The sequence below is a fragment of the Xenopus laevis genome, chromosome 7S (assembly GCF_017654675.1).
Source record: "Xenopus laevis strain J_2021 chromosome 7S, Xenopus_laevis_v10.1, whole genome shotgun sequence".
Classification (NCBI taxonomy): Eukaryota; Metazoa; Chordata; class Amphibia; order Anura; family Pipidae; genus Xenopus; species Xenopus laevis.
In genome coordinates this window covers 58,131,431-58,203,519 of record NC_054384.1, presented here as the reverse complement: position 1 = coordinate 58,203,519, position 72,089 = coordinate 58,131,431, and positions in this window count along the sequence as shown.

The following is a 72,089-nucleotide window of genomic DNA, read 5'->3' as shown; positions in this document are numbered from 1 at the left end:
AAAATCACTACTGATGCTGTCACTCTTTTTACTTACATAATTCGATTACTTACTTACTGAAGGCAGGAAAGAATAAAGCATCTTTTTGTAAAGTTTCTAAAATATTCATAAACACTTGCCCATTGATGCTGTCAAATTTGTTGTCCCAAAATTAAAAGATGTTTACAAAAGTGTGATGTGGCAAATTTGTCTTTACAACAATTGGCATAATTAATGGACATGACCACATTAATGAATAGTTTATTTAAAATAGTAATTATCACAAAATTATTGAATTATTATTAAATTATTATTAAAAATTATATTTAACTGTATGTATATGTATTAGTAGTCCCAATGGACTCATGTTAAAAAAACTGAACTCAGATCTCAGCCTCTATACAGTTTTTGACATTATTTTACCCAATGCCACCTTACAAACAATCACAAAGGCCATCATACAATAACTCTGCACTACCGACCTCTTTGGATTTCCCACTGTAAATTGATCTACTTGAAATGTCTAATGCATTGCTCTTCTACTGGCTTTTATTCATCACCAATTAGTGAGGGATATCACCTGTCTGCAGTTTGATGAAAAGGCCATTACAATAAGTGTGTAAGTGTGAATGCAATTTTTACAACCAAACTCATTTTTGAAAGTTAGGGATTTAATCCTAAAGGGATTGTCATGATTGTATGCTGTAGTTGTTATCACTAAAATATCCTTAGTACATTGCAATTAACTCATTCTATCATCTACATTTGTATTATTGAACCAACAGATGTATTACTAGTGTGTGGGAAGCCATCTCAGTTCATTGTGCCTGATCCTGTACCCTCCTGTCCCCCCAATAAACGTTAAAGAAAAAAAAAAAGATTGGTGGCCAGGGATAAAAAACGACTATTGGTGTTAAATGGAAACTTACCTTTACATGAGAACTAAATCCTGACTAAATAAGTAGGCTAGAAGTGTTGTACATTGGGATTCTGTAACAGCCCAAGGCAACCATTTAGCAGTAAAGATCTGTGTCCCCAAAAATGCCCCCATAACTCCCCATCTTCATTTCTACTGATTCACTGCACATGCTCTGTGCTTCTGTCACTTAGTGAGCGTAGGGACCCACTCACAATATACAAAATAGAAATAGCACAATATAAGGCTTATGTCATGTACTCACCAAGAGTCGGGAATCCGCGGACCTTCTGCGCAATGCGTTCCAGCGCTGCGTTCCAGTGACGTCACGGCGCGGGCGCCTTGACGCCGGCGCAGGGGAATTGCTGGGCGCAGCATGATGACGCAGGCGACGGTATTTCTGCCGGTTCAGAGTTTCCCTCAGTGCTCGGACATCGCTTCTAGCTGTTGTAAGTAGAGCTTATTCTGATAACTATTGTACCTTGGTTTTGACCCTGCTATTGCCTTTTGACTCCGCTCCTGCTTAACCCCTTGGAACCCTGCTTGAACTCCTGTTGCCGAACCTGCTTGCTTGGACTACTCTTCTGTATTAACCCTCTGACCTGTGCTTGATGTTTTGATCTCCTGTTGCCAAACTTCTGCCTGCCTCCTGACTTCGCTGCTGAATTAACCCCTGAAACCTCGCTTGTATCTGACTATCTGTTGCCGAACTTTGCCTGTTACTGTTTACGCTTTGCCTTGACCTTTGGTTTTCGACTGAAGATTGTCTTTGCTGCCTGTCTGGTAATCCACCTCTGAGTCATCCGGGGAGCCCTTCTCCTGTGATTTCTACCAACGTGCGCTTCCTACTCAGCCTGCAAGTTCTGTGTAGCAGCCCAAGTGTCATCGGTGCCAGCCTGCTATTTCACCACGAACCAGCAGTAACACTAAGGTGATTGCCGCCAGTTCCTGCACGTCCTCCCTGTTCCTACTACTCAGCAAACTAACCCGCACCTTCCTGTACCCTCACAGCCACCCGACCTGCTCCTTCACAGACCAGCGCACCCCACCAGGAATCCAGACTCCCCTACTACACCTTCACGGATCTCCCTCTGTTCCCATTGGAGGGTGTATCGGTTGAGGAGCTGTAAGGGTTGTCTTCCTCTCGTCAGTTGGTTCTACCCGGTTCGGTAAGTCTGACAGCTTATTAGTACTTAATATAGATCATTACTACATGTCAGCACAGAAACCAGTCCAATTAGCATCAGAATTTAAAAATCAGCTTTGTAACATCTACTTATATTACAAAGAAACATAATTTTCTGCTTGTAAATTTGCAACAACCCCTAAGCTTAGCTTGTCAGCAGCTGCTCAGAGTCCACTGAGCATGTGAGTGCCGCAGACACTTTCCAAGATGGTGACCCCCTGTGACAAGTTTAAAGTCCTGGATCATTGCTGCTATTGAGACGCTGAAACGTTAGGCTGGTACAATAAGTTCAGTAAAATATGGCATTTTTAGCCATATTCATTTTTAGGGTTTAGTTCTCCTTAGAAATTTGACAGGTAGTCTTCTTCCACATTGACTTCTTCAGTTTCCTTTTTTGTCGGCTTTGGCTCTCATTCAAGGCTTCAGCTTCCATTCGCTGGATTCTCTTTAGCACCCAATCGGTGACTTTGCTTTGGCTCCATTCTGAAGCTCACGGCTACCCTGTCCAACTTTTAAAAAAAATAGAGCGGGCCACTGGGCATTTGTGTGTGTGTATATATATATATATATATATATATATATATATATATATATATATATGCTCAAAAGAAGCTAGCACACACAGGACTTATGGAGAAAAAAAGTTTTTATTTTAACAGAAAAAAAACTAACGTTTCAGCTAGGTCTCTAGCCTTTCTCAAAAAAAGAGAAAGGCTAGGGACCTAGCCGAAACGTTAGTTTTTGTCTGTTAAAATAAAAACCTTTTTTCTCCATAAGTCCTGTGTGTGCTAGCTTCTTTTGAGCCATTGTAAATACTAATACATAGCTCTGCACCCAGGCACCTTATACCAGTACATGTGCTGTGCCGGCATTTCTAGTTGCCTAAAGCCACCCATGCCACTGCCTATAAAATTGAAGCTGACTAACACAGCAAGTACAGTCAGTTCTTCGCCCTGAAAAGTGTTAGGGGCACATTTACTATGGGTCGAATATCGAGGGTTACTTAATTCTCGATATTCGATCAACAAAGTTAAATCCTTCTACTTCGAATATCGAAGTCGATGGATTTACCGCATTTCGTTCGAACAATTCGAAGGATTTTAATCCATCGATCGAAGATTTTCCTTCGATAAAAAAATGCTTAGAAAGCTTATGGGGACCTTTCCCCATAGGCTAACATTGGTGCTCAGTGGGTTTTAGGTGGCGAAGTAGGTGGTCGAAGTTTTTTTTAAAGAGACAGTACTTCGACTATAGAATGGTCGAATAGTTGAACGATTTGTAGTTCGAATCGTTCGATTCGAAGTCGAAGTAGTAGTCGAAGGTCGAAGTAGCCAATTCGATGGTCGAAGTAGCCAAAAAAACCCTTTGAAATTCGAATTTCTTTTCCTTCTAATCCTTCACTCGAGCTAAGTAAATGTGCCCCCTTGTGTTAGCCATCTATTACGGCTGTAGATCAGGGCAACTACAATGCCTTATTGCCACACCTGATAATATTAACTGAAAAGCACTTTGAGCGACTTACATGGAGCAATGAAAGTTGGACCTCTATCTGTCACCTCCCCATGTGTGTCAGCCAGATTCAGAATCAGTGACACCCCATATATCTCCCATGAGTTGTAGCCCTTGATTTGAATACGTGACTGGAATATGAATAGGAGAGGGCCTGAATAAAAGATGAATAATAAAAAGCAACAATAACAAACAATTTATAGCCTTATAAAGCATTTTTTTTGTTAGGGTCACTGACCCCCATTTGGAAGCTGGAAAAAGTCAGAAGGAAAAAGGCAAATTAATCGAAAACTATGAAAGATAAATAATGAAGACCAGTTGAAAAGCTGCTTAGATTTAGCCATTTTATAACATACTTAGGGGCTGATTCACTAAGGGTCGAATATCGAGGGTTTATTAACCCTCGATATTCGACTGGGAATTGAAATCCTTCGACTTCGAATATCGAAGTCGAAGGATTTAGCGCAAATAGTGTGATCGTACGATCGAAGGCTTACTCCTTCGATCGAACGATTAAATCCTTCGAATCGAACGATTCGAAGGATTTAAATCCAACGATCGAAGGAATATCCTTCGATCGAAAAAAGTTAGGCAAGCCTATGGGGACCTTCCCCATAGGCTAACATTGACTTCGGTAGCTTTTAGATGGCGAGCTAGGGGGTCGAAGATTTTTTTAAAGAGACAGTACTTCGACTATCGAATGGTCGAATAGTCGAACGATTTTTAGTTCGAATCCTTCAATTCGAAGTCGTAGTCGAAGGTCGAAGTAGCCCATTCGATGGTCGAAGTAGCCAAAAAAAACCTTCGAAATTCGAAGTTTTTTTACTTCGAATCCTTCACTCGAAGTTAGTGAATCGGCCCCCAAGTGTTAACTTAAAGATGAACCACCCTTTAAAGTAAGTGTTTGAAAAATTGAGACTGATTCACATTGAAGCACACACACTGTTCAAGCATTAGAGCATCTCCTGTAGTTGAGTTAGGCACATAGCCACCTTGTGCAGGAATTGTAGAAAAAAATACATTGAGGGTAAAAAAAACCCTGCTTGTGCACTTGTAAATGAGCCTTCTAGTTTTTATACTGTATGAAACAGAGTCTTAAGTCCATATGCAGAATATTCTATTAATAAAATCTTCCTTGACAAGGGTCAAAAGGACAACTATGGGCTTTAATCAATCCACTCATTTTATTTTATGCCTGATTGCAAGTTCACCTCATTATAAGAGTTCTCAAGGAATAAAAGATTTCAGTTTTTAAAGACTGATAATAGAGTAAAGTACCATTCTATATCCGTAACAACATTTTTTTCACTTAGATGAGATTTATGATTGAGAGTTTGTAATTACCTTTAAAAATCCACCTTTATCTCATTCCTTTGTATAGCGATGAACGTGCAGCTGTACAGGCAGAATTCAATATAGTGCAGGTAACAGACAAAAAGAGCACGTTCTGTACAATCATTTTTTACTCTCTGTAATCTGATGGCTAAACTTCTGGGCACCAAATTGCTTTAAAAACAAGCTAATAAAGACAGAGAAAACCATCAGGCTTACTCCAACTATCAATATAGCTTAGACTGTCATACACAATTTCCTTCAAGACACCATATATTAGCTGTTACAATGCTTCTGTCTGCAGACACTCATTGGAGAAAACTCTTTCTTGTCCACCAGATGTCTCCAGAGCTATTTTGGCCTAAAAAGAAGAAATATACAGCTGCTATGTGCTGAAAGATAATATTCAAGAGAGGTAGGCAAGTTGAAATAAAGCTTCAAAAAATTATTAGTATTATAATGTGGTTTACTGATGCCTTACAGATGCAGGGCAAAGGTCTAACAAGAGGCTACAAAGAAAACAGAATCCACTGTTCTGATTAATTAATGCTTCTAATGCAGTTTGTATTTCCCTTTGTCCATGGCATATACAAATAAGGCTCCTACTATATCTGTATACTCACCTAATGAAGGTGGATATTTGATTATTCATATAGACATGAATAAATACATAAATTCTGGTAGTGTTTTTATGTAAATAAATGTAGCAGTTTCAGTAACTACTACAACTGCTACATTTATCTACTGCTACATTTATCTACTGTTTCAGTAAAAGATATATTTGGTATTTCATTTTTCTCTGTACTATAATAGAAATTCAGTTTCTTTGGCAGTCTTTATGGGGCAAATTTACTAAAGGGGCGAAGTGACTATCGCTGGCGAAAATTCGCCAGGGTGGTGTCATTTCGCAACATTGACGATTTGCTAATGGTCGCTGGTGTAACTTCGCTAGTGAAGGAGATGGACTCTAGCGGTACTTCGCTCCCTAACGCCAGGCGAATTTGCGATCTGGCAAATGGAAATAACTATGCAAATTCACTAAGATGCGGATTTTACTGAACGTTACCTTGTGCGCCAGACTTGTCTTCGCCACCTCAGACCAGACGAAGTGCAATAGAGTAGATAGGACTTCCTCAAAACATAACGCCTTTTCCTTTTTTCAGGGTGATGGGCTGCAAAATAGCATAAAATGTTTTTGGGGTAACCGGCTTCTCCCTAAATTTCCTAACATATGGCACATAAACTATACACTGTGCTCATGTGTAGAGCAATATAACAACTCTATTTTATTTTATTAAGGTTTCCCGGGCTTGTGTGGTGTAATGTATTTTCTGCAAGATATATGTCCATTGAACTTTAACTTCCCGCCATATACAAATTAGGCACCGCTAGCGCAACTTCAGTTCGCCTTGTGCGGTAATGCTAGCGCAACTTCGCCAGCATTCGGCACCCTGGACGCAACTTCGGATTCTAGTGAATTAGCGTTTCCCTGACGAATCTATGCCTGGCAAAGTGTTGTGCTGTGAGCAAAGTCGTCGCTGGCGAATTTTTGGAGGTTAGTGAATTTGCCCCTAGGTCTCTATGGTCTGTCAAAAGACAGACTGCAGTATGGAGAGGGACTGGGTATCTTGTATACTTCTAGCAGGGTGCCTAAATGGAATGGTTTCCAGAAAATATACAAGCAGATTTCCTTATTTAATAAGACAAACCGTATACTATAATGCTGCATTTCTTTATGTGAAATAAACCTAGCAATATATTAATGTACCTGTGAATGTAACACTGAGACTCTCTCTACCTAGATTCTACATATTAAATTAACTCAGCGTCAAAGCCTTTTCCTCGATACGGTGCCTTGTATAACAATTGGCCAGTTTGAATTTTTCATATCGCTGTGCTACAACCTGGAATTAAAATGACTGTATGTAATTGTCAATGTTATACAACAATAAAAAAAAACAAAAGGTCTTCATTGTATATCTTTTCACAAACATATACATGGCTTTGATATAAACAACAGCGCTCAGTGGTCCCGTTAGTTCAGAGGTGTCCAAACTTTTTGCAACGAGGGCCAGATTTGGTGAGCTGAAAATGTGTGGGGGCCGACCATTCAGCCTGACATTCTTTGAACCATTAACATTATTTAACTAATTTAAACAAGGATTTGCGACGTCATCTATTGACACCTTCAGCCCTAAAGAAGTATGCAAGAGCGGCACGTCACTATGTGCCAGTACGTGTCTATTGCTAACACCTTCAGCACACAGGCAGCGGTATAGACCAAGCTGCAAATCATTTCACTAATTTGCCCAAATATTACTGCTACGGCTACACGATTCCTGATCGCACTATGCTGTCAGGCCGCATTATTATTAATTTCATGATGGAGGCTGAGGACCGGTGTAAATTTGAAAACGGGCCGCAACTGGCTCCCAGGCCTGACATGCCTGCTTTAGTTAAATGGAGTTTATCTCTTTGCCCCAAAGTGTTATATGGTCTTAAAGCGGCTGTTTACCTTTAAGATAACTTTTAGTATGTTAGAGTGATAGTATGTTTAGTGATAGTATGTTTAGTGTGTGAGAGTGATATTCTGAGACAATCTGCATTCGGTTTTCATTTTTTATTATTTCTGGTTTTTAAGTTATTTAGCTTTTTATTCAGCAACTCTCCAGTTTGCAATTTCAGCAATCCAGTTGCTAGGGTCCATATTACCCTAACAACCATGCATTGATTTGAAAAAGACACTGGAATATGAATAGGATAGGCCTGAATAGAAAGATGAGTAATAAAAAGTAGCAATAACTATTAGGGGGTTATTTATCAAAGTCCAAATTTATCTCAATATTTTCTGAAAAAAACTCTGACCAAATCCACATGGGTTTTTTTCGACTTATTTATTAATACAATTTCCCAAAAAAATTTGCCCGAACCCTACGAAAACTTCTGATTACTGCACAAAACCCAGCGCAGATCAAAAAATCTTTGGCACTCCTCCTATTGACTTATATGCAACCTCAGCAGGTCTGAGATGCCGGATTTTCAGATTCTGATTTTTCTATCCTCTGGGTATAATAAATTCTGAAAAATTGGTGATTTTTTTCCACTAAAAATACAGATTTTATACTAAAAAACATGAATGTTTCGCATTCGGAGCTTAGTAAATAACCCTCTAAATGTGTAGCCTTACAGAATTTGTTTTTAGATGGGGTCAGTGACCCCCCATTTAAAGGCTGGAAATAATCTAACTATATTAGAAACATGTTTTATTTTGCACAGCCTATCTATTTACACAGTTTTTATTTTCACACTGAACTGTTCCTTTAAAGGAATTCTACATGATTTTTATGGTGTAGTTTTTATTTTTAAATTACACTGTTTACACTGCAAATAATTTTACTAATTAAATTACACTAATAATAATTTTAGTTGTAATATTGGTGTGTAGGCAGTCATCCCTGGTCATTTAGCCTGGTCCTGTCCTTTCAGAAAGAGCCACCATTTCAGGATGGAACTGCTTTCAGGCAGGCAATTGTTTCTCCTACTCACTATAACTGAAGGAATCATAGTGGGACATGGATTTTTACTATTGAGTGTTGTTCTTTTATCCAGGGAGCTATTATCTGGTTTCCTTTTCATTGTTCTGCTGATGGAAGGGGTGATATCACTCCAATTTGCAGTGCAGCAGTAAAGAGTTGCTGAAGTTTATCACATGACAATATGTCTAGTCCATGTCAGTTTTCTCTTTTGAAGAGTCTGCTGGAGCAGCATTTTGCATTTTGAAAAATGCATGTTTTCCCATGACAGTATCCCTTTAAATTAAATACAGGCACTCAGGCAGGGTAAGACTGGGGGATGCAGGGCCCACTGGTGCTGCCACCTCAGTTGCCCCCATACTGCATTAGGGGCCCCTGCCCAATTCTTGAGCTCATGCAGAGCCCAGTGGATACCTTTTCACTTTTGTTAATTTTACAGTTGTTATAAGGGGGAGGTCAGGGGGGAGAGAGAGCAAGAAGTAAGCACCCACAGATTTCAGTGGGGAACGAGTCTTGGTTGTTGGGGCCCATGAGGACCAGCGCCTACTGGGGTTTTTTTACGATGTCCTGCCAACCAAGTTCAACCCTGAATACAGGTATGGGATCTGTAATCAGGAAAAACAATATTCAGAAAGCTATTTAGATACATAAATACTGTAAGTAAACCACCATTTCTAACCGTTTTCTATTGGTGATATGTATAAAGCATGTTGTTGTTTTGCATCTGTACTTTTCCACTTATAAAATTACAACTACTTAATCCCCATAATTTTTTAAAGGATTGCCTCTCCATCTTTCTTTCCTCCACCTCCATTTTCATTCTTTAGTACTCAGAACCAACTCTCTGCGTGCCTCTGTTTAACCTTATAGTGTGACAGTGGTAAATATTGGAAAAGTGGAACTTGTTGTGTTACTATATAATAGATTAATATTCTGATTCAATCTACACCAGAGAATGGCAGAGAAAAATCTGTCAGACTGATATGATCTAGATTCAAGATGATAAGACTATAAATAATTAAAAAGCTCACAGCCACACTTGTGAATAAAAAGGAAAACAGAACGCAAAGCCATAGAGGTATAATGAGGTTGTAGTGGTTGCGTACTTGAAAGATGCAGCTAAACAAATTTAAAAGGGAAATGGCACATATTATGTTTCTAAAAAGGGTTTATTTTTCTGTGTATTTTCCTAATATTCCTGATATATTTTCTACCTATATACTGTGCATGTTATACTGTATATATTTTTATTATATGCCATATTTCTTGCCGAAACTCGAGTTGTTACGAAACAACTCGAGTTGTTATTGATTTTAGGAGGAATACCCTCTTTAAAGAAAAGTAAAATGCAGAATTGTATATGAAGAGATATTTTCTCAAGTTGCACTGCTTATGGTCTATAAGGAGGATAAGTGACATTTTGAACAGATATTTTAGCAAGGTCATGCAAGGTTGCCAGACTGGCTCCTTTATTCCATTAGAGCACTGAATTAGTTTTCTATAGACAAGGAAATGTGCAGTAACCTGGTAGATTACATTAGAAAATCAGCTCTACTTAACTTGAGCTTTTGTACAATACCTGTACCTAATAAGGTTATTCTTCCGAAGTAACCACAGAGACGTGGAAATATTACAGATGTTATCAAATACACAGCATAATGGCATGTAAAATTAAATCTGAAATCATACAGACATGGCAAAATGCACTGTATCCTTAATTATCTATGAACTATATAACCCAATAGAAAAAATAGAAAAGGAAAGAGTGCCCAATCTAAGACTACAATGACCTAAAATGGTCAGTGCCTTGTGCAGTTCTTATTGGTATAAGTGCATTAATGGTATTCATGCCTTCAATTATATAAAATCTTAATAATGAGTAAATCAGTGGGCTGTTTTGTGAGCAACACTAGATACCCAATAAGCAGATAATAATCTGCAAGTCAGCAACCCATTTTCCTGCAGCAAGCACTTTTTTGTTTTAACAGTCTGTATATAGAAATTGAATAGTTCAAAAATGTAAGGGGGCATACCAGGCATGATTTAATGAACATTAATTGTGTCATCTAATTTTACATTTTTAGCAGACTGGAACTAGCCTCTCTTTTAGTGTTGTCGTGTAGTTGGCACTATCCACATTTATTTTCATTTTAACAAGATGCTGATTAAAAGTAGTTCCACAATAAATATGCTACCTCCAACATGGTCTACAATGTCATATTCAAAGCTATTATCACAATTCAACAGAGAATGAGAGTTATATTTTAGAAATGTGGTACAGAACGGTCATAAAAAATCAAGGAATTAAATATGCTGTTAAGATTATGATATGTAAGCACTCCACATGAGTGCAAGTGGGTTTGCCTGTATTACTCAGTGTGTTTCTTGTGACATGTACTGTATGTGGTGTTGGAGCAGCAGCTCCATGAAATATTTACATGTGAGAGATGCTGGTGGATTTTAATCTTGGAATCTGAACTGCAGACTCTAAGGGGGGATCTTGCAGCACTGAGGGCATCGGCAAACGTGGGGGAGGAAAGGAGGCTCACAGAGCAACCACTGGCAGGGACCAGTGTAGTGGGGGTGTAGAAGGGGCAGTTGAGGCTGAGGAAGGCAGGTTTGTTACAGTTACGAGGAGAAGTAGGGGACAGAAGGGTAGGGAGGGGCTGGTTCACAGCTTGTCCAAAACAACAGATTTGCCATTTTGGCTGAAGATGCTGAGGAGGACAGCTCTGAACTGGCATGCTGACTTTCAGAGCATCCTGGGAGGCAGTGGCTCTAATACGGGTGGTAGGGGGAGTGCAAGGAAGTAAAAGCAGGTTTTAATTATAGGGGATTCAATTGTTAGAAAGGTGGATAGGGTTATCTGCCGTAAGGACCCTTTATGCCAAACAGTCTGCTGCTTGCCTGGTGCTAGGGTTCGGCATGTGGTGGAACAAGTGGATAGATTATTGGGAGGGGCTGGGGAAGACCTGGCCTGTCCTCAAGAATGTTTTTAAAAACATAGGTGTAAAGTTGAGGGCGAGGACTTATAAGGTAATTTTCTCAGAGATATTACCTGTGCCACAAGCAACTTATGCCTTAGGCATAGAGGCTGGGCAGACTTACTTTACTTTACTAAGAATTACTTTCACTTTCCATCAGCATTTCCCAGATGTCACTACTCTCCACACATTCCCCCATTTTCTTCACCATTTAATTGTGTAGCCAGGGCATAGGGATGGACATTCGGTCCCCCATTCTGGTGCACAAACAAGATTCTGAGATGATGCAAGGCTTGTCTTAATAACAGCGTCCACAAAATGGCTCCTGCCTGCTTGCTATAATTATGAATTTGCAGACTGAAAGAAGCAAGAATCAAATAATTTATATACTTTAATTAAAGTTAATTTTGCTTGACTAATGTGATAAAATAGGGTTTCGAATATTTTTTTTAGGTGACGGGTCCCTTTTAAGGGGTGATATGATAACTATGTATAAATATATAAGGGAATCATATAATAATCTCTCTAAAGATTTATTTGCCAGTAGGTCATTCCGATTGGAAGAAACGAGGCTCTGTTGAAATATTCGTAAGGGTTTTTTCACAGTAAAAGCTGTGAAGATGTGGAAGGCTTCAAATGGTTTTTTTTGCCTTCCTATGAATCAACTAGCAGTTAGACATGTTAAATAGAGATAAAAGGTTGACCTTGATGGATGTGTGTCTTTTTTCAACCTAACTTACTATGTTACTATGTCACACTTCAAACTCAAGATTGGGCCAATTTTTTGACTGATACAGATTCACAGCAAAATTCACATTTTTACAGGTAGAAAAAAAGTTATGCACTAGTGTGGGGACCCATAGGGTTAACACTCCCATATGCCAAAGCCCATTTATCTACTTTTGCTTATTAGCATAATGTGCACATTGTATTATTGGCCAGAGGCTGATGACAAGTTCCTGCCACACTTCAGTAGTGCTGGGCAGAGGGTGGAGCTTCTTATTTCCCCTGCCACTCCAGGAGGAAGTGGATGCACTGGGAGCCTGGAGCTTATGCTCCAGTAAAGTGAAGGCCCCAAGGGTGGTGAGGCCCTTGGTGAAGTTGAGGATACAGGGACCTCGTGAATGAATCATAGTCAGCACAGGGTAGTTCTCTGTAAAGCGCTTTCTAGGAAAGTGAGTCAGATAGAACTATCGAGCAAGAGCAGCCTGGCCCCGACTAGGATGGATAACAAGGGGATAGCTCTGCCTTCAGGCAATACTGACCTGTAGTGTAGGAATAACAGCCTAATAGGGATTTAGGTTTAGTGCTTTCTGTGATCCAATATGGTGGGATCCAGGTCACAGTACAGAGATCCTGAAGGTGCACCTATCAGTGTGGTACGCTGTCTCCACAGGGATGTCACAAGGTGCTGACTCTGAAATGCTTTGATGTTACCTGACATGTATGTAATAAACCTCAAATGAGTATCAAAACCCTGATTTGCACTTTAAGAGAATAGAAAAGAGAAAAGCATGTTGCAATTTGTTTTGTTCAAGAACCTTCTGGCGTCCAATTCTTTTATTAAGTCATGCAGCACAAGAAAGGTGTAGTTGCAAAATACCATTTCTTCACCCTTTCATGTAGCAAAGGCCCATCCTGTGGAGAGGGTCAAATGTAACTGGTGCTCTGCCTGTTTCCTAACTGGATCTAGCCTACCTTAGATGGAGTTACACTGGAATTCAGCATGCATTTTGTTTCACTAATAAAAAAATGTTGTGCAAGGAAAATAAAATAAAATAAAAAAAAGTCTCCTTTTACTTCAATGCATTTAATGCGAGAAAAAACACCCATAGACTTTAATGCATTTGGCATGAGAAAAACTCCACCTGACTTCAATGCAGTTTTTGTGATTGTGATGCATTTTTACTGGCCTGTGACCCACCACTACTCTTCCATCTCCTGAATTGTACTGCATTGCCTGACTGTTACCGACCCAGTCTGACCTTTGACTACACTTCTTGTTTCCCGTTTTACTAATTTACGCTCAGTTCCCCAGCTTGCTCTGAACTTTCTCCTTGGGCCTCTCACATTAAGACCTGGCGGCATCCGAGTAGCGGAGGGCTCCTCCTGAATGTCAAAGGCAGCTGTTATAGGAGGAAAAGTTTGTTTCGAATTTGGCATACCCTGCGTTACACTTAAAGTGATTCTGACACTAAAAAACTACTCTTCAAAATATAAATGTACATTTAAAGTTACCTATAGGTTATGTTGATCCTTTTCAGCTAATAGGTCTGCTTCTTTTCCAACCTGACTGTGCCTTCTCAGCCTGTCAGTTATATCTTATTTTTTTCAATTCTTTATTTATATTTTATGGGGATTGGGATACAGAAGGAAAAAGGGGGAGGGGGAAGTGGGGTATTGCATTCAACATCCATAATGACACATTATTTTCAAATCTTTCAGTTATAGCTTCTAATGCTAACAGACTACTGCTGCACAAATATGGCAGCACCCTCATAGAAGAACACAGGGATTTGCCCAATGCAATATAAAAGCATTGGGCAAATCATTTTATGGAAAAATTATAAATGGTTTAAAAAAAAAGTTCTCTTTCTAGTGTCAGTATCTCTTTAACAACTGTTACCCTCTAATGTTTTTGGAAGGTGCCACTAGATGTGGGAACATTATTGGCAGGATTTGTTTCCATTACTAACAGATTGGACACTGATATTGGGAGATCTGTTTCCAGTTGGGTGAAAAAGGTTGTAGCTTATTATTAAATCACATAAATAATGACCAATATAAACTAAAAGCATAGAGTGTAGGACAATATACCATCACATTTAGCAAATATTTAACTATTAACTTACTTAGCTGCTGAAGGTTGCAAAGAATCGTACACAATAGCAAGTGGGGGCTGTCTACTGTCATGGAATGACTTTCCTCGTAACTCATGCCCCTTCCACTGGGCCCCTTCCATCGCTTTGGCCCCAGGCCTAATGCTTGTTAAGCCCTACACTTGTTACCACTCTCACTGGCTCCCCCTTAGGGGAGTCCCTTCCACTGAGAAATTATGCTAACACGCCCCCCTTACCCAACTACCCCTTTATTCCGGGGAGGGTGGGTGGGAGCTGTTCAAGGTAAAAGAGCATGCTCCCTTCACTTCCTTCCTCCACCCACCCCAATAGCAACCCAGGAACTCCCATAATGCTTAATCTTTCGGTTACCTCATTCCTAGCCCTGTCATAGCCCTGTCGTTCCAAGTTCTTGACTCACTCCCCCGGGCATTCTTTATATATCTACAATGCACATAGAAGCAGCTCAATATTTTAATTCCAAATTTGTTTACAAATCTGTAGATGCTTGTGTGAAAATTTCCAAATGTTGAGTAGCTTATAGAACTAGATCTACTCCCTCAACATTGTAAAGGTCAGTTTTCATCTGCCAAAGAGAACATCCTGTCTTTATCCACTTTCTTACTTAGAAAGTATTCTCCTCTAAAATAATCTCCCTGTTGAATGCTATGCTGTAGTTGTTTTCAGTGCCTAAAATATTATCTAGTAGGAGCAGAAAATCACATCACACAGTGTGTTCTTAAGGGCTGTAACTGCCAGATCTGTTTTTCTTATCATGCAGTATTATGCTTCAGGCTTTACTTTGTTTATTTACTTGACTTGAACCTATTGGTTGTCTGCTTACAATGACTAAACGAGAAATAAGCTCCTGGAACAATTAGCTTCATTGTAATGTTTTATTAATAGGGCAATGCCTTTGCATGTGTTACATCTCAGCATTCAAAAAAATTCTGAAGACTGCTGGTTTGCTTATCTCTCAAGCTATGCAAAGATTGGAAGAGACAGAATATGTAATTAAAAGGGTTGTAAGAAATACAATTCTAAACACCTTCACCATATACATTCATTACAAATTTCCATTGCTTTTCAAATGTTTTGTAAATATAGCAGAAAGCATAACGTGCAGCAAAGGTTAGCTGAGTTATAATAATGTAAAGAAGCACAAAATGCATTGTGGGAAATTGAGCCTTGGCTGGAGTGGAGATGACTTCTGCTACATATTGTCTTTAATTGCAGATACATTTACAAACAAATTGAAAATGTTTCATTAATGTTAATTGGAAAATTGCTTAGCACTACTTTTTATTTCACTTGGCAAAACGTATTTGCACACTATGGAAGAAAATAAAACAAATATAAAAAAAAAGCTTTTTCTAGTTCACAATGGAATGACTAATTTACAGTTGTTGTAATTGGGGAGCTGGAGCGGTCGCTCTTCTGTGAGCCAGTTATAACTGAACCTTTAAATCTAATATCAAAAAATAAGGAAGGATTTAATAACACAGCAGTTGGCAGCGTGTTTTCCAGCTGTAACTCATTTCTTTTGTACATTCGTGTACTGATGCTACACTTAATTGATTTCTAATAGATGAGAGATGCTCTAGCTGAGCGGAAGAGACAGAGAGTGGCATTTACAAGGTGAGAGAAAGAGAGAAAACACTGAACAAAGACAGCTCCAGAAGCATATCAAGAGAAAGGAATATATGTAAAACATGGACAGAAACAAAAAGAGATGAGTGGAGCATGAAAAAATGAAAATGAAAAACCATATTGTTATCAAGGCCTTTCATAATTATTTCAAGAACAGTGTCTGTTATATCAGAATTTAATAATATATACCAATTTAACATGTAGAAATGGTGTATGTTTATAAATACTCCTTTTGCGTTCTGTTATTTTATGAAAAAATAGCAAATAATTTCCTTTCCAGAGTATGTATAAAGAATGACAATAAAGAATGACAGCAGAGTCAAATGCTTCTCATATAATATTGTGCTGGAAACTTGAAGCAGCTTTGCATGAAGGAAACAGCCCCAACTTATATTTGGAAATGTCACCCATTCTGCAACTACATTTCTTAATTTCTGGTTACTGTATCTCTTTGACCCCACCACCAATACCTCCAACAATATGCAATTCCCATGTTATCAGTGTACCAATTATAATACAGGGATTTAAACCCATCTAGCTATGTGTAAAGGCATCAACCAAAGCACATTTTTATATGGAACCAAATCCAAGTAGAAAATGACCCCTGAAATATCTTGCACAAACAGATTAATCCCAACCTCAAGATTTATGAACCGCAGGTAGATTTGTGGGAGGGTGATGCTTAATTTCACATGTGCTTGTATTATTGAGGCCTGCTATTAGGCTCACTGAGTTTCATAGGTTTAGGTTCATCTACCAACTAAATATCAGCCTCCGCAGAACCCAGACCTGTGGTTTAAAACTAGTAATTTACCCCTTGAAGTAAAATACCCTCCTTGGGAGAAGGCAACTTTCTGCACATTAGAATGTGTTGCCTATGTGTACCAGGCCCGGACTGGCAATCTGTGGGTTCTGGCAAATGCCAGAGGGGCTGCTGTACGGCTCCATAGAAAGATACCATATAGTGGGCTGGTAGGGGGCTGTTTGGGCTGGTAGGAGGCTGTTTGGGCCTCTGTGTACTTGGAATGACAGGGCCTATATTGACTCCCAGTCCAGGCCTGATGTGTACTCCTGTATATTTACTCCCACCCAAAACCTTCTGCAGTGTTGCTCGAAGTTTGAGCTTGAGGGTTGTGCTCAACAAATCAGTATGGAATTGTAGCATTCCTTCATCCAGAATTTGTTACTCTCTACCTGTATGGCGCTATCACTTCCCACATTTGCCCTTTGTTCTCTCAGTAAGTCTCCCTTATTCTTACAGTTGTTGCTACTTGGATTCTTCTTGTAAAAACTCCCTATATAGAGTACATCTCAAACAACTTTATTGTTCTTAGAAACTAGATTTAAGAGTCTAATAATAAAAATCAAAGAAAAATAACTATCATAAGACATCTAAAGATATAAGAAGAAAAGGGGCTAGCACTGGGTCTTTTATATGGGCCATAACATTATACATAGCAGAGCCAGCAGATGCTATGGCTTGCAGAAATACAAAGGTTCAGTGGGGTCACAAGTATGTAAAATTTTCTCAAGACCTTAAAAAGATTTTGCTACAGCTTGCATCTGATTTGCTGGAATGTCTACTTGTTTCAATGAATTTGACATCATTACACCAAGAAAGTACATGAAAGTACTTTGGGAAATAGTTACGGTTAATTACACATGATTTTGCACTTTTCCATTGTTTTTGTGTTCCTAAATGACCCTTGATGTCTTAGATGGTGCTGTGCTTAAATGGAGGCCAAGAGACAATTGCACCAATCACACAGTAGTATGCCGAATGTTTTTATGTAGAACACACTGCTCTAAAATCCTGATTTCATTACTAGTAAAGAAGACAGTCACACAGTCAAACGTCTATAAGTGTTAAATGCATTATTGCATTGTACATTTTAAGAAGCAATTTTTTTCAAAGGATAACTAAACCCTAAAAATTAATATGGCTAACAATTGTATATTTTATATACTGAACTTATTGCACCAGCCTAAAGTTTCAGTTTGTCAATAGCAGCAGTATTCCAGGACTTCAAACTTGTCACAGGGGGTCACCATCTTGGAAAGTATCTGTGACACTCACATGCTCAGTGGGCAGCTGTTGAGAAGCTAAATTAAGGGGCTGTCACAAATTATCAAGCAGAAAATGAGGTTGGCCTTTAAAATAAGCTGATACTACAGGGCTGATTATTAAATTTTTTTTTTTTTTTTTTGTATATTCTCTTTTTATTGAATAAAAAAAAGCACATTAAGACAGATCATAAACATAGGTATCAGGGTTAGAATAATATCACAACAAAGATATAGAGTTGGACAGTTCTCGGAAAATCACAGTCATCAATATAACAATACACTGTCACATTTATCATAATACAAAGTACGTCCCATATCGGAGAGCGTTTGATTATTAAATTTTTAATGTTAATTGTGTTGGTTTCTGTGCTGCCATGTTGTACTTATCTGTATTAATTACTAATCAGCCTTTATAATGTGACATTTTTATACTATGTGTATTGTATATATTGTGTCTGTCTCTAAGCTCCATAACTGACAGCAGTACAGAGCATGTGCAGTGAATCAACAGAAAAGAAGATGGGGAGCTACTGGGGCATCTTTGAAGACACAGATCTTTACTGATAAAGGGCTGTGGTTACCTGGTACAGACGCCCAAAACATAATGTACAACATTTGTACCTTAATTCATTAGTTAAGCTTTAGTTCTCCTTTAAGTATTTCTAATTTTCCTAAAATGCTCTATTGCATTCAGTATCTTCCTGGAGTGTCTGCAAAATATTCTAGGAACGTGTTTTTAGAAGAGACACTAGACACTTCGTACTTTGCTAAATTTATCCAATGCTTTTAAAAGCACATACTCTTGTATATTTTCCATAATGTGAACTGCTTGCTTTTCAGCATCACAGGCAGTTCATAGTCCCAGTGCAATTAAGTTCAGAAAGATACATATCCTGCTCTTTGAAAAACGCTTTTGTTTTTACAATGCAGATGCCTAGATTTTTTAAATCTCTTTGGTGGCAAACTTGTTAGAAACCATAAACCGAAAATAAAAGTTTTAATGAAAGGCATATGAAGACAAAGTATAGCTTTCTGCTTGAGGTAATATCTCATGCACTACATTTTTGAATGCATTATTTTTCGTAGGTGATTTCCTTTCATATATAACTGATCTTTTCTTAAAGGAACAGTATTACCAAAAAATGTAAGTGTTTTAAAGTAATGAAAATATCATGTAGTGTTGCCCTGCACTGGTAAAACTGACCTGTTTGCTTCAGAAACACTACTATAGTTCATATAAACAAGCTGCTGTTGAACAATGGCGGAAATTGAAAAACTGCTAAATGGCACAGGTTAATTAATGGATAAAAGATAACACCATTAGACAGACAGAGCTTATTTGCTATCTGCTGTGTAACCTGTTCATTTTCTCACAGTGGCTGTCCCCATTGCTACACAACAGCTCATTTATATAAATAATAGTAGTGTTTCTTAAGCAAACACACCAGTTTTACCAGTGCACTTTTATTTTTTGATGTTACTGTTCCTTTAAAGTAAAACTTTATGAATAGAGGTCAAAAACTGCTAAACGATTTATACAAAGTATTAAGAAAAGGTTCATCATCACTTTAATATGAAAATTGTTAGTGACTTTTGTTTTAGGCACAGGAGATACTGGCATAAAACCAGAATGTTTTACCGCCTGTCTACTCAGAGGGCAAAATATCATAGTGTTTCTGTGTTTAATCATTTATATGCCATTTCTGTTATCTCTGACAAAAAAATTGATGATCTTGGTTTCCTTGAAGTACAGGTGCCCCAGAGGACCTTATCAGCTGGATTTCCACAGCATTTAACTTCCCAACATTAACACCTATATTGTAAAAACAGGTGAAAGGATTCTAAAATAAATGTGTTGTTGTTATTATAGAATCTAAAGTAGTATTGTGCTAAAGACTATTTTAGGTTACAAATAATGTATAGCTATCAATTTATCTATCAGTAAATTCTTTTTGTACATGATGAGTTAACTATATATTTGAATAGAAAATATAAACACACACATATGTATCTGTATGTAACTAGAGAATTGTTTGAAGGTAGGTATATGTAGATTTCTTCTACTTCTCCCTTATATGTAGAGAGAAAGTTTGTTTCCCAAAAACGTTTCATTTCAGGGATAATTAGCTACTGAGTAATATTCTGTCAACCTCGGTGTAAGCAGAGAGGAAAGGAGAGACAGATCAGCACTGATTCAGGAGAGAACATATATTGTTTTACCTATAAAAATGGCTGTGAGGAGGGGCGTGGTCTGCCATGGAGCTAGATGTACGCATAAGCCCAGAGCTCAGTTAACACCGATCTGAGCCAGCCTTCTACTGCACTTTAAAGATTGATAAAACCCACAAAAATAAAGCGGAGAGGGAGAGGAACCCAGGGAGACAATTACATGCGGTCTCTGGCGAGATAGCGCCACTATTTCTGAGGAAGAAAACCAGTCGCACGGAATCCAAGATGGCAGTCGAATGAGAAGCGAGAGAGGAGGAAGCTGACTCATACAGGGAGCAGTCTGAGGCAGAGGACAAAATGGATGTTCAAGCATACATTGCCAACCTCCCCTCTAAAAATGACATCAGGGTAATGCTCCAAGAGGTCACAGCCATGATTAAAGAAGAAATCCTTGGTATAAAGAAGGATTTATTAACTCTTGCGGCCCGAACGGATGGAGTGGAAACAAATCTCAGTAAGTGCAACAAAAATCAAAAAGTAATTTATAAACATATTCAGCAACAGGACAATACGATTCAGGAACTCCAGAGACAGATAGAGGACCAGGAGAACAGAAGTAGGAGAAATAACATAATAATTAGGGGTGTCCCTGGAGGAAGTACAGGCTGAAGAAATACGCACAACACTGCTACAAATCTTTAATTCTATTTTAAAGAGGGAACCTACTACAGAAATAAATATGGACAGGCCCCTTTGAATACACCCAGAGATTTCCTATGTTGCCTACACAGTTTCTCACTAGAAGAAGAAATCCTCAATAAAGCCAAAGAGGTCAGTCACCTAACTTATGAAGATTGTACTATAAAACTCTTCCTGGAGTTTTTCAAGGACAACTCTTTATAAGGAGAAATTATTGAAACCGCTAACCGATAAACTGAGAGAACATAACATTCAATATAGACGGCGATATCCCTTCTCCTTATTGGTAAACAAGGATGGAACTGCAGCTACTATCCGAGTCCCAACAGATACGGAATCCTTTCTAAAAAACACCACTTACCTGAGATAAACTTACCTGGATGGATGCCGGATACGGGTAAAATCCAGGAATTACACCTAGCTCTACAAGAGGAATGGTCACAACTTTCTGCTTCCGTAAGAACACTGAGAATGCCAAGAACCCCAAGGGAAAGAATGAGACCTTCCCCCGATGTGACCTCACTCGCCAGGAGGAAAGAACAAGGTAATACACAAAATTAAGGACTTTTTTTAGTGCAACCATGAAACCTAGAGGCAAACTTAAAAGATCTACAAACTGATTATCCATACCTGGACTAAATGAGCAGAGATGTTATGAATGATTTACAGTATGGACCTACTAGACACTCACCAGGTAACAGATTGCAAAACTAAAACTTTTATTTTCCATTGTCTATGGTTAATATATTGTATAAGTTTGCTGGTTAAGATTAGTGGAGACACACCCAACCTGAATCCCACTAATGCTCTGTTTAACCTCCAGTCAACCACCCTCCCCCTTATTTAAGGTGCATAGCACCCGAGCAGCTACAACACCACCACAGCCAAGGGGACAACCCCCGATAAGTCTATGGCAGCAACAACTATCCCTTAATTCCCCCACCAGCCTCTTAGAGGTTAACCCCCAAATACCATACCATTTTCCCCCTTTGTTTTCCCTTACCATACAAGTCAATCATCAAATATAGTTTAAGCCAAAAGATAATTACAAATCTCAGATCCAAATGGGTAATTATGGCTAAGGAACCACATATGGAATGCACAATTCTTTCATTTAACGTGAAAGGTTTAAATGAGCCGGTAAAAAGAGCTCAGATTTTTCATGAATGTTTAAAGCATAAAGCCAAAATAGTAATGTTCCAAGAAACGCACTTTAAAGAAGGACATGGTCCAGTACTAAGATTGCAGCAATACCCCCACATTTTCTTGAGTAATAATCCTGTAAAAAAATCTCTGGGAGTCTTAACTCTAATCCATAGAGACCTCCCTTTTAAACATTCAGAAACAATCTCAGATAAAGAAGAGTGCTACATTATAATAAAAGGGAAATTAGCGGACCAACCTTGCACAATAGCAAATGTGTGTGTACTTTAAACATTTTTTAAAAGTGCTAGATAATTGCAGATCATTCCCCAGTAACTTCAAAGTTCTCAATCCCCAAAACACTTAGGGGCAGATTTATCAAAGGTCGAGGTGAATTTTTGAAGGAGTTTTTTTTTAAAATGTTCAAGAAAGATATTATTCCTCTGTTACGTAGATATTTTAATAACATTACCAAAAAATGGGTTTCCAGGCACAAGAGGCCCATATCACCATCATCCCTAAACCAGACAGGGACCCTCAATTGTACCCTAGTTACAGGCCTATTTCCCTGATAAACATAGATATGAAACTATTTGCCAAAGTGTTAAGCAATAGAATTAAGAAATACTTAGCCGATTTAATGCACTCAGACTAAGCAGGCTTTGTTCCTAAAAGAGAAGGAAAGTATAACACAGCTAAAATCATATTACTAATAAAGAACGTACAGAAACAAGGTACCCCATCTATTCTACTTACCACAGATGTAGAAAAAGCATTTGATAGGGTATCCTGGGTGTTCTTAGAAAATATTACAATATAAGTAAACGGAGGGCACACCTAATCACAATAAAAAATAGGCAAATATTGAATAAGAGGTGCAACACAAACCTTGAGTCGCCCCTACCGAGCGACTAAATATAACAAATACAGAAAATAAGGTCTGCACACTCAAAAAGGAACTTTCGACTCAGGTGGTAAGATTTAAGATATGCTTTACTTAATAAAAACAGACAATGACATCATCATCACAGTGAACAAAAAACATTTTACATTGTCATAATATACATACCACCCTTAGGTACAGATAAGGCAGACAAGGGAATACAAGTAGCGGATACACCTGCCTAAATGAGAATGACCCCAACGTTTCGGCAAAATAGCCTTTGTCAAGGGGATTCTGTTTTGCCGAAACGTTGGGGTCATTCTCATTTAGGCAGGTGTATCCGCTACTTGTATTCCCTTGTCTGCCTTATCTGTACCTAAGGGTGGTATGTATATTATGACAATGTAAAATGTTTTTTGTTCACTGTGATGATGATGTCATTGTCTGTTTTTATTAAGTAAAGCATATCTTAAATCTTACCACCTGAGTCGAAAGTTCCTTTTTGAGTGTGCAGACCTTATTTTCTGTATTTGTTCTTAGAAAATACACTGGTGGGCTTTGGTTTTAGAAACTATAACAACACAGAGAATAATGGCACTATAAGAAAAACCCACGGCAAGAATTAGAGTTAATGGCACCCTATCCCCAACAGTGCTAATCTCAAATGGAACAAGACAGAGATGCCCTTTCTCACCAATTCTATTTATTATGGTTATGGAAACATTAGTGGCACACATTAGACAAAAGCCGGCATTTCAGGTATAATTGCAGCTGCACAAAAGTTTAAATGTGTGGCCTTTGCTGATGACCTACTATTACGTATAACAAAGCATATAATATCTTTACCAAAAGTAATTTCCCTTATGAGAAATTTTGGAGAACTTTATAATTTCAAAGTTAATTATTCCAAATCAGAAATCCTAAAGATAAATAGCCCAGAAACAAGGGCAAAGACTTTACAACAACATTTCCCATTTAAGTGGGCAAACAGTCATTAGTAGAGTACTCTTTAGTTAATAATTTGTGGATTGAACATTACATTATGATCGTAAGCTCATGCTTGCAGGGAACCTGTCCCTGTTGTATAGGCCACCATGGGGCACGCAGATAAGAGAAAAACCAAGCAAAGCATGGCAAGGGAAGCTGCTGTGGTGCCGCATTTGTGACTGAGGGGACTGAATTGCAGTTAATAAGCCTGTGATCTCTGGTCCCTTCAAACCTTCTAAAACTAATGTGCCAGTCTATTTTGTTCAAAGAGGTATATCATATGGCAAAGATGGTTTAACGGTTGGCAGAGGGCCATGGAACATTTAGGGATCAAACGAGCTGCAGTGGATTAAACTGAGGCATATGAGGCCTATTGATCTCTGGCCTGGGGGCCAGCACTGCCTGGGGAGGGGGGCTGAGCATAAGGTTAAGCAGGCCCCCTCCCTCCCCTAGGCGAGGGGACAAGTGTGAGAGGGTGGGGTTAGAGGGGGTTAAAAGTTGCAGTCAGGGCAGGGGTAGGCAGATAACATTGTGCCCCAAAAACAAAAGGGATCATAAGCTAACCAACAACCCCTGTATATGAAAGAGCTTGATGCACAATCCAGAGTTTAAATCAAATATGGAAAAAGGGTCATTTATTAGATGGGGAAAATGGGGAAAAAGAGAAACTAAATTGAAAGATCTCATAAGAAACAATAAGATAATAAAATAACTCAAAGTGGTAATACCAGAAAATATGTGCAATAAAATTCTCAAGTCAACAGATAAGACTTCTAAAGCTTTCAAAACAAGAGAAGCGGTATATGAACTGATAACAAGGTGGCATTATACACCTGCGAAACTTAAAAAATGGTACCCTACTAGTTCAGGCAAATGCTGGAGGTGTGATAGTCCCAAAGAGAACCATACCCACATCTGGCTAACATGCCCACATCTACGACAATACAATTATGCTGAATGCTATTCTAGACACACACGAAACAATAACTGATCCCCTTACTCTACATATGCTGCAAGCAGCAAAAGCATTTATTCCAAGACATTGGAAAATAGTAGATACCCCGAAACTCAGAGAATTGATGACAACAATTTAAGAAATTAGACAAATGTAGGAAATCATGTTTACTACACAGCCAGAGCGATAAGTACTGGAAAACATTGGCCCCTTGGATAAATTATCTCAATAGTGTAACCAAATTATGTAGAGACAAATTACATTATAACACAGTGCATATAGAATGGCAGGAAATACAAACCCCATTCACATCCTCAGAAATAGACTGAATAATGCTTATAGTATACTTACAGGGGAATGTAATAAAAGTCGCAAAGAGCAAAACAATTCGCACCAATAAGACTAAAAATCCACATCTCGCAATGTAATATTGTTCCTTAAACTGTTATTGCATTGCGAATTTTAATTGCGCATTGTGAATCTTAATTGCGCACTCACAAGAAGTGCTTGAAGGTGTCGTAATCTTTTGGAGCAAACATAACGACTTTTTCAGTAAGAAGTTTTATTACATTGACTGCGCATTGGCGCAAACTATAAAATTCGCAAACGGTCTTTCACTGTCGGAAGTGGTCGCTAAACAGTTTCCGGGCTCGCAAAAGCTATATTACATTCGCACAAAGCAAAATTTGTTCGCGCAAAGGCATAACTTTTCGCATTGCGAATAGTTTTTCCGTTAGCGATTTTTATTACATTCCCCCGTTAGAGTTTTCTATATTGCGTTACGACTTGCTGTGAAAATTTTCAACGTTTTTTTCAACACCAGCGCCAATTTAGACGCCGGCGAATTGTTGCAGGCATCAAAATCGCAGTTTCGCTAAATTTTCACCAGTTTTGCGAATTTCACAGGAAATTCGCAAAATTTGTGGCGAAATGAAACAAAATTTTACTATTAGTACAAGTGCTAGTGTTAGAGTGCTAAAGTGAGCAAAATGAAGGCCCATACACAATGGAATCTTTTGCATTTACAAGGAGACCCGTACTTAATGCCTGCAGTAAGCAGATATTATACAAAGGCATCCTGTCAGGAAATGACCCTGGATCAACTTGGACTATGAGCTATTTCCCATAACCCTGTATTCCCTTACTAAAAAGCCATCCAACCCCTTCTTAAAGCTATCTAATGTATCAGCCTGTACAACTGATTCAGGGAGAGAATTCCACATCTTCACAGCTCTCACTGTAAAAAAACCCCTTCCGAATATTTAGGCGGAACCTCTTTTCTTCTAATCGGAATGGGTGACCTCGTGTCAGCTGGAAGGACCTACTGGTAAATAAAGCATTAGAGAGATTATTATATGATCCCCTTATATATTTATACATAGTCATCATATCACCCCTTAAGCGCCTCTTCTCCAGCGTGAACATCCCCAATTTGGCCAGTCTTTCCTCATAGCTAAGATTTTCAATACCTTTTACCAGCTTAGTTGCCCTTCTCTGTACCCTCTCTAATACAATAATGTCCTGTTTGAGTGATGGAGACCAAAACTGTATGGCATATTCTAGATGGGGCCTTACAAGTGCTCTATACAGTGGAAGAATGACCCCCTCCTCCCTTGACTCTATGCCCCTTTTAATACAGCTCAAGACCTTATTTGCCCTTGATGCTACCGACTGGCATTGCTTGCTACAGCCAAGTTTATCATCTACAAGGACTCCAAGGTCCTTTTCCATAATGGATTTGCCTAGTGCAGTCCCATTAAGGGTATAAGTGGCTTGGATATTTTTACATCCCAGGTGCATGACTTTACATTTATCAACATTGAATCTCATTTGCCACTTAGCTGCCCAGATTGTCAGTATTCAAAATCATGTTGCAAGGATGCCAGATCCTGGATGGAATTAATTGGGCTGGATAATTTTGTGTCATCTGCAAACACTGATACATTACTTACAACACCCTCCCCTAAGTCATTGATGAACAAGTTAAATAAAAGTGGACCCAATACTGAGCCCTGGGGGACCCCACTAAGAACCTTACTCCAAGTAGAGAATGTCCCATTAACAACCACCCTCTGTACCTGATCTTGTAGCCAGTTTCCTATCCACGTGCAAACGCCTTCATTAAGCCCAACAGACCTTAGTTTAGAAAGCAGTCGTTTGTGGGGCACAGTATCAAACGCTTTGGCAAAATCCAAATTGATCACATCTACTGCCCCCCCCACTGTCCAGAATCTTACTTACCACATCATAAAATTCAATCAAATTCGTCTGACATGACCTATCCTTCATAAAGCCATGCTGATTGTTGCTCATAATGCCATTCATTAGGACAAAATTTTGAATGTGATCCCTTAACAAGCCTTCAAATAATTTGCCTACCACAGATGTCAAGCTTACTGGCCTATAATTGCCAGGCTACATCTAATAAATAGTTATTCTATGCATGGAGTGATCCAAAAGCATGCATAGGTATGAGCAAGGCAAAAGTACTAACCCCTAAGCCACCATGACAGGCACTGAAGAAGGAAACTTTGTGAGCTGTACATTACATTTGCTTTGTTTAAATAATTAACCTTGGCTCTGTGTATTGAAAATCACAGATTTGTTTTTGTTGTATTAACAAACTCCTGCAGAGTTTAAAATAGAGTCCGCTTCATCTTTCATTAATAAAATAGGTTTAATGGATAAGCAATCAATCTACAAAAGCTGCAGCAAAGTGCAGTAATTCAGCCTGAGACTACAATGTACAAAACATGTCTGGATGTCTGGTCTAGTGTTGTCATGAGTATAGAGAGCTTTTGTAAATATAAAATCTGGCATGGAACTATGGGACTCATTTTCAGGAAAAAACAACTGTTTAAACACAGGCACCTAATTCAAAATAAAGATATATTTGGATGTTATTCTAAATAAATCTCTATTTTCTTGTTATGCAATGTCTCAGAAATATGATGTCTAAGCCCTACGGGCTTCCCTTTGGTTAAGCATTAACAAGAATAAAAACCCTAGAGGCTGGCTTTTTTTTATTTATATAAAATATGTTGTTAGAGCTAAACAAAGACTGATATGGCATTCCTGTGAGCATAGCTCTATTATTACATTTATTATCTACATGATATATTTTAGCATTCTTATACAATATTGAGGATGTAATTACATTCCATGATAAGTCTACCTTACAATTAACTGTTCTTAGGGCATTTGGAGAAGATTAACCTATGTAATGTTTCTACTGTTGCACAAAAATGTCTGGCATTCCACACTCAAAGCAAATTTAGTTACTTTTTAAAAATATTTTACATGGCTCTAGTTGAAGTAAATCAATTCAAAAGCAACTAGACTTAATCATTGAAGACTATTATTTCATTGAAGTCAAATATTTTCAATGATTACTCAGCACATCCAGTTGCTTTAGATTTATTTTTACTAGCTATACCATGACCTGGATGAATGAAAAACTTCATCTACATATTTTTGGTGGCACCTTTGATTACATAATACCCTGGTTTCTAAGACTAAAGGGAGGACTTCCGGTTCGGCGCCTGACAGGGATGGAAGCTTAGGGGCTGAGCGCTGCTGTCCAGCGGTGCATATCTGCATTTATATTCAGCATTTACCTCAAATTCTTGTAACAGGTGTTGGTGGTGAAAATTACAACCGGCTGTTAGATATTGGTGACAGGTTTGCAGGTCCCAGTCCCGTGCAATAAAGGTTTGGATGTCGGGACGAGAGTAACGAGAGGAGCGACCTGGTGACTGTGCTTGCCTGGAGTAAGCTTCAGTAAAGAAGGCTTTCTCTCATTTTTTCACATGTCTAACTCCTGCCTTGTTGATTGAGGAGTCTGTTGAAGTACTGTAATATACTACGGCACCATCTGCTGGTTGTTACCAGCTAAGCTGTCTACATAATGCAGCTGTTGCCTTGCTGCCTAAGAGTGGCCTTTCCCCTAACTTGGATAAAGTTACGAATTATCTTGTCAGTCAAAGCTTATGCTTCACAAACCAGATTCTTTAATTAAGATTGTTACAAGAATAATCCCTCAAAAGATAGGGATTTCACTGGAATCTTACCCAATAAAAGTCGAAGGGCTCTACAGGATAGGCCCATTGAAAGACACACATCATACTATACCAAGGGTTGTTATTGCTAAATACCTTGACTACTCTGATAAAAATACTAAGCATTCAAAAAATCTAAAGGTCTGGAGATGGGAATACAATTCAGATTTGTCAGGATTACTCCGTACACCTTTCTCAAAAAAGAAAGTAATTTTCAAGGACATGCCAATCTTTGGTATTCATTTTGCACTGCTTTATCCAGCAAAGATGAATTTTTTTTTGACACCTGGTCCATGGATCTTTAGTGAAACCAGTCTTTTTGTGGATCATCTTACCAAGCAGAAGGGTAATAATATTTCTTCTCCTAAAACAAACTTACTTTACTGATCTGAAACTTAACTCTCCAAAATCACAGCTCAAATATTTGGAGCTTATTTTTCCTAAGAATTTAAGGAATCTTTATTCACTAAATATTACACCAGCCATTAATAAAGTATTATCTTTATTATCTTTATGCCATAAGTGGGAAAATACCCCTCTAAATCTAAAAGGTAAGATTGCTTTATTTACATTAAGATGTTAATTTTCCTTAAACGAATCTATCCCTTCATGAACTTGCCAATTCTAATTAAACATAAAGATGTTAAGAAACTAGATTCGGCATTAAATACTTTTATTTGGAGTTGGAAAAAATCTAAAATTGCCTTATCCAAACTGCAAGGCCCCTTTGAACTTGGTGGCTTGAAGCTACCTAATTTCAGAATATTCAGTTTAGCTGCAATTACCAGATATTTAGTTGAGTGGACTTTTGGGGGAGAAAAATATACAAATCCTGCCCTTGAATTTTTCCCTATATCCGACTCCCATATCATACATATTCGTCATCTGAAATGGAAGGAGGTTCCTTTTGAGTGTAAAATATACCCCTTATTTAGGGACTCAATTTTTACTTGGAAATTGCTATTCTCCAGCCATGGCTTTAATCATATGTTGATATCATTCATGCCAATCCAACTTCTATGGAAAAATTTAAAATCCGGATATTCCTCTTATTTGTTACCCCATAAAAAGCACCGTCCTTTTATGATTAGGGACTTTGTGAATCCTACTAATGGAGATCTTCTTACTTGGGCAGTTTTAAAAAAACAGCTTGGTTTGAAGATAAGAGACCACTTCCTTTACATTATCATAAAAAGCACTTTCCTTTCAGTAACCAATAAAAATCTTTTTGTTATTCAGAAGCATTAGCTGGTTAGCTGAGGAATTAACTAAAATGGAAGAAAACTGGAGGATCTTAAATATAAATTATATAACTTGGAACCTTTGGTGCCCCCTTTCTGTTATAACGCATCCCCTTAAAGACGCAGCTCTGAAATGGTCAAAATACTTATACTGCGAAATCTCCCCCTCCCAGTTATCCTCTTCCATCATTAAATTTAACAAACATTTCTCCTCAGAAAACTGGAGAGTTCAGCACTTCAGACTGATCCATTTGGTTTATGGGAAGCTATTTCATAAGAGTAATGGTTCAGGTCACATCTCATATTGCCCAAAATGTAAACATGAACATGTTGACCTGTTATTTATTATTATTTATGGAGTTGTCCTCAAGTCAAGTTAGTCTGGCAAAGACTAAAAGGTTTTCTTTGTTTAAAGTTAAAAATATGCTTTACATTCTCTCCAGCGTATGCTCTCTTGAATATAGGCTCTCCATTTATTTCTGGAATTAACCAGTATAAACTCAATACTAAAGAATTAAATAACTTGATTCATTGTTTTGTTACGCTGCTGCGAAGAAAACTCTTCTTCTATATTGGCTTTCTGAAACTCCGCCCTCTATGAAGGATGTTTTTATCACAGATAAATCAATTATGTTGGCAAGAAGAATTATGGACAAAAATAACTAACCCTCATTTAAAGCGCAGATTTTTAGACAATTGGTCTCTTTTCTTCAAACAAATTTATTCTTGTCACAAAATTTAAATCTTAGGGATATTACAAATCTAATAGTTTTACATGTAAAGAGTCTCCATTAGTTCAAAGATATTTTTGATGTTTGATACTGCTGTATTAGTTAATAGTTCTCTTCATTTAAATCTGTAAAACCGCTGAGTGGGGTTTTGGTTTATTTTGGTTTATTTTGGTTTTTACTATTTCTTTCCCTTTTATTTTATATGCTATGTTATCTATTTTCCTTTGGAATCTTTGATCTTAAGTATATGTACTTATTTATTCAATTCCTTGATATGTCATGCAAAAATGTATATTCTTCTTCTATGTTTATCTTGACATACTAGAGGGCCCATTTACTAAGGGTTGAAGTGAATTCAAAGTGAATTTTCAAATTAAAAAACTTAGAATTTTGAAGTAATTTTTGGGTACTTTGACCATCGAATAGGCCAAAATTCGATTCAAATTAAAAAAACTTTGAATATTCGACCATTCGAAAATCGAAGTACTGTCTCTTTAAAAACTTCGACACTTCGCCACCTTAAACCTGCCGAATTGCTATGTTAGCCTATGGGGACCTCCTAGAACCTATAGCCAGTATTTGGCTAAGTTTTTTTTTTTTTGAAAATCGTTCGATCGAACGATTTGAATTAGATCGAAAACGGCTGAATTCACTTAAAAAAAAAACTTAGACTATCAAATTTCTACAATTCTATGGTCAAATTTCAAAGTTTTACCCTTTTTCGAAATTTGACCCTTAGTAAATGTGCCCCTTAATATGTGAATTATTATCTGTTGTGTTTACGAAGACTAAAGGGAACCAGGGGTGATTCTCCACCTCAGGCTTTCTGATGTCTCCTTCTGTCCAGGTGGAAGGGGCCACATCACAATGCAGAGAGCTCAATCGCAATCTCTGCACTAAAACAGCCGAGATTCGGAAAATAAAAAATCTGGATTTCTGCTCGTAAAGTTACCAGGAGCAGCTTTTTGCTATCCAAGGTAATTTGTAGAGAGCCGCCATCTGATGCATTACAGAATGTGTTTGGCAGTACTGTATTCCTGAGAGGTGGTGGCATGTAGGCATTGCCTCTCTCACCCCCTGCTCGTCTCCTAACTTGTGTGTCTAAATGATGTGAAAGTAAGGAAGCACTGGTGGAGGCAGTACAGACTGTGAGGAGACAATGTGATTTCTGTGTAACCTCTGTGTAACTTGTTAACTGTTACTAAAAAACACACACAGAGACAGAACTTCCTTTTAAATGAGGGTCGGCCACAGCTTTTATTAAACATGCCATTACATTTCCAACATCCATTTCCAAATGCCAGCCACCGCCGCCGCGGTTGGCATGTAGGTTAGACCAAAAACAGCATGTATAAATGGCAAGAACATACTTTCCAACCCGCCAGCTGTGACAAAACAGAATTTAAACATAATCAAATACATACATGTATCACTTTATAATAATTAACAGGCAGGAATGACGGGAGAGTGGGTGGGCAGCTCCACCAGTGCTCCAGGATCCGGAGGGAAAAGGAAGCAGGGAAGGCAATGCCTATATTTATAACAACTCTCCCATTTTTCAACAAACCAATCCCCTACAACCCAACACCAGAAATCTAATCCCCTTTATTCGGCCACCCCTCCTCTCAGTCACTGGCACCTTCGCTACATCCTTTGGTGCCCTCCAGGATAGGAAATGGGAAAAAGACAGGGCTGTCTTGCACCTCCCAGTGCTACCAGCATGAATTTGCAGAGAGCAGGCATGTCCCAGATGTGTTTGCTATCTAAATAGGCACTTACAGTATGACGAAACCTAAGTGTTCTAGCACTTGTATCCAGTGTATTAAAGGGTTGGTTCACCTTTAAGTTGTCTTCTTCTTCTGACTCTTTCCAGCTTTCAAATGGGTGTCACTAAAAAAACTAGCTGCTCTATAAGGCTACAAATTTGTTGTTATTACTACTTTTTATTACTGTACTTATCTTTCTACTTAGGTTTCTCTTATTTAAATTCCAGTCCCTTATTCAAATCAGTGCATGGTTGCTAGGATAATTCGAACCCTAGCAACCAAATTGCTGAAAATGTAAATTGGATAGCTGCTGAATTAAAAGATAAATAAAAAACTCACAAAAACAAAAATAATTAAAAATTTTACTTTTAAAGCTATATAACTTTCATGAACTATTGCGCCCAAATAGAAGAAAGATTGCAATTTTTGTTTAATTTACACCAGTGTCAATAAAACTTTATACATAGAAAGTACTTATTTTTGTATCACAAAATTTTGGCACCTCTAAGCATGTCTTATAACTGAGCTGTGTGCAATAAAAAATTGCAGTGTAGTAACTTCTTACTGATGAAAATCACATTGCAAATTGCAAATTGATGAAGGGTATAATAGTAAAAACTTGTACACAGATTACTTCACCTAAATTGTCTTACCGGGGCAAAGTAGCATACAATACAAATGTAATTACTTCTTGGGCCATCAGCATCTTTTAAACAGACATCAAGTAAACCAAAGTTTATTCATTGCTAAGCCAATTATAATAGTCACCTAAAGCTAAAAAAAAGTTGATAATTCAACCAGTGGTTCTCAATCCTAACAGTACCTATATTTAGGGGCCCATTTACTTTGCTCGAGTGAAGGAATAGAATAAAAAAAACTTTGAATTTCAAATGTTTTTTTGGCTACTTCAACCATCGAAATGGCTATTTCGACCTTCGACTACGACTTAGACTTCGAATCGAACGATTCGAACTAAAAATCGTTCGAATATTCGACCATTCGATAGTCGAAGTACTGTCTCTTAAAAAAAACTTCGACCCCCTACTTCGCCACCTAAAACCTACCGAGGTGCAATGTTAGCCTGTGGGGAAGGTCCCCATAGGCTTTCTAACAATTTTTTGGTCGAAGAAAAATCGTTCGATCAATGGATTAAAATAATTCTAATTGAATGATTGGAAGGATTTAATCGTTGGAATAACTATTTGCGGTAAATCCTTTGACTGCGATATTCGAAGTTGAAGGATTCACATTCGGCAGTCGAATATTGAGGATTAATTAACCCTCGATTTTCAACCATATGTAAATCTTCCCCTAAATGTCTTTAATATCTCTAGCTTTATCATTAGGAAGTGTGCAGTCCCTCTTCCTCTGCAGAAGGGCAAATTATTGTAACACTTAAAAAGTGCTATTGGAATGCTTTGTGTCATTTTTGTCTAACATGTTGGGTTACAGGGCTTGTGGCCTCTTTTGATAAATAGTGTGCAAGTGGACCAATTGATGATGGGGAACCCTGAAGTTACTACCATCCTGGAAGTGGTAGTAATTCAAGAGCAAAACAGCAAACCAGCTGTTAATGTTGTTTTTGAAGTATGCTCCAAAAGTGTCAAATGTTGGCCAAACCTAGCATCTTCATAACGGCACATCGTGTGCAAATTTGGCAGCCACAACTCTTCAGTGAAGCTAGAGTGGGATAAAATTCTGCATTGCAGTAAACGAAATGGAGATTTGGGTGCAAAAAGTGCACTTTGCACAATGCTCAAGACCCTTGAGTTCAGGGTCCTACAGGTAAGTGATCCATTATCCAGAAACCCGTTATCCAGAAATCCTCCAAATTATGGAAAGGCTGTCTCCCATAGACTCCATTTCATCCAAATAATCCAAATTTATTTTAAAAAATCCCTTTTTCTCTGTAATAATAAAACCGTACCCTGTAAATGATCCAAACTAAGATATAATTAATTCTTATTAAAAGCAAAACCAGTCTATTGGCTTTCTTTAATGTTTAGATGATTTTATATTAGACTTAAGGTATAAAGATCCAAATTATGGAAAGATCCACTATCCAGAAAGCCCCAGGTCCCAAGCTGTCTGGATAAAATGTCCCATACCTGTATTACCATTCTGTAACCACATGCATATTTTTCAGCAATATGATGAAATAATCTGTCCCTTTTCCCTTCACAGAGAAATTAACAAAACTGCTTAAAAATTTTGTGAAACTCATGTAAGTCAATAGGCGACATTTTTTTACGTGCAAAACCTTTTTTCTCACTCCAAATGCATTAAAGTCAATAAATGATTTTTTTTCTTATTCCAAATGCAATAAATCAATAGGCGTTTTTTCTTCTGGTGACTTTTTTGTCTTCGTGAATTTCTTTTTTTTTTTTTTTACACAGTTTCACAAAAAATGCAGGGATGGTGAAATGCAGAACTTTGCTACGAATCCATGGCTGGGAAAAAATTCACTCATCACAATTCAGCAGCTGAATGGAATGATTTTGACAAGGCTGGTATTAAGCATTAAGCATTTTTCTGGCTTCCTGATCTCTTACTTTTTGCAGCTAATCCTTTGCTAATAATTTATGTGGTCCTGAACAGTGGGATAAATAACTATAGAGGGGTCTGCTTCCTCTGTAGTTTTAAAAAATTTCCCTCCCCAGCCCATTCTTCTACCTGGGAATGATTGGCAGGGAGCAAGGACACAAGTGAGCAGTGGGGGAGGGTTTCTGCTGGGCGTCACCAAATATTTTCTTGTGGGAGGGCCTGACGTCTTATTGTTTTGCCATTGGAATTATTTGTATACAGTTATATGTATGTTTGGGTTTCCTTCAGCACCAATACAAATTGGTTAATTGGCTTCTGGTGAATGATCGTGGCCAATGTTGTGTAATTGTGATGGTATGCACCACTTGGGCAGGGAATGTTGTCAGGGGTGAAAAGTGCTGTATAAATATATATGCACTATTTAAGTAAAATACAAGATGTTTGGATACCATCTGCAAGTTTTTTTATAGCAAGCTTTTCACTAGGAATACAAATCTTTGTTATATATCTGCATTTTGTAAAATTAACAGTCAATGATCTGCAAAATTATATTCAGCTAAAGTAGCATGGGAAACAACATGAAATGTGTTATGGGAATAAAAGTACCATGAACAGCTTTCTCATTTCTCAGATTTATTTAGTTTTGTTGAATACATTGTTAATACAATGTGTGCCAAGATTAATTGCTGTGTACAGAACTGATTTTGGTTATTTGAATGCAGATAATCTGGGTTTTAATTTCTGCTTTTTCTTCATATCACGAGGCTTTAACAGATGTCTTATGTACCTGGTGTGAGGGTAAACATTTACCACCCCCTGTGTACAGATACAGTAGAATGTAATGGATCCACTGGAACACTTTAAAGTAAATGGAGTGCTAAATGCATCACATTAGTGCGTACCCATCTTTGTTCGAAGACTTTCATTTTTACAGGGTGGCTGAGGCTGAAAAGAGACACGTCCATCAATATCAATCTTTGTCTTAAATAATTCCTGTTTAATTTACAATTGATTAAAGGAAAGAAAAAAATCACAACTGAACTAATCTCCAGTTTCCAGAGGAAAAAAAACAGTAAAATACCTGTCCCTGGCATCAACACTAAAAGGAACTATACCAATAGGTTACTTAAATTACTTAATTAAATTACTTTATAGATTATTTAACCCTTTTAAATTGAAGATTGGTGTATAGTATTGATTCTTCCACTAAATCTACTCCTGAATAGTTAAGCCCTGGCAGCTTGACACAGGTAAAGCAAGGAAAGCACTATCTAAGTGTACTGTTACAAACGCTATTGTATAGCATTTAATTGTAGAAGCTAGTGCAGGTGCTTAGCAGCAATGATACCATCAAATTTCAGCATAGTTAAAGAATCGTAGATAGCAAAATACATTTTAAAACGGATCATGGCTCTGGGCTATTCTCTCATGTCATTGGTTCATGTTTGCCTCCAATCCTTTCTTACCAATGATCGTCAAATATCTGCCTGGACATAACCCACTAATGCTTATATATGATCACCAGGTTCCTTAGCTAGTCACCCCATGGCTTTCTTCTGTAATCGGCACTGATTTAATTTACTCCCTCTAAACAATCTAATAAAGAACCTAACCTACATCAATGACAGTGGAGAACTGAGGAGTACAGGGACATGCAATGCCATGCACTCTTTATGTGCCAAATTTTAGCATTGTGGCTCACAAAGATATCAGTCATTGATCCACTCCAGGCATTTTGAGAACCTATTTCAAGTAACCATTAAGAATGAAGGAATTAAATTAAAAAAAAAAAAAACTGTATCCAGGATCAATATCATGGGGTTACTTGACATCTTTGGGCTTGTTGGTTATCACTGTTGCCTTGTAGCACTGGGGTCCTGATTTTAACCAGGGAGTTCTAAAAGTATAATGTTCCAGTTTCTTTTCTATGGTCATTTTGGTTTCCTACCACAATCCAAACAATAAAATGTTCTCAAGGCTAAAGGATGTACCATTGTGGCCTGGACTTATAAGAATGATCAGGCCCGGATTTGTGGAAAGGCCACCAAGGCCCGGGCCTAGGGCGCCAGGATTTTAGGGGGGCGTCATGCTGGCCAACCACACCCACATTGGTTCAAAAACACTGGGGATGTGCTGGAGATACAATAATTTTCTAAATTTCCCATGCGCCAATCACCATTGCTCCAGTCCAGATGAAAATTTGCACGAATAAAGGGGGGACAGGGGTGACGAACGGCAGTGGGCCTAGGGGCGCCCACTATGTAAATGAGAATGATGAACAGTTTCTCTAAAGTGCTGCTAAAATATGTTGGTGTCATATAAATGTCTCTATCTCTCTGTGTTAAATGTATACACACTTTATATTTGTATTGTTCATATCATATTCTTAGGAGTTGAAACTTTAAAACAATTATAATGGGGGACATAGCTAAGGACTGCATGGAACTGCTATTTTGGGTCAAAAGCCTGAACACTTTAGTGCTTCACATTCATATTAATTTTAACATTGATATTTAGAAATGTCTTCAAGGTCTGCAGAGAAGCCACGGTTACTGAGCCTACAGCTTTGTAAGAAAAGAACTCACATATCTAACTCTAAGTTCTAATAACTCCCTGCCTGGGTCAATTAACCATAAAGACAGTATGTCAAGATAACAGAATTAAAGTGCCTTAGCCCTTCGGCCCTGCTATTATTAGTCTAGTTAAACTCAATTTGGGAAGCTCTGAAGAGGCTATTTGGTTATAGTGTATAGTATATCATTGACTAAATATAATCTCTTTTTTAAGTTGCTTTAGAAAAGAGGGCCATATCCAGGTCAGAACACGTCTATCCAGATGTCTGATGCCTTGAGGTGTATAATTACATTCAGGAAATCAGGTCTGATTGGAGTAATTAATCATTGTTTCTGTTAGAGCACGAGCTACTGAATCAATTCAAAACTGAAACATATCATTATTATTTCTTATTATCACGAATTTATGTTGCAAAAGTATTGAACACCAAAGTGCTGATTATGAAATATTGGATTACAGGAAAACCGAAGTGCTGATTAAGAAATATTGGATTAAAGAAACTAGACAACACACCAAAAGTTGGATGAAATGTAAAACTTCAGGGAACTCTGCATTTTTAAGGTTTTTGCACAAACTGTTGAATATTAAATATATTACAAACAAGGCTGCTGTCATTGATGTCAGATTAGTCCCTTCTACAGTACATATAATTATTAATTGACATAGCAGCATCAAAGACCTTTATGTAAGGAATACTCACCGCTCTGGTCCTCTTTGGCAAGATGGCGGTTCCGGTTCTCTTTGGCAAGATGGCGGCCTCCAGGACTACCTTGTGGCATGTCAGGACGCTAGCATGTCAAGGTGCGCAATGTCAGCATGCAGCGTCATGACACCAGTGTGTCAGTTTGGCACCAAAACTGGCCTATTTAAGTCGCCAGAACATTACAGACCTTGCCCAAATATAGGTTCATCTTTGTGAGTTCTTGGATGTGATCTATTGCTAAATTCCTTGTTTCTTGTTACTGACTTCGGCCTGTTACTGACTTCGGCCTGTTATTCGCCGCCTGAGGCAGCAGCAGTTGCTGCTGCCCCCCCCTCCCCCGGCAATTCGCTCTTAAAGTACCAGGAGCAGCATTTATGCCTGAGGCGACAGCCTCAGCTCGCCTGATTGGCGAAGCACCCCTGCCTGTTATTTGGATTATGAACCTTGCTATTTTCAAATATTGACAGCACCAGTCTTGGATTTCTTATCTTAAAATGTCTTTATTGAGACATGGGTTGGCAATGTTTCAGACCGCCATCGGTCTTTTATCAAGCCACCTCGACAACACCTGTGCTCAGTTATTTATACATAATATCACAGTGACCCCTAGCGATTCCTTTTCAGAATACAATGTTTCACATTTACAAACCACCATATTTGTATCAGTTTAAATTTTGCTTTATAATGCATAAATGTCTCTCTCTACCTTTGTGCAATAAAATGTCCTTATTCCTTTAGTGTCCATAAGTTTCCTTGTGAGAACAATATAGCTGTAAAAAAGATATGCAATAAACACAACATCAGTAAAAATTATTTTCCATAATTTACATTTAAAATCCAGTTACTTAAAAAGATATATTTAACAATAAATTTTACTTAAATCGTATTCCCTGTTGAGGCCATGGGGGGGCCAACGTTTCTAATTTTCTAATCCATCTCGCTTTTACTCTATCACCACCTTTCCGCATTCTCGGAACATTGTCTATTATTTGGTATTTTAATTGTTGTACCCCATGCCCCGCAGCAAGGAAATGGTTTGCAACTGCTTATGTTCCCTTATACGCTCCCTAGCACTTCTTGTGGTCTGTTAATTTTAATCGCTGTTCCTTTCCTTGGGTGATATAATATCTCTCCCTTTAAGCAATTTGAGCAACAGTTACACCCAAGACATGGGTATGTCGCAACAGTCGCTGCTGGGTATGTGTCCCTCCCACATCTGCTCTTATGGCCATTGATCCAATGGTTTTCGACTTTTTATATGAAACCAATGGAGTGTTTTTGAATACATCAATATCTGGCAAACCCTCTTTAAGTAATGGCCAATGTTTTTTGATTGCTTTTTCCACATGAGTACTCACAGTGCTACACTGGGACACAAATGGAATTCTCTGTATTTGGCTTTTTGGAGTTCTCTTTACATTGTGTTTTACATTAGCCCATTGTTTTTTCAGTAATTCTGTGGGATATCCTCTCGCTTCAAACTTCGTTTGCATTTGGTTTAGTCGAATTTCTAATGCACTGTTGTCAGACACTATTCTTTTAACTCTACTAAATTGAGTCTTGATCTGTACCAGATGAAATGATCTATAATGCAATAAGGTATTTTTGTCAGTCGGTTTTGTATACAGGTCCGAAGACATTCTCCTTTTGACTAATTAGGGTATCCTAAAATGAAACCTGATTTAAATCACTATGTAGTGTAAACCTAAGTTTAGTTCTGGTACAGTTAATCTGGCAATGGAATTCTTTTAGGAACCTTGCTGCCTGGAGTGACCGCTTTGCCCTTGACTTTGGTTACTCTTTTGCCTAACCCATTTGATACCGCAAACTGTATAGAACTTGTAGCTTCCTCCTTGGTCAGCAAAATCCCAACAGAGCCTTTGGGCCCTGACACTGCAACTGTGTAGGGGTTTATCACCAATTAATAAAATGCAGTCTACCACTGAAAATCAACTGTTGTGATATCTGTGCAAGATGAAGAGTAACCCTTATATCATGTTCAATAAACACCCATTTCTCATCTCCAATGTAAACCACACATACAATTAATAGTTAAAATGCTTCTGTTTACTTAGTTAATGCTCAAAAGCAAACCAATTAAACCTGTAGATTAAAATATGTGATTCATCAAACCATCATATGTCTAAATCTACTATATGAAGAAAGATATAAGTCTTCAGGGCACTTACTGTAAGATAGTGTGTACTTTTCAGAAATGATAAAAACAAGCAAGTGAAATCCAATTTAATTTCTTATGTGGGAGGCAAGAAGTCAGACAACCAAGTCCATTGGAAACCTGCTTTAGGGCCTACAATGTATAAACGAAATGGCAAGGGATATAAAGTATATGCTACTTCACCTTTAACGTTGAATGCTCGGCAAACTGTAATACCTCTACAGTGTGAATAGTTAAAAGGTTGCAAAGGATTTATATTCAACAACGACAAAAACATTTTTACACAAAACAAGAATTTCCCCTTTTTAATTAGAGCTGTTTTTCTCTAAAGTGATAATTTCTCTCACTGATGGCCATGAGATTGTGATATGCTCTGACTGATGATGCTATAATCGTGATAGCCCTAATGCAGGGGTGTCCAAACTTTTTGCAACGAGGGCCAGATTTGATGACATTCAGCCTGACACCATTATCCCCCTGCAGCCTGACACATGCAGAGAAACTTTCAGGACCCCCCCCCCCCCCCCGTGGGATGGCACAGAAGCAATGTCATGTATAATAGCCCTAGAACAGTGTCAGACTGGGACACCAGAGGCCCACCCAAGAACCTTAGACCAGGGGTCTACAGAGTTTTCCTGGTACTCCGGTGGGCCAGTCTGACACTGCCCTAGAATATGGGCCGGTATTGCAATTAGTTAATACTAGTGGTGACTCCCTATGAGGGCCCCATGATTGTGATGGCTGCCCTGGCTGATAAATAAACAGGAATCAGCGAGCGGGTCCACAGAATGCAACATCCAGCCTGGCTACCCTAGAAACTACAGCAACGACTAGGCGGCTGCGGTATCATTCCTGTGTGTGTGTAACAACTCACCGCCACTCTGCACTGTTACATTTGACTGCAGCCAGCACAACACCATGTAGAGCCAAGAAGGGGTGGGGCACTCCGGTGGGTGGGTTAGCATGGGTGGTACTGGGTGCCGGCTACCCCCTCCATGTCTCATTGCCATGCTCCTTATGTCCTCGCTCGCTCTCATCCTTCATTTTAGGCAGCTGTCACAATGATCTGCGGGTTTGTGCTCCTATAGCGGGGTCTGCGGGGGCCTTAATTACACCACTGCAGGCTGCTACGTGCCTGTGTAAGTTTGAAACCAGGCCACAATTGGCCTGTGGGCCGGACTTTGGGCATGCCTGCCCTAATGTATATCTTCTTGAAAAAATATTTAGGTCTAGTGATGAAAAAATTTGTCCACAATTTGTCGCACGTCCAAAAAATTGTCACATTTTGCATTTTGGCAAATTTTCAGTGAAGCGAAATGGGTCAGATTGACCCATCACTATTTAGGACTAAAGGTATGGATATTGTAGGTAGAGTATAGATTTTTTTAAAACCAAAATTGATGTGTCAAATAAATTATTTCTTATAATAAAATAAATAGAAAGTGGGTTGTGATGCAGAAAATGTTCCCAATTTTAATTAAGAAAAAGTTTCTGTACAACCTATTAGTTAGTACATTTTTAAGACTTTTGATAAGGTTATACAGATTATACTTTACCTCTGTGAATCATGCATTACATATTTTAATTACTGACTTTTTAAAATTAGGGTATTTAGGTACTTGGCAAAATGCAACTCATTTTTTAGTAACAAAGTCATTGAAAATATATCTTTAAAGGAAATGTTAAATAACACAAATGGATGGCAAATACATTAAACACTTGTAAAGAATAAATGTATCAGTAACACAAAGTACCATCTGAAACTATTATAACCCTGTCAAATGTCATACAATGTAACAATCAAAATTTTTTACGATGTGATCATGTACTATTGTCTGGAAAGCTTAACGTTACAATCCTACCCCCTATCCTAGAGGTAGACAAACTAGAGCGCTGTAATAATAACACTGTACCCTTCCCCCTTAGTCTAACAATGTAAAGCAACCCCTCCCTCACCTTGTTCCATTGTGAACTGATGGATTCTCAGTTAAATCTTTGATCAGATCAAATTCTCTGGAAATAATAGGGAGCAGAATACATCACTTTGCGAGGGAGGGGTTGGACCACTCTGTGAGCCTCTGTGGGGTGGAAAACTGGTCCCTGCAGCACAGACACACTATTGCGGTTTCATTTCTGTGGAAACAGGTATGTCTGTGTAAAAGAAATAGATTTCTTTTTGGAAGTTCCAATAATGTTTATCCTTTTTTTTAAGCAAAAGTCCAACTAAATGCCCTCACTGCTCACTATGCCCTCTTATTAGCTCAGCTCGTAATATACATATATACACATGTGAAAATAAGAGGAGTACTGCTGCTGCAGACCCCAGCAACATGGTAAGGGTTAAAACCAGAATATTAATTGATACCTTATGCAGAAGTTCATCTTTCCCCCTCACCTACTTTGCAGCTTGAGTAATTCTGGAGTGTTGTTTTCTGTCCAATAAGTGGTGAAAAACATGGTGCTTTCTGGAGGACACCCTCACCAATCTCATCAATATGATTATGTGATGTCATGCAAGATGTCACCTTGATATATCTGCAAAGCTGTCAAGAGGTCCTGTGTGTCTCACATTAGTCCCCACCACCCAAGCTGAGTATATATGAGTTGATATCTATACCATATATAATACATTTACAGATTTATATTTTAGGGGAAATTTATAAAATTTTTTGGCTCTTATTTATTTTGTGATGTCATCAGTTATAATCATGGCATAGTGATGTCATTTGTGTCACAGGACTCACTCACCGAAACAAAACAATATGCCCCTTGTTGTAAAATATGAGGATTTTAGACGTCACCTTGAAGTTCAATGACCTGTATGAAAACACTCAGCCTTTGGCTTCATGCTGATTACCAGAATTGAATGAGATACATTGAACAAAATAATTGTAATTAAAACAAGCGGTAATGGGAAGTATTTCCCATGTCCATATACAATATATGTCAGTTGCTGTCACTAAGTCTCTCTTTATCAGGGTGTCCTTTTCATATGTATTTATGGAAAAATGCAGATGAGCAAAACCACAAGTTGGAAGGTGAGCACAAAAGGCAGTAGTAACCAGTAAATTAAAGATCTGCAAAAAAGAGATGGGTGACAATGCAGATGATAGTGGTGTGTTCCTATGAGCTTATTTAAGGGCAATACATAATTTTCTGAAATGAATGCACTTTCTGAAGGTCATATCCCCCAAACATGCTTTTATTATTCTCAATAATCATTGGTTTGGGGAAGATTCTATTTGCAGTAGAAATGATTGAGAGTATTTGAAGAATGTAACTGTAAAAATGACAGTTCATTATCAATTTTCAGGAAATATTAGATAGCCACACAATAGGTAGGACATAGGTTAGAGAGTGGGGAACCCAAAATGCAGACTGAGTGCCCAACCAGAGGAAAAAGATATAAGACATGCCCAGATCAGTCAAGACTACAGCTATAGGAAATGTGTAATACTCTTCCCCTGCCACCCCCTTGTGCCATAATGCTATCATTGTGTATTCCTAACTTGAGTTCCACACAGAAAACTTGCTTTCAGTAGCTTTTCCAAGTTCTTCCTAGTAAGAAAAATGTAAAATTAACTGACGTTAACTCCTAAGAGACAGTAACTTTCCTTAGAAAGAATACACTTTGAAGCTTAATTCCTTGATCTTTATTTCAGAAGTGATCCAAAGAAAGTTTAATCCAAAAGATTTTTTACAGGAAAAACAGAATTCACTGTTATCCCTACCCTGACAATTTTCAAGACAAATGAATGCAATATAATGTACGTATAGCCAGTTCTACACTGGATTCCTGTGACCAATGACATCTTTAAGAAATCAAATTTTTTGGTAACAAGAATTCATGCTATCATATATAATTAAAAACGGGCCTGTAATTAGCTGTAATTCATATGTTAAAAAGTTTTAAAATTAATATCAATCAAGGAGGAAATCATAATATAAAAAATTCATCAAGTTTTAAAAACCTTTATACAGTCATTGAAGATTTGATTATCATAACTGGAGGTTGTCAGGTATAGTGTATAGTTTTAAGCGATAAGCCTGAGTAGGATTCCTTTTTACCAAAGTCACTTTATATACTGTAAGCTTTGTGGGATATGTTATTTGTATGCATCCACACTTCCAAACATTATTACTGTTCACCAGCACCAGCGACCTACATAGGGTGTCCCTTGCTATACAAATGTAGGGATGTGAAAATCTTAGACACCCTTACACATTACAGACAGGCACATCCCTAGTAATATGGACACCTCAGTGGGTCCTTATGGGGACCTTGTGCTTATGTCATCCCTGCAGTTCTCACAGTGGATGCTAGATGGCACTGTGGTATAATATAAAAGGGCTTGAAAGCCATGAGGTAGGGGCCATTGCTGCTGAACCTTTCCTCTGTTAGGCCACAGAGGTTAGAGGTGGTGGAACTCAGCCTGAGTATAGGAAGTGATAGTTATACCCTTAATAGATCACTCTAGGAGTGATAGATAGGGTATGTAGTTGAGCAGCTCAAAGCTCCGACGAGGATATTAGAGGGATTAAGATCCCGGGTAAGTGTTAGGCTCAGGGAAGTATATCGTTTTCTGAGTTCCACCTAAGGTAATCCTGAAGATTGGGGAGATACCTGCTAACAAGCTGCCTTGCTTTCTAAGTGTACTCTTTACTATGCAGAGAGTCATTCTATGTTTAATACAGTGAGTATACATTGTTACATTGATTGATCTATGTGTTACTCTATGTTCCATGCTCCATTTTGAACTTTGGTTTTGGTTAATAAACTCAGTTTATTGTTTAAGCAAATAAAACTACTGGCGCCCAATCTCTTGTGCATTGCACACAGTTACAGGTACACTACACCCTGCCTCCACCCCGCTGCGAGGGCTTACCCCTGAGAAAGAGAGCTCATCAGTGGTATTAGCCCACAAAGGAAAGTAGCTATAACTGCTAAATACAAAGCACAAAAAAACAGATTGAGCTCACTGACACTTGAAGTCTAGAATCCTCTTTTTCTTTCAGGCAGTTATTTTCCACCGCAACCTTTCTCAATGGGTTCCACCGCACTATGGTGTCTCCTTTATTTTTAACGTGGGTTCCACCATGATTACAGATATACAAATATTCAAAATTTTACTTATTTATGTTTATTTATGCTACATGAATCACTAAATTTTGAGCTTCCTCAGACACTTTCTACTTAAAAATTAAGCCAAAAAACATTTCCCTTGCAATCTTATAAATATTTATAATGTTGTATATCCATTCATTGGTTAATCACAAATAGGGAGGTGGTTTTAGACTACTCACAACACAATTAAACATATCAGCACATCACTCTTCAGGAATGGGGCTCATTCAACGCATAAGGATAAATGGTCTGCCACTCAAAAATAAATTTATATAAACAATAAATTATCCATATTTCCCCCCTTTATCCAATCCTTACTCTGTATCCCCTTGATTAACGTAATCTGTGTTCCTGCAAATTTCCCTCCATGTTCTTCTGCATAATGTCTATTTAATACCAGTATCTGACATTTCTTATTCATCACAGAGATCTTTTAGTTGCTCCCTTATGTTCAACCATTCTAATCGTAAATGGTCTAATGGCTTAATGACATCTTTAGGCGCTTTGTCAACAAATGGTTGTAAAGGAATATATATATATATATATATATATATATATATATATATATATATATATATATATATATATATATATATATATATATATATATACTGTTTTTTGTTTAGATAAACAAGATCTTTTGCTATGAACCCCCCACTGGCCTCCCTTGCACCATAATAACAACCTCAGAGTCAAACCACATAATTGCTTTAAGACAGTAACAGGTCAAGATGAGGCAAATATTGTTTTTCCATTTTCACCCTTTTGATAAATGTATACCCCTAAAAATCTACTACTAGCAAATAGGGAGCTGGGGAGCCCACCTAAATTGTAGTGAACTCTTTGCTAAATATTCCTCTTTTAGTTGGGACAGAAATTTGGGCGTTTCTAATAAATTTGCGAAATTGCCGCAAAGGTTTTTTTTTACACCAGCGTCAATTTTAGCACCCTCGACGCCAAAAATTTGTGAATTTCATGACGAAATTCGCCCATCACAAATATTCTTCAGTGCTTTTGGGCTCAATTGTTATGCCATCAAATGATTAGATGCACCTTTCAAAGAGATACTTCTTTTTAAAGATTCATTTCAAATGTAATACAATTCTTAAATCTTCTTTAAAACTTAATTTTCTGTACACTTATTTCATACCTTATTATGAAAAGTCCTTTAACAGCCAACATAAAAAGCCAGTTTCACAGAGGGGTTACCTTTAAAGTTTCTCACTGCGCACAAACACTAATAGCCTTGCTGGGTTATAATATGAATGATTAATCTTGGATTCTATTACAGGGGATCTAGTGTACAAGAATGAATGTTTCTAATTAGTTTTGGCTTTCAGTGTCATTTTCTTAGAAATAACATTTTTGACTATGCATTTTACAATGTTTTGTTATACCAATTGCTGCTCTTCAATAAATCTGTGGTTTGATATGTTGCTTGACAGTTAACCAATAATATATAGTTAAATATTTCACAGACATCCTTTTGTTTCTGTGTTTATATTAAATCCTGTTTTTATACTTAGATTCTTAAAAAGTATTTTAAGGCTTGTCAGAGATTCCCAGACTGTGTGGCTGATCCAGGGGCCCAATGCAGTGTATAAGGTAGGTATAGCAAGGGTTAGATGTGAGATGGCTTGGAGTCCTGGATAATCTTGGGATCATGACTGATGATTGGTGTTATGTTTTGGGTAGCCGAGGATGAGTAAAGTATAAGAGTGTTTTATTAGCAGAGTCATGCAGGCATTATACAACAGTAACTTTCACTTTCCCTTTTAAGCTGTACAGAAAGTCCTGTGTATGCACAGTGACACCCGCAGGCCATTTGTATAAACACCACAAATTCCCCCTATAGTAGGAAAGCATTTGGACAACTATGATAATGGCAATAATAAAACAATATACATATTAAAACAATATTATACATTCTTCACATCACAAAGTCCTTGGTCCATGCAGGTAGTTTTCTGATTCTCTCAGTAGGCCTTATAGGTTCACTTTCTTCATGGATGGCGATGGAAGAGGGAGAATACCAGCAGGGGGATCGGAGCGCCATAGGAGACGCCGATGTAGGCGCAGGCGCAAGCACCCAGCGACGGTCACAGAGGAGACCTCCACCACGCCAATTCTACCGCTCTTGAATATGCCGGCATCAACAGCGCAGGTAAATAACATTGACTCCTGCTTGGCACCTAATAGTGGCACAAGGGGACTTATTATCAATTTATCCTCGCATGCCCTAACGGATGATGAATCTGAGATTATTAACAAAGGGCTGGGATTTATTCCGACATATGAGACTAAATTGTTCGATTGGAAGATTGACTTTTTCAAGTTTGTACGACGTATGAAACTTAAATTGCATTTTGATAAAGTCGTGGTTAATAAAGATGTGTGTAATATTGCAGATAAATTTAAGCCTAGAAGTGATTTTATCCCTGATGTTTACAATGATACTCTGAAACAATTTGAGGGGGTAATCCTATATGAGGTTGAAAAGTTATGGGGTAAACGTAAAACATATTGCCCAAATATTACGAAACGTAACCGTGTTGCCTTAAAGAACTTAGAGGAAAATGCTGAAATAGTAATTAAGAAAGCGGATAAAGGGGGTGGAATTGTGGTGTTAGATCGAAATCAGTATGTAAATGAGGCACTGATACAACTCAATAATACGGATCATTATTTGAAATTGGATAAAGATCCGACATGGGATATTAAAAAATACATTGATGAGATAATTAGGGGTGCCTTTGACTCAGGTATCATTACTAAACAGAACATGGATTTTTCAATTACTGACTCACCACGCGTTCCTGTGTTATACTTATTACCCAAAATTCATAAAAATTTACAGAATCCCCCGGGGAGACCCATTGTTTTGGGGATGGGATCTATTTTGCAACCCCTCTCCAAATTTGTGGATGCATTTTTGCAAGATATAGTTAAAACTATTCCTGAATGTTTAAAAGATACCACAGATTTTTTGTGTAAACTAATGGAATTGACAAACATTGAACCTGAATGGATTTTATGTAGCATAGATGTACAATCTTTATATACATCTATCCCACATGATGAGGGAATCCATTATATTGAACAAGCACTCCTTTCTACCAGCACACCTCACAATATGGTTTATTTTTTGATTGATTTACTGACTATTGTATTACGCAAAAATTATTTTCGTTTTGACAAAGAGTTCTATATACAAACACAAGGGACCGCCATGGGGAGCAATCTTGCTCCAAGCTATGCAAATATTTTCATGCATTTTATTGAACAGACAATTATTTTGGGCAATACTGACTTTCGGCATTTTATAAAATGCTACTACAGATATGTGGACGACATCTTCCTGATCTGGAGTGGTGATGAAAGCAGTCTCAAAACCTTCCTTGAGCTCATTAATTTGAAACATAACACTATTAAATTTACGGCTGATTTTAATACTAATTATGTACATTATTTAGACGTAAAAGTCTCCAAACGGGGCAATCAATTAGAAACTGACATATTCCAAACCGACGGAATGTAATAATATGTTGCTTAAAAGCAGCTTCCATACCCCAAGTACACTGAAAGGGATACCTAAGGGCCAATTTCTTAGGATTAGGTGTATTACCTCAGATGATCACAAATACAGTGAGCAGTAATAACCTGATTGATAAATTTGTGGAGAGAGGGTATAATGGAGAATCCCTTAGGCGAATGCGTGATGATGTATTAAAAATTGAAAGAAATTCCCTTTTACATGGAAATAGGAAAAAGTATGACACCACTAAAAGAGAACGTATACCTTTTGTATCTACATATGGCCCTAAGAGTAAGGAAATTGAAAAAATTGTACAGAGATATTGGCCAATGTTGCAGACAGATCCAACTTTAAACAGATATTGTAAGGAAAGGCCCATTTTTTCATATAAGAGAGGACGGAATTTGGCAGACAAATTGGTCAAATCTGATATTACACATGCCAGGAACACTACTCGATTTATTGGTCCCCCTAAGATGGGAACTTTCCCCTGCTTAAATTGCGACACATCCTTTAAGGGGTAATAGATTACCAATCAAACACTACTGTACCTGTAATTCTGAATATGTGGTATATGGTTTAAAATGTCCATGTGGGAAGATGTACGTTGGTCAAACAAAAAGAAAAGTACGTATAAGGATAGGTGAACACAAGCAATCGATTACAAATTATGACCCATCTAATATTAAAACCCACACTCCTGTAGGTAAACATTTTTATGAACACAAACACAATAGTGCGAGTTTAAGATGGCAAGTGTTAGAGGAAATTAATTTGCCTTCGCGTGGTGGTGATAGGAAAAGAATGCTCCTCCAATGTGAGGCGAAGTGGATTGATATTTTAAATACACTAGAACCATGTGGGATAAATGATGCATTCAGTTTAAAGTGCTTTTTATACTATTATACTGTTGCTTTTCTTTAGACTGCTTTCTACTTACCGAAAGATTACTGAAAAATGATTGACATGAATCTGGATCGAATATGTCTTAAGGGTAGGACTTTGAAACTATTCTGATACTATCTCCTTTATCGGATACGTTTTGTACTATTTATTGTAACTATTTCAATATGATGACTTTTGTACTATTTATTGTTACTATTTATGATACTTTGTATACTTGGTGCAGTTGCTTTTATGCCTTTTACGAATAGGCCACAAGATGGCAGTATTCTGTTTGGTATTGTTTTTATTTAATTACGTTTGTCTGGCCTAATTGGGTGAGCTGATGAACTTGCTGGTGAAATGGGGTGAATAAATAGTTGGAGTGAAAACACATTGTAATTAGCACCTGATGAAGGACATGTCTGTCCGAAACATGTTGTGTGTCTGAATAAAAAATCACTGGATTCAAATTGGCTCTCCAGAGTGAACTTTTGCCTATTCCTTGGATATTGTGTGGCTTGGACGGTGCCACTGACTCTGTTGGATAGAGCCTGGATAACTTTGGAGTGAGGGACCACCCAACATATGATTAAAATTCACTTTCTTCAGGCCTATTGCAGTTGACATCAGGAGTAGGGAAATGTCCTTCATCAAATGGAGCTTCTCCAAAGTCATATCTAACAGGAGCAAGACAACTTGCATTCCATATGCATCCATCAGACAGTTCATATGTGTATGATCCTCACTGGCGTCTCACTTCAAGTGGTGTAGTAAATTTAGATTGTCCTTGTTTCAGTATTCCTGGTTTCTTCATTCTGACTAAAGATCCAGGTTGAAAGTGTACTTCTCTGACACCACGTTTTCTGTCAGTATAAGCCTTGCATTTAGGCTTGTTGACGTTTCGCAATGTCAGCAGTAGATGATTTTGTAGGCACAGTATTTTGTGGAAGTTTGATGTCTGCAACATGTAACTTAGTGCGCATCTGTCTGCCATGTAATAATTCAGCTGGAGATGATTGGGTTGTTGCATGGCGCGTTGCTCTCAAATTATGTAGGAATTCTGTTGTAAATACTTTCCAAGATTTCCCAGTAAAATTTGCTGTCTGAAGTGTTTCTTTCAGACTTCTGTTGAATCGCTCGGTTTCTCCATTTGCTTCTGGGTAATACACTGAAGATTTCCTATGCACAATATTCCTCTCTCTCAGAAAGCATTCAAACTCAGAAGAGAGAAAATGTGGTCCGTTGTCTGATATTAACTCCTTTGGATTAACTTCTCTGCTGTAGACATAAATGTTATTATTGTAGCTGATGTTAAATGAGAAACAAATGCAATTTCATGCCATTTACTGTAACAGTCTATCAAGGTTATAGCAAATCTGCAGTCTATAGGAGCATCTGTAAAAGGACCGACAATATCAATAGCAAGTTTTTCCCATGCTGAATCAGGAAATGGTACTGGTTTGAAATCTGTTCTCACCTTAACTTTGTGTATCAAGTTCTTTGCACAGCCCAGTGAAGTGTTGCTTTGTGGTGAAATTTTAGATACTGGATGTGTGGCAGGCACTAGTGCTGTAGTAATGTGGCCATCAACTAATTGTAGGTTTAATGCAGCAAAGAGATCCCTTCCAAGTATAGCAGTACCCTTATTCACAATGTAAAAGTCAGATTTTGTAGTATTTGATTCAAATTGTACAGTCACTGGCAAGCAACCAAGCACAGGGATTGGATCCTTTAAGTAACTGACCAGTATCAGGGCAAGTATTTCAAGAAAAAATCCTTTGGTAGTATAGAAACAGCTGAACCTGTATCAAGCATCAGGTTAAAGGAGAAGGAAAGGTTAAAACTAAGTAAGCCTTATCAGAAAGGTCCATCTAAATATACCAGTAAACCCCCAAAGTAATGTTGCTCTGAGTCCCCTGTCAAAAGAAACACAGCATTTCTTTCCTTCTATTGTGTACTCATGGGCTTCTGTATCAGACTTCCTGCCTTCAGCTTAAACCTCATTGCCCTGGGCAAGAGCATGCTCAGTTTGCTCCTCTCCCCCCACCCCTCCCTTATCTACTGTAATCTGAGCCCAGAGCAGGGAGAGACTCATGCAGGAAGTGATGTCACACCACATTAATACTGCAGCTCCTATTCTAAACAAACAGAGGGTTTCTAGAGCTTTTTACTCAGGTATGGTAAAACGTTCTACAGAATAAATATAGCATTCTAGCTTGCACTATTGCAGCTAATCTATTGGCAATAAAATGCCTCCATAGCTTTCCTTCTCCTTTAATGGAGTGTCCCTTGTCAGCAGAAGCAGTACTGACACTGACAGTGCATATAAACTTGTCTGGAATAAATGTACCAGCTTTATCGACACTTAATACTGTGACATTTGTAGTAGTGACTTCATGAACATCTTAGCAGAACTACGGCAGATCTTAGCAAAATGTCCTACTTTTGTGCAGTTGTGGCACCGTTTAGCTTTTGCAGCACATGTAACATGATTTGCAGTGTGTTGTGTTGAACCACAGCGAAAGCAGTATTTTCTATTTGTATTTGCTGTATGGTTTTGCAGTGTAGGTGAATCCCTTTCCTTAGCACTGTATTTTGCCTGTGACTGTGCATTATTAGGCCACAGTGTTGAATTCACAATCTGTACATTCCCAGCAGTTCTCAGACTGGGAATTTTAGCCTCTGATAATGCTGTTTCAATTTGGATAGCAACTGTAATAGCCTTTGCAAGGGTTAAATCCTGCTCTAGGAGCAGTCTCTCTCTAATGCGAGGTGAGTTTGTTTTTTCCACTATTTGGTCTCTTAGCATTTCATCTGTTAGATTCCCAAACTCACAGGTAACAATCAGCTCTCTCAAAGCTGCTACAAATTGTTATGTGGATTCGCCATTACACTGTGCACGTTGGCGGAATTTATATCTTTCAACAACCGCATTTACTCTTGGCACGAAAAAGTTCTTTATAGCATTAAGAGCAGTTTCATAAGTATCATCAGGTAATGGTAATGTATAGAATATATGCTGTCCCTCTGCTCCCAGGCAGTGAATAAGTAAAGCACGCTTTCTAGTAGCAGTAATCTCCCCTTGGTCAGCAGCAATAATGTAATTTTTAAACATACGGCTCCAAGCATTAAACGATATGGTAGGCTCACCAGGGTTTGGAAGAAAAGGTGCAGGCTGCTGCAGAGGTAGAAGAGCCATCCCTGTTGCCATTTGTTATGTTTTGGGTAGCCGAGGATGACTAAAGTATATTCAAGTAATGCTTTATTAGCAGAGTCATGCAGGCATTATACAACAGTAACTTTCTCTTTGCCTTTTAAACTGTACAGAAAGTTCTGTGTATGCACAGTGACACCCGCAGGCCATTTGTATAAACACCACAATTGGTATAACATATTGAATAGTATGTTTTCATATATCCATAATAATGTTGTGAGGTCAATGGGATCCTGAGAATAAATACAAAACTCTGAAATGTAACAGTATTGCTGTCCAACATTTTACACATATAGTTTTAGTCCAGGAAGCCAAAATCAGGCTCATTATTTAACAGCAAACACAGCAATTAAACACTCAGTGGCAATCTTTCCTTCCAGAGAATCCTTCACAATAAGTTGCACTGGGCCCCACCGAGACAGAACCTTAGCCTAACATTTCCCTCCTCTTCTTCCCCTTTAAATAACTTAGAGACAATGAACTTTTTGAACAAAACAGAAGCAAAGCTGATCAGAAACAATACAGAAACAATATAGCATGAGACGTATACCCAATTCCCAACTGTCATTTGTACATAAAGTCTTTGAACCGCCTACAATTCAGAGCCCAACCTTCCAGTATGCAGTTTACCCTCTTACGTGTTGTTGTTTTATGTTTGTCCTTAAAAAGCTGCTTAAAATAATTACTGATGCTAGACAATTTATCTTACATTTAGACCAGATTGGCTGTTACATTATGTTAGATATACCAGTATTTGTATTCTGATACAGGTTCAACTTTCATTACTTTCTAACAACTATTCATGGCTGGAGATGTGACATGTTTATTTGCATAGGAAATTACTGAAATGATTAAGTCAGTAAAATGGTAGTTAACACATGAATTCATCCTGTTGTAAATCAGTCACACAAAGGCCCAGATGGGGTTCAAGTAATATTTTCCCAGGGGCGTGGCTAACCTTGATGGCGAGCGCACGCTAAACCGAAGAGCTCCGTGAGGAAATCGAGCATATTCTCCCAGAACAACAGCAATCGCTCGCATATTTTTCTCTCTGGGAGGCGATTGTCGGCAGAACACATAAAGAAACTGGTAATGGGGAAAAAAAGCCAAAAGACCAGCACATAACTATGTCACCATACCTGCGTAAGGTGGCGGCTGGGCGCAACGCGCAAGGCCAAGATGGTGGATCACTGGAAGCAATGGCGAAATCAAATGTGTCGGCATCGTCTCCAGACTTTGTGCGGAGTGAACAGGAGATGACAAAGCAGTCAGAATCTGTCAGGTCAGATGGCCCCAGGGGCAAATACTTTATTAGACACAAGCACGCCTGATAATGCTCCGGTCACGCTGCAGACACTTACAGCTCAATTAACGCAGTTACAGCATGGCATTACCAAGACCATATCTAAAACTGTTTCTGACGTGGTAGCTACTGCGATCAGAGAGGTCCATATTGAGCTAAGAGAGTTGGGTGACCGCACTGATAAATTAGAATACACGACTGTTGACTTAACACAGAGGAGTTGTGAATTATGAGGAGGAGAAGCGCTCTGAAGCGTTCTGCGGATTATTATTGAGAATTCCTCATCTCCATCCTTCTGGAAGTTTGAGTACTACCATCTCTATTTTTTTCATCTCGAGACAGATACTAGGCTTCTTCTCCCCCACTGGAAGCTATGTGAGCTCCTACGTAGTTCAGGTACTGGCGGACTGAACTTGACTTTGTTATTGCCTATGATAATTGGATAAAATTATGCATATTATGCTTCCTCTACTACTAAAAAAGCTGGAGTAGCAATACACATTCATAAAGACTGCCCGTTACAAGTTATGCAGACTATCAATGATCCCCATGGGCGTTATCTAATATTGGAGGGTACCTTGGGAGACAACTCCCTATTAATAGTAAATATTTATGCCCCTTACAAAGGACAAGTTACATTTTTTCAAAAGGTATGCAACAGACTTGCCTCATTTCAGACCACATATATCATATGGGGGGAGACTTTAATGTTCCCCTTATACAACTAGAAGATAGATAACGTCCCATCTCCTGATTTCCAATCTCGCTCCCTTTCTAAGGGACTTAGGACGGTTATTAATCAAGTTCTGCTGTACGATATATGGCGCATAGATCACCCGACTGGGAGACATAAACATTTTACTCTGCAGTTCATAAAGTACATTCACGGTTGGATTATTTCTTGCTATCTCAGTCATGCCTTAGAATCCCTTATAAAACAGATATCCTTCAGATTACCTGGTCTGATCATGCCCCTATTCAGCTTACGCTTGATTTTATGGGAGCCTCATCGGAGGCTTAATGAAACGTTACTTCATGATAAAGTAGCTTTTGACGCTATAGATCGAGCGTTGAAGGAGCTCTTCCAATTTAATACGGGGTCAGTGCAAAATAAGGCAACCATTAGGGGCAGTATTATAGCCATAACAGCGGCAAAAAAGAAAGCCTCGAGGCAGCAATTTTTAACCCTCACTACCAAGCTCAAGCACTATGAGACGCAGTATAATCAGACCAACTCTGACTCCGTTTTAGATAGAATTCTGTCAATACGAAAAGACCTTTGTGTTTTGAAACAGGCAGAGGCTGAAAAGGCACTGATATGGACCAGACAATTATTTTACGAAAAAGGTAATAAGCAACATACCTTGTTAGCTAGACGACTAAGAGAGCAAAAAGCACAAATGGTGATTAAATCTATCAAGAACAGCCTCGGTCAATCTGTTTATAGCCCTGACGAGATCACTGACCAGTTTCAGTCATACTATACTAATTTGTATAACATTAGATCAGGCAAATCGCCATCCCCTTTATCCCTTGAGACCTTTTTCCAGCAGGCTAAATTGCCAAAATTTCAGGAAGAAGATCTTCAGATTTTAAATAAAGACATCACTTTAAGAGAGGTTCTTAGCACTCTGAAAGACCTTCCAAATGCAAAGGCTCCTGGCCCTGATGGCGATCCCTATCAATATTACAAATTATATTCTAGCATTTTAGCCCCGCATCTTGTAGAGCTCTTTAATATGTTTATGAGAGGCCTACCTATACCTTCCTCCATGCTTATGTCATATTTATCCTTGATGCCGAAGGAAGGTAAGGATCATACTCTTTGATCGAATTATAGGCCTATAGCACTATTGAATTCTGATCTGGCAAATCGACTAGCTCCTCTCTTACCTCGGTTGATAAATATGGATCAAGTGGGATTTATTCAGGGGCAACAAGCCGGGGTCAACACATGAAGGCTTATTAATATAATTGATCTGGTACAGAAAAAAGGTCAAGAAATGTTGGTACTGAGCTTAGACATGGAAAAAGCCTTTGGCCGCTTAGACTGGTCATATTTATTTGCTTTACTTACCCATTTAAATCTCTCAGGCCCATATTTAACAGCTTTAAAAGCATTATATACCACACCTAGTACTTTCTTAAAATTGCCTGCACGGATTAGAACCCCGATAAAGATTCTAAATCGGACAAGACAGGGTGCCCCCTTTCCCCCCTGTTGTATGCTTTAAGCATTGAACCCCTAACAGCAACTATCAGAACGAGCAAGACCATACAAGGAATAACTATAGGGTCTTTACATTATAAAATCGCACTTTATGCAGACGATGTAATATTAACATTAACGTCCCCCCAAACTTCACTGCCAGCGCTTCAGGAATTACTAGATTGCTATGGGAGATTATCAGGCTAAAAATAAATGTATCTAAAACAGAAGCTCTTCCTGTAGGACTGCCAGCCCATGTGAAAGTAGCTTTACGTACGCAATATAGATATAACTGGAAGACGGATTATATATCCTATTTAGGAACTAAAATCACTCCTACATATGAAGGCCTATTTAGACAAAATTTTGTTCCGCTAGCACAAAAGATAAAGTCTACCCTTCTCAAATGGCATACATACCCAATTTCATGGTTGGGAAAATTAGCTCTGTTAATAATGAACATTTTGCCCAAATTCTTATACTTATTTGAAACCCTACCAGTACCTATTCCACAGAAATTCTTTAAAGAAATACAGACAGCAATTCATAGATTTTTTTTTGGGAAAAAAAGAAACATAGAATCAATAGACAGACTTTAACTATATCAGCTATCCAGGGAGGACTTGGAGTTCCACTCTTACATCAATATTATGAGGCTGCCCAACTTCGGCAATAATTGGCATGGTCTTCTTGGACCCCCAAATCGCATTGGACACATATAGAAAACTCACAGTTCCTTCCTTACCATCCTAATATATGGTTCTGGCCCACCCCAGGGATTACGCTGCCTAAAATTGTGATGTTAAATGCTATTGCGCTAACATTGAATTTATGGAGGAAATTAAAGATCAAATATAAACTGTCCTCAGCCTACTCCCCCATAACTGCTGTGAGAGGTAACCCTTCATTTCAGCCAGGAAAAACATTCTGGGGTAGCCAACCAGAGGAATAAGTAGGGTTATTCAGGATCTCTGATTTATTAAATACTTCACAAACGATCATGCTTACTTTAGATTAATTGATTGCTAAAACATTTGGCATTGCCATACCCTGATATCTCTACTTTCAAATGAGACATTATGCCGATCCATTTATTAGAACATTTAGGGCTCCTACTGAATTTGAAAACCTAGTGCTCAAAGGTTTGCCACAGAAGGGCCTGATATCCAAAATATATAGATTGATTAATGACCCTACTCACGTAACAGATTACAAGCATAACTATGTGAAAGAGACTCTACTTGGTTACGAAATCCCTGAGGAGGATTGGTTGGATATTTGGCTCAATGCTAAAAGTAGCGTTACCTATGTAAGGCAAAAGGAAAATATATATAAGATACTAATGTGTTGGTACCTCACTCCTTCTAGATTGCATAATATATTTCCAGATGTTTCGCCACTGTGTTGGAGAGGGTGCCTGAATACTGGCACATTATATCATATATTTTGGGAATGCCCCTGTATACAGCCATTCTGGTCAGAGGTTAAAAAACTGCTAGATTGTTTGATGCATGAAGATATTCCCTTGGAGGTTACTACCTTCTTATTGGGGAATCCCTTTGAGAATCAACCTAAACACACTCAGAAACTGATTAACCATATACTGACAGTAATACGCATTTCCATAGCATCTAAATGGAAGTCACCAGCTATTCCATCCTGGTCAGAAATAAACAATAGAATTGAAAGTAATAAAAGATTTGAACATACTATTGCATTGTTACAAAATAAATTACCTCAGTTTTTGAGAATATGGACACCTTGGGACCTCCGCCTCCTTTAATTTTGCTTATGGCCATGGTCTATAGACCTGGGGAGGGAGGAGGACACTTGCATGAATATCCTTGGTTCCACTGGGACATTGGGAGCTAAATTGTACGGCACTGAGTCTAACCTTAGTTCTGTTTACTTATTTTGTTATGTCTTTTTATTTTTGGTTCTTTCTATTCTTTTTGTTGAGTATTTACTTTGGTCTTATTATTTATAATTGCATTACTCACAGTCCGCAATTGCGGAAATGTATATGTTAGGCTACAAGGTAGGATCTACAATTATGAAAAGCGGATACCAATTGTTTATGTGAACTACAATGTATCTCTTATACTTCACCTTGACTGTAACTGCAATTTCTTTACTCTTTAAAAAAAATAAAAATTTAAGTTACAAAAAAAAGTAATATTTTCCCTCCTGTTAAGTACTTCAGTTTGTAAAGCAGGCTTTTCACCAGTTCCAGTTTTGTTATGGCCTTAACTATTGGCATAATTATAAAGAGCCAGCCCCGACCCCAAAAATAGTTTTGGGCCCACAGCAACCTCTGCATCCTGTGTCACAACCCTAGCTTCTTGTTGCGCTCTAATGCACACAGGGAAGCTCTGTCCATACTGCCTGTCATAAAGCACATAGTAAGTACAGTGCTCCTTTGCACACTATACTTTATGATGCTCCCTAACATGTGCATCTGGATGATGCACTAGTTGGGGTGGGGTGGAAGGGGAATGCCACCCCAACCTATCCTACAGTGCTTCTGTTTGGCTCCAGAACAACTTCCCCCTTTTTTCACTCTCCATCTTGCCCTGAAGCATGTAACAAAGGCCCTCTTTGTCTTGCTTGCTTTCACAAATATGAAGTAGGGTCTAGGCCTTATATCTAGAGCAATGCATTCCTCTTTGGGGGTTTTGCTTTCTTTTGTTTACAATTTTTTTTCTTTTTAGTATGTGACACAGTAACTCCAGACCCATTAAACATACCCATCCTCCTGCACAACCAAAAGAACGAACTTTAGCTGTCTGGTAGAACTTACAGATGGAAGTATAAACATCAGCAGCAAAGTGGTAAGCAATTGCTGCATTTCAGAGTTAGGGTTATAGCTTGGATTGCAACCAGAAAACTGCAAGTAAGGTGTATGTTCTCAACATATGAGAAAACCCATAGTATTTGTGTGTGGTAGGAAATATAGATTGTATGCTCTGCTAAGGCAGGGAATGATGTGAATAATGTATAAACTCTGTAAAGCATTGTTGGTCTTTTCAGCAAGCTCCACGATCCTCTTCTGTGGCTTCTTCTTTTTTCTCAACATGGGGGCCAAAACATGCACAGTAGAATGAGAAATCAAGCTTTCTTCATATCCACATGAAGAAAGAAGAAGCAGGAACAGGAACAGTAGGTGAAATCAATAATTATCTTTTCAAAGGAAACCATAATCACAAGTTGATTGGCTATATAATGCAACCCTTTTGCAACAAATCGGATGCTTTAAGAAGTCACCGTGTATTTAAATTCAGATTGAGTAATGTTTAAAACTAAAATAGCAGCTGGCTTTATGGGCATGTTCTTTTTTCCTCTTGGCTTGCTGGAGATGATCTGCTGGTGCTGATAGATGTCTGATGAAAAGATTTCTTTAATATTTGAAAAATAAAACCCAAACCGGTGAAATACATAGAATATCCATTGGAAGAAAAATCATGGAAGGAAGAATAACAATTACGTACAAATAGAACAAAAAAACAAAAAAAAACGATTACAAGTAATGAAGTGCAAGATTCCAACTGATCTACAGTTCTGAACAAAGTGATGGCTTCACAATCCCCCTACAATTAGTACAGTATGTTCTTATTCTTTTAGGGCAGGTTATACAAATGACTGCAATAGTTGCTGTGAGCTGTGGATGCCTGCAAATTGAATTAATTACAACTGATCTTGTGCAATAAACCAGTCATTTTGCAATTGTTCTTGACACTTGTTTTTTGGATTTATTTGTTTTCTGGATTCAGATATTTTCTTTACACCGAAAAGGAGTCCTCCATACAAAACTTTTTTTTTTTTTTTGCAGTAAAGAAAAAGGTTTAAGCAATTTTGCAATATAAGATAATTAAACATTTTCAGAGGTTTCAAAAGTATTTGTAAATGCAATTTCAACTGAGAGCTATATTTTTTTTCTTTTTAACTTACAAGTTTAGCTTCCAACCAGTTGAGCATCTCAGTTCTCCTTCACTTGAATATGGCTTCTGAAACATTGTTTTACAGGTCACTGGTTACAGTAGCTGTTTTATTCACACTACTAAAGCTTGCAAACATAAAGTAAAAAGTATTGGAATTTTGTTTACAGTTAAATCTTCTTTCATTATGTAAACAGTATTTTCACTAGATCTCAGTAGAAATGCAACTTTATACAACAAAGTGACCACCTACAAGTTAATATGGCTTCTGATACATTGTTTTACAGTTCACCAGTTACTGTAGTTGTTTTATTCACCGGTTTTTACCGCCAGTTTGTACCTGACAGTTTGTGCCTGACAGTAAAAGGAGCAAGGATCATTGCAGTTTTTTATTCTCTCTCCCAGTTTAATAAATTAAAGCCATTTATACTTACATACAGCAGTGCTGCACCAATGAGGTGAGTTCAAAAATTCACTAGTGATGACCAAAATGTTTTCACCATGAAAATAATGCTTATAGATTCTAATGGTTGAAAAAACTTTTTCCACATAAAAAATTTGTCAAAAACATTTTGCCGCCCATAGACTTCACTGCATTTCAGCAAAATTTCGCTCTTCCGTGAATTTTTGCTGAAACTGGTCAGATTCACCCATCACTAAAACTCGCCTCAGGCAGCAACGGCCCATGGGCAGCAAAAACCAGACCATTTGGCTCTTCTAGCACAGCGAGACCAATAGCACCCTGGACCCCCTTGGACCCCCTACAGAGCTAAAAAAAAGGTGAGCGCTGGGGGGGGGAGGCAGCAGCAGTAAGCTGTCTCAGGCGGCAAAGGGGCTAGTCTCTCCAATATGGCTCAGAAATAATAAGGGATTCTGAGATTTCTGTATATTTCTCTCCCCTTTGGCTTTCACATAATCTTTATATTCCAACTATTGTCTAACTATGCTAGCACAATTTTTGTGTTTTCCCTGCTTTGTGTTCCTTATGTTTATGGGTAACTCACCGAAGGAATAGGATGCCTAAGGAGGTTTAGCTAGGCCAGCCAGATTCCATCCAAGGCCTTACTTGTCCATTCCCCTCCGCAACCGCATTGCCCCATATGCTATATAACATCTGTTATGTCGAGAAACATGTTGTATATTTTATACATAAAATGTCAATTTTACACTGTGATTTACCCTTTGACAGAATTTACAATAAAAAATAAGTTACAAAAAAAAGAAATAATAAGGGATTCTACAAGTGTATGCAATGTTTTGCTTACAAAACACTAAAAAACACTCAAGACTGATATGTGAGTTCAGATCAAATCAAATCAAACGATTAAGGAGTATAAAATGAATCAACTAATAACGTGCGATACAGCCAATGTAGCATACCTGCTAGAATGCCCTTGTGAAAAACAGTATGATGTCAGAACCACTAGAAAACTAAAAGTAAGGCTAGGATAGCACATAAGAGATATTAAAAAGGGGTTTAAAAACACATAGGGGCACATTTACTAAGGGTCGAAGTGAATTTGAAGTGAATTTTCAAATTCAAAAACTTCAAATTTCAAAGTAATTTTTGGGTACTTCGACCATTGAATAGGCCAAATTCGACTTCAATTCGAAGTGAAAATGCTTAGACTATTCGACCATTCGAAGTACTGTCTCTTAAAAAAACTTCAACACTTCGCCACCTTAAACCTGCCGAATTGTTATGTTAGCCTATGGGGACCTCCTAGAACCTATAGCCAGTATTTGGCTAAGTTTTGAGAAGTCACAGGATTTTTTTGTAAAATCGTACGATCAAACGATTAAATCATTCGATTCGAAGTACGATCTTCAAAATCCTTCGAATTCAACTTTGAATGTCGAACTAGCATATTCGATGGTCAAATTTCGAATTTATTTTCACTTCGAAATTCGACCCTTGATAAATCTGCCCCATAGTATCTCTGAACATTTCCTCCAGTGCCATAATAATGATCCAAGTGGATTCAGAGTTATGGGAATCTCACATAAAACAAACAACTGGAGAGATGGAAATAATGTTCAAATAATATCTCATGAGGAAATCCAATGGATAATATCTTTGAAAACTTTACAGCCTTGCGGTTTCAACATAGAATTGGATATCAATTGTTTTATATAATGTTTACAGATTGATATATACATATATTTATTTACATATATTTAATTTGGGATCCCCTGATGTGTATATACTGTTAATTGACTTTTAAAATTTTTATGGATATTTTAAGAACTAATTTATTTACCATCAATTTTGTGATGCTGTTTACCTATTAATCAATGAGAAATGGTAATACAATGATGATGGGTACAAATAGGTTAACCGACTAAGCAGGTCCGGACTGGCAATCGGTGGGTTCTGGCAAATGCCAGAGGGGCTGCTATAAGGTCCCATAGAAAGTCAATATTTCGTGGGCTGTTTGGGCCTCTATGTGGGCTGATTGGGCCTCTGTGTACCTGAAATGCCAGGGCCTATTTTAATTCTCAGTCTGGACCTGCGACTAAGGTTGAACAGAAGCCTCTGATGAAGTGAATTGTTCACAAAATGCGTTAGGCCAGAAACTGCAATTTTAAATGTAAGTGTGTACTATTTATTATAATGAATTTGAAATCCTATTTTTTGAGTGCTTTCCCTGCTTTGCCCGAAATGATTTCCTAGCCTGGAATGTGCAGTTTGGTCCAAGGGAGAACCCATAGCAGAGGATTCAGGAAGTGATCCGGCACATGTGGAGCAGTGGAACAGAAGGCAATGGACGAAATTGCAAATAGAGCTGCATTGTGAAGTATCACCTACACATGACTCAAGTCTAGAGGATCCTGTAAGTAATAACTAAGCAGGGGCTCTATATCTATATCACAGCGGTGTACAACTGCTTTTTTTGTTTTTCTGTCTCTGAGGTTGAGCGGAGTTGCAGTGTATGTTTGGAGAGGGGGAGATCATTAACCGCTTCATGACCTAAGAGGCCCATTCCTAAACACCACGCAGTTTAAGAGATACTAAAGATCATTCGGACAGGAAAAAGACACACTATTTGGGGAAATCTCTATTACAGGAAGCGCATACATTCCATAATAACTTTTGGCAAAGGGGGCTAGGATCACCCCTGTCTTCATATATAAAATGAAAAGGTGTGAATAAAATGTATGCTTTTGAATAGTCTATATATGAGTCAATAAAGAGGTTTGTATAAGTATGTGTATTTATCTGCACTGGGGTTCATTTAGAGGGGTTGAACTTGATGGCAGTTTATTTCAACCCAACTTAATGGTAACTATGTAACTACTCATGTAGACATCTGGCATAGTGCAGTAATAAGAAGAGTTGGGGGAGAAGGATATCCATTTCCATTTGTGAAATGTTTTAGTTAAATCATGTTTTCTGAGAGAAAAGATCTCTGCATCTCTTTTTTTAATCTGCATTTCTATACACTATACAATGTTGCACTGCCTAATTGTCTTCCATTGTATCTTACTGTGTTTTCCAGTATGTAGTATTGCTTAAGCTGGCCATAGACGCAAAGATCCGATCATACGGATCATCGTACGATCGGACTTCCCCATCTCCCGAATTGCCACTAACCATTCAGATCAAATAAAGTACAAAAGAACAGATTAGCCAATGTTCTGCCCCTGACAGCAATTGTACTATAGTTATGTCCGACCAAAGCTAGTGACAGTCTCCCTCTGAAAATCGTATGATCGGCAATACATGCAGAGATATTACCCGCATCCGACAGAAATCTTTTAACCTGTCAGATCGACCAAATGACCAATCTCCACCGGACGAAAAATGACGGGACTCTCCATACACAGTCCGAAAATCGTACAAATCCTCGATTCGTACAATCTGATCGTTGCGTCTATGGCCAGCTTTAGATACAACTCAGTGGCTGCATTACACAACCTAATGAATTCCCCACATCAGTTAATTGCGATTCTTTTTTTTTTTTTTTTGAAAGCTTAGGTTTATTGCTTTTCAACAGGGAGGGGAGGGAAGTGGTTGGGGATAAAAGGTGATAATACAAAGGGAAAAAAAAAACACATAAAGTAAAGTTAACATATAACTGTCTGCTGTACAAATTCAGTGATATACAAATATTTAGTTGTTACATACTAGATAATTCGTGGACATAGTCACACAGTGTGGGTCAATACATTACACATTCACGGTTCTTGTTCTGGGTGTAATTCCAAACAGGGCGACCATACTTTCTCAAATTTGGTGGGGCATCTTCTCGCTTCATATGTCAATTTTATAATTACCAAAGCCTTTTCTATCAATGACAACCACTGTTGCATAGTGGGGGGCTGGGGGCCATCCATTTCATGACCAGTGCTTTTTTAGCATAGACTAAAAGAGTTTTAATAAGAATTCTGGTCTTAATCAGGGGAAGTACGCCTTCTACTATTCCCAGCAAGCAAATCAAATGGTGTCAGGAGGCAAGTGATTAGTGACTTATAAAGCTTAGAGACTATTTTGTCTCCTTTAGGATCCCATAAGATCTCCTCGAACTTAGGGGTGGTATATGTGATCTGGAGCGTAGAGATCTGTGCATAAAAAGCTTCTCTAAGCTGCATATACAGGAACCATTGAATCGTATTTTGGGCCATTGAGTCTTTCAACTGGTCCATGTTGGGAAACTTGGAGTCGACTAGGAGGTCGCTTAGGGATCTGACCTGCAGCTGGGGCCAGCAGTGAAAGTCCTGCAATTCATGCAGGGGGGGCAGATTGGCATTGTTCCAAAGGAGTACGTGAGGGGATATAAGAGATATGGCTACTTTTGAGATTTTACATGCTGCCATCCATGCCCGGTAGGGGGTGGTGATTACGGTTGGAAATGCATCGTAACCTCTAAGTTTCCTGTAAGGAATGTTACGTAGTGCCTCTAACAAGACCATCACATTCCCCAACAGTATAGTGTTTGGATTTTCATCATTGGGGGTGAAACCATGGATATAGTAGAGGAAGAGGTGGGGAAGCGCAAGAGCCCCTCTATCAATGGGGGCAGTTAAGGACAGCCAGAAAAACTAGGAGTTTTGTTGGCCCAAAGGAAGGAAATAAGCAGGGTTGTTACTTTTTTAAAGAATGAGATTGGGATCTGAACAGGTGAGTTCATAGTACATACAAAAAATTGGGCAAGTACACAATTTTGTATATATTTACCCATCCCCATATGGCCAGAGGAAGTTTGGTCGAGGTTGCAAGAACTTGTTTGAAGCGTATCAGGATAGGTTCTAAATTGTTAGTCATAAAGGAATTGCTATCAGCAGAAACATGGATGCCCAAATATTTAAACCTTGTGTCAACCCTTTTATAGTATCATCCTGAGTTAGGGGAGTATCTAGAGGCATAATTATGGATTTCTCCCGGTTTATAGTTAGCCCTTGAGAAGTCCCGGAAGTCATCCAGTATATATAGGACATTTTCCAATTATCAGTTAGGATCCCCAAGAAATAGCAGTAAATCATCAACATAGAGGGCCAATTTGTCCTCTAAGGCACCTAGCTGAAAGCCTTGTACTGTTGCTGACTGGCGAATCTTGAGGGCCAGGGGCTGTGTGGCGATTGCAAACAAAAGGGGTGAGAGGGGGTATCCCTGCCGCGTACTCGGGATAATGGAAAAGTCTTTGAGTTTACATTGTTCACTCTGATTTGGGATAAGCGGTTTTTATAGCAATTAAATCCATTTAACAAAGTTTGGGCCAAACCCAAATTTGCGCATTGCTGCCCACAAGTATTGCCACTCTATTGAGTCAAATGCTTTCACACAGTCGATGGATACCACTATCCTAGAGCCTTTATTTTTGTGATTAATTTGAAGGTGTGTGTGGAGTCTTCTAAGGTTTATAGCTGGTGATTTTTGAGGCAAAAATCCTGACTGATCTGGGTGAATTATAGTGGTGACCACTTTTGCTAATCAGGTGGCAAGGATCTTGGCAAATATTTTCATGTCAGATTTATTGGTATGAGTCCCATTTCTCTGGGTCTTTCCCCTCTTTTAGTATGAGTACTATTAATGCAGAGTAGAATGAAGGAGGTAGGGTGTCTGTCTGTATCACCTCTGCTAGCGTTGTGCATAGATTGTCCAGATCCCCTTGGGCTTTATACCATGAAGATGGCAAGACATCAGGTCCTGGGGTCTTACCAGGAGGTAGCTTTTTTTCCTGAACCTCTTGTTTTGTAATGGGGCTGTCTAGGTAGGCTGCCTCTTGTGGTGATAGGGAAGTATTTTTGTGAGAGAAAGTGGTCTAGTTGTAGGGGAGTGCAAGTTTTTCGGGATGTATAAAGGTAGTGGTTGTAAATACAATTAAACCGCACCTGTTACTTCGGCCAATTGGTTCTTGGGTGCACGTCCAGAGACCTGTTCACAAAGGTTCTCTACCATACAAATATTTTCTTCTAATAGACAGCACTCCAATAGTATTAAAACCGTCTTTATTTGTAGGACAGCAGCACAGATGCAACGTTTCGAGCGGCACCCCACTCTTTGTCAAGCATAAAACACTCCACCACCACCTGACCTTAAATACCATTGGGCACAGTGCCCCCTGGTGTCACCACATATATTAACAAGATATACAACATATTTAAAAGGTTACAATTTGTCATATGTATCACTTAATATCACATAAGTTGATTATCTTCAAATGTATCAAAAAGGGACTTATCTTGATAATGTCCATTGTTGGTTACAATCCCAGACAAGTGATACACAGTATCCATATAACAACCTACAAAAGATAAAATCATTTTAAAAGAAGGACAGCTATTTCAATAAAAAAGGATTCAAGTCATATTCATGATTCAGTCCATTTGGGAACAGTGACCCTAATCTCCTTATCCATTGCGCCTCCTTGCGCAGTAATTCCTTATCCCGGTCACCCCCACGTCTCCTTCTTGGGACTGAATCCAGAATTTGAAACCGCAGTTGACTTACAGTGTGACCATTTTCATTAAAGTGCTTGGCAACAGGTTGGTTTAGTTTATTCCTAATGGCCGACTTATGTTCAGTAAGCCTCTCCCTGACACTCCTTATCGTCTTTCCTATATAAATTTTTCCACAGGGACACTTAATATTGTACACCACATATGTGGATGTACAAGTAAAGAAACCTTTAATGGGAATACGAGTGCCCTGTAGGGGATGGTAAACCCATTCTCCTTTCAGTACATTGCTACAATGGCTACACCCACAGCAGGGAAAAGTCCCATTTTTAGGCGTTTTGAGAAAGGTTTGTTTAGATTTTAAAGAAGGACCAAGGTCCGCTTTTACCAATTTATTTCCAATAGTATCTGCATTCATATATGACATCACAGGCGGGGATCTAAAGGCGATTTTATCTGGGAAATTTCTAGTCAATAGACTCCATTCCCTCCGTATTATACCTGAGATCTCATTGTTCAACACATTATACTGATTTACAAAAGGGATCCTCTTCTTCCCTGGGATACTATCTCTCTCTGTTCTCCTCAACTCAATTTCAGCCCCTTCCAAAATCCTATTAGGATAGCCCCTTCTTCTAAACTTTTCTTTCATTTCATCCACTCTCTTAGTCTGCTGACACTCATTTTGGACTATACGTTTCACCCTTAAGACCTGTGATCTGGGTAAAGATTTTTTTATGTGTGGAGGATGGAAGGAGTCATATCTCAATAATGTATTTCTGTCTGTTGTTTTTACATAGAGGTCAGTCTCAAGATTGCCCTTTCTAGTATTTTTTACCATCACATATAGGAAAGAAATATTGTTCGTATCACAGTTTATGGTGAACTTAATAAAGGGGGTACATCTATTAAGTCTTTCTACAAAGTCAATTAGCTCAGAATGTCGTCCCGTCCAAATTGTAAAGATATCGTCTATATAGCGATACCAGCACTTACAGTTCTCTTGAAATCCATAATCAGTGTAAATAAATTGATTTTCCAATACATCCATAAATAAATTTCCATAGGACGGGGCGACATTCGAGCCCATCGCTGTGCCTTTGATCGGTAGGAAAAATTCATCCTGAAATAAAAAATAGTTCTTACCCAGAACAATCTGTAATATTGTAACCAAAAACTTTTTTTGGGCTCCATCAAGGGTGATGTCCCTATCCAAGTGATGCAGGACGGCCTCTACACCCCCATCATGAGGGATGGAGGTGTAGAGGCTTTTCACATCCAAAGTTACCAACATGGAATCTGGAGGTAGATCATTGATCATATTGATTTTACTTATAAAATCACCAGTATCCTTAACATAGGATTTCGTTTTAAATACATACTCCCTAAATATTTTATCTAAAAATTTTGCCAACGGACAAAACACTGAATTAACCCCAGCCACTATGGGCCTCCCTGGGGGCTTGTCCAATTTTTTATGGATTTTAGGGAGTATGTATAATACAGGTGTAGTTGGATTAACCTGTATCAAATAGTAAGCCAATTTCTGATCAATGATCTCCATTTTTAAGGCATGATCCACACAATCATTGATAGCCCGCTGTACAGAAAAAAGGGGATTGGTGGATAATCTCTCATATGTAGTGGTATCATTTAGCATTGCCACAATTGTATCCACATAATACTTTTTGTTCATCACCACTACTGCTCCCCCCTTATCTGCTGGTTTAATCACCAGATCCTTATTGTTCTAAAGGTAGTAGTTGTCCCCCATGGTGTTTTCAACAGTAACTGGGTCTGTAATAACTTCTCCTGTGGGTCCCTAATTCCCAGAGAGTATTCGCTGAAGCCGACCCAGAATTAGTTTCCCAATAGTTTGCATATTCTTGTTGGCTCTGCTGCAGCACTTGTGGAATTGAGAGCCATAGTGGGCTGAGGCGCCAACAATTATGGGTCTTCCCCATTCCCTCCCGAAGGGTGAGTGCAAGCAGAGAGTTATCCGAGAAAGCCCTTTGCAGGTATTCTATCATCTGAACATATTGTGTAAAGTCGTGGTACTCAATGCCAAGTCAATTCGGGAAAGTGTTCTGTGCGTGGCAGAATGGCACGAGTATTGCAATATGTCTGGATGTTTCCACCTCCAGAGTTCTGTTAGGTCAACATTTTCCACCCAGTCATACAGTGCTGTGGAGTGGTCGGTAGTGAACCCCAGTCTATCCTTTTGGGCGTCTAGGGTAGAGTTAAAATAGCCTAGGACAGAGAATATATGCTCCAAGAGGGACATGGAGAAGGGTGGTGGCACATAAACATTAACCAGCAACATTTCTTGATATAGGAAATTGCATTGCATAATCATATACCTACAATAATAATTGGTTCATAGGGACAACAGTTCAAATGGAATGTTTTTCTGAATTAATATAGACATACCTTTGGAGTAGACTGAATATGTTGCATGATAGGAATGTGCAACCCAATACTTTTTGAGAGCTAGCAGTTTCTGCCCCACTAAGTGGGTTTCTTGGAGGAATAAGATTGAGGAGTTAAAATTCTTTATGTAGTCAAATAGCGCAGCCCACTTAAACTTTGAATTAAGTCACAATATTCACTAAGGGAAATGGGGAAGGGAAGTGGAAGCACTCAAAGGCTAAGTTAAAGTATATATAAGTATAATGGAAGTGCTATTTTCCAATGCACATTCCCTGGGCCCCTGTCTAATAAGCAATTCAGTATAATTGCAAATGCATATGTTTAAAAGACAGGGGGTTTTTAGTTACAAAGTTATGATCAGAAAGTTGAAAAGCCACCGTACCACGTCAAGGTAAACCCCATACGGGGGGTTTGGGGTTTTGGTCACAGTATAAAAATGGTCACAGTATAAAAAGTATTTTACTTCTCTGCATAGTAGCATTCCTTGTAATCATTGTGACCTGAACCTTGGTTTCAGTCTGTATGCTAGATCCTCCCCTGCCATGCGGCTTTTAGGAGAGAGGGATTGCCCAAAATAACGCCCATTTTTAAAAGCATAGGACCACCATTAATTCAAAGGCGTGGGTACGGGGTGCTATTTAAAAAGCATAGAACCACCATTAATTCAAAGGGGTGGGTACAGAGTGCTATTTTAAAAACATAGGATCACCATTAATTCAAAGTGGTGGGTACGGGTGCTATTTTAAAAGCATATGACCACCACTAATTCAAAGGGGTGATTACAGGGTACTATTTGAAAAGCATAGGACCACCATTAATTCAAAGGGGTGGGTACGGGGTGCTATTTTTAAAGCATAGGACCACCATTAATTCAAAGGGGTAGGTACCGGGTGCTATGAGACAGGGGACAAGACAGGGGATCAGGGATGTGCATTGTAAGTAGCACTTCCATTACACTTTAATATACTTTAATTTTGCCTTTAGAGTGCTTCCACAACCCCCCAAAATTTGTATTTTGAATTAAGTCCCCTGGTATTCCAGGAGATGATTGTATGAGGACTCATGGCATCACTAGCTATGAATGATCCGGAATATTGTGCAATAAGCCTCAGTGAGACCAAACATCTAGTATCTAGATTAATTTCCCAAAGGAGAAATACATTGCGTTGCATTTTTAAATTTAACAGCAGACATATATTGTGAACAGTAGAACCAGCGGCATCTAGCGTTGAGGCTAGTTTCCACTTACCCTGTCTACCCCCAAACTTGGGTAGACCTGTACCTCAAACATAGAAAAATAAACCATAAAACTTTTTAGCGGGGGAATAAAGTGGTTCGATATAGTCCTTGTGCTAACCAAGGTATTCTCCCTGCTTCGTAAGTAAGCAACTTCGTTGAGCTTCTCCTTTCCCCTTTGCCATCAAGTCATTTGTCTGCTTCCACCGGATTAGTGAAAAAATGAGTGGAGTTGTCTGCCACAACACGCAGCTTCGCTGGGAACACCATTGAATATATCAGCCCTGCCACTCGAAGGCCCCTTTTTACCCCCAGGAATTTTGCCTGTTGCCGCTGGACTGCAGTGGAGTAATCCGGAAATAGTGATAGTGAGGAGCCATTGTGCGTGAATTGCCCCTTTTTCCTGGCAACCATCAGTGCCTTGTCCTGGTCTCTATAGTTGAGGAATCTCATTATGAGTCTTTTGGTGGGGCGTCCGGGGTAGTGGTCGTGTGGGTACCCGGTGGGCAAGCTCTATTGTGGATTTCAGCCAGTCTTCCATGAACTTCTCAGGGTCTTTTTCTTCCACCCCTTCAAGGAGTCCAACTAAGCTCACATTGTTGCAGCGTAGGCGGTTCTCTAAATCATCCACTTTGTCTGCCATTTTTTGCTTTTTGATCTGCGTCAGATCGGCAGGTTAGGGTGCTGTGGCGTCT